Consider the following 72,089-nt stretch of genomic DNA (forward strand, 5'->3'; position numbering starts at 1 on the left):
TTTAATTTCATGAACTCACAAATTGTACCGGGTTCGAGTCCATATCAAGGGCATCGATTGAGCAAGAATTTGCCAAACACAATTTCTTTTCACTCAGGTATTAATAGGTACGACAGAGGTCGGTATAACATGTTTGCGTCATATTATGCTTGTGAGAGAATCTGTAAATCATATCATATCATATCATATCATATCATACTTACCATATCATACATATCATATCATACCATATCATATCATATATATCATATCATACTTATCATATCATATCATATATATCATATCATATCATACTTATCAAATCATACCATTCCATATCATATCATATATACTATTGCGAAAATATTTGTGTGTTGTATTACCAAATGCGTATCTTTTATAGTTATCGTCGTGACTTTGAACGCAGTTTTCCGCCCATCTCTGTGCAGTGTTGGCTATTTCGTCATCCCACATCTGTAAACGTTAAATGAAATCACGTTACGTAAATGGCATATGTGTACAAAAATATGTGTATGTGGGGTTTTTTTTGCCGTTTTTATTTAAAAAAAAAACGGTATTAATCAAGATCTATGTACTGAGTGAATATAAAATATATTTTTTAGGAAATCAACGAAAATGAATAAAATATCGTGTAAGAATAGTGTGTGCGTGCGTGCGTGCGTATGTGGGGGTGTTGGTTGTTGTTGTTGTTGGTGGTGGTGCTGCTGCTGTATTCAAATGTATATTTCATGTACGTAAATTTAAGTTAAACTGAAAAATCTTTTTAAACATCTTACTTCATATAAGCTTGAATATAGCAAATGTTTGGAATTCGTTTTAACATACAATCAAATTCAGTTGTTTTTTTCTCTTCAATAAAAACTTATGTTTATTTACAAAGTCATCGTTTGTAGATTTCAAAGTGAAAAAAAACCCTTTCAATATGTTATTTTATTACTGATACATTTTCAATTTTCATGAATCAAAAGGAAAATAACCGTTCAATTCACCTGACGCAATTAATTCATTTTTTAAATTCTTTGCTTGATTTGATGATAAAAAATATAAATATATATTTGAATACACGCCGATAAAACAAGTTTTACAAATGTCAATTTATTGAAAATGTTGTATTCATATGGTCACACGGACTCTATAAAGGTCATAAATTATGGCGACTTTCCAGGTTGACTAGCGACATAAGACCTAAGTTGCCATTTAAGGCACGAGCGGCGGGTACCTGAATAGAACTTTGACTTTCCGTATAGACTAGCTTTATAGTTTCATGCTGTGGGGGAGGTGGTGAGGGTATTGGTTTGAGATGGCATTTGAGGGATTTGGGTGGTGGAGGGGGTTTGGCAATTTATTCAAAGCCACTCGGACACAGATTACTACAGGTTGTATTTGACAGATGTTCGCCCAATAACGTTTTAAATACCCGATGCGTTGGAGAATATGATTGCGAAAGAGGCGAGGCAACTTGCGATAGTGACTAGGCCGGGGGCAAACACAATAGGGATTTGTGGTATGGGTCACGGTCAGGACTATAACAATGTCATAATTGGAGTGAGGTTTGTGGTCGGGACTGGACTTGACTTATTGTAACGGCTATGGTAGACTTTGTGACAGGTCCTAAAGAAGGGTTCGAGTAAGGGTTTGTCGTATTGGCTAAGACTGGGATTTGTGGTAGGGGCCGTCTGTAGCAGAGTGAGTTATAAATGAGCTGCGTCACGACAAAACCAACATAATGGGTTTGCGACCAGCATGGATCCAGACCAGCCTGCGCATCCGCGCAGTCTGATCAGGATTCATGCTGTTCGCTATCAGTTTCTCTACTTGTTATAGGGGTTGTAAGCGAACAGCATGGATCCTGATCAGACTGCGCAGATGCGCAGGCTGGTCTGGATCCATGCTGGTCGCAAACCCATTATGTTGGTTTTGTCATGACGCGGCTCAAATTATGTTAGGTGTTTGTTTAAAGGGCTAGAGTAAGGGTTTGTGGTATGGACCAAGGCTGATGTATATGCAGTATTACGGAGTAAGGTATGGATAATGTGAGGGGTTTGCGAAATGGTGGGGAATGAGTTTATGCAAGGGATAGGAGTATGGGTGTGGTCACTTACCATCTTCATCATATCGGTTGCCGTTGGAGACACCTCGCGCCTGGCCTTGTTATGGTGGTTTAATATAGTAGTGACGTCATCGCTCGATACACCTTATAGAAAATAAAAATATTTATAAATATATTCATTATGCATTTTACACTATTACAATTATGTAAATATGTTTGACAGCTTTATTACATTGTTTAACCTTTTATTACTTTGACATTATTTTCAGCACTGAAATTTTTATTCAGTCATAACTGAATACAATTTAAAAAGAATTTTTTACTATTTACAAAATGTAAATATTTCATTATTGTAACCAGCATGTGATGTTATATTTTTTATTTATTTTGTTTGCATTATTTACTTCTTATGTAAATATATAAATACACGAATTCGTAACAGTTATTTATCAACTATGTATTGAAAATGTCTGTCAAAAGTTTATCAGGCCAAAAATATCTGTTTTTGGTCTCCGACACAAAATTAAAATGATGTTTGTTAGGTAGGAATTTCTTTCCGTTTTTATAAAACAATAAAAAAAGGGGTTTTACATACAATGTCATGTATATTATATAGATTTTTGAAAAGGTGGACAGGAAAATAAAATGTCTATGGTAGGCAGTTTGGTAGGGAGATCTGAAACAAAACATTTTTTCGTTCGGCAATATAAAATTTCTATCAATAAGATATGTCAACAAAATTCACTTTGTCACACTCAAAATAGACACTTATGATAGGTTATAATTTCACAAAGATAGATTATTTGATTTTTCGCTCTTAACAAAGGGTCTTTCCGTGTATTGATTGTTTGCCATAATCGGTATAGCTTTCAAAAGAATTATTTAAATGCTAAAAGAAGGCTACAGAACTGTCCGAGTAATCTTCTGAGATCTATTTATTGTTCTGCAATCTTTTTTTCTCCCGAGCTTTATACGAATATTTCAGCAACAATTTCGAGGTCTATTTAAGTTCCGTGTTTATGCCAGTATTCTCTGGAGGTTTAAGCATTCTTCGTATACAATATTGGTCCGTATGGCTCGCCTGGTTTGACTACTATGTCATCGTGTTTTGGCTGCTATGTCATCGTGTTTCGGCTACTATGTCATCGTGTTTTGACTACTATGCCCCCATTGTTTAACTACTACGTGCTATATAGAGTTTTAGCAACTATGACCTTGTGCTTGATCTTATACGCCCTCTTTTTTTTGATAGTGATTTTATGAATATGCCCTGTTGGTTTGACTAGTTTGCCCTCGTTGTTTGTCTACTACGCCCTCTTGGTTTCATTATTATGCTCTCGTGGTTTGTCTTATGCGCCCTCGTAGTTGGACAGCTATGTTCTCGTGCTTTGTCCATTATCACGTGTATGCTCTCGTGGTTTGACAATTATGTCGTCATGGGTCCTCTACTGTGCCTTCTACTTTGAGCTCAAAACATAAACAACGCTTAGAAAAACTTATTATTATACCTGAAATTAAAAAAAAAACATAAGCATTGTACCTGAGGCTTGTACGTCACTTGAGGGTTCTTTGCACGCGGAATGATCTGAAGTGATTGTCTTGTACTTTTCCGCACAATCGACCTGTAATAGAAAAATAAATAAAAGACCTGAATAAATCCATTATTAATTTTTCATACGGTTGGTTGGACATTGTACTTAAAACTTATTTACTAGTATTTACACTTTAGTTAACATATTACGCCTATTAACTATCTTGCAACGAAAATGAAAGTTGAAAGCTAACGAAAAATTTCCAAAATCCACATACAGAGTGGGATTTTATAATTAAGATGTATTTTTTGACCTATTTATATGGATGACCTAAATAAAAGCTGACCTTTATTGAATCTGACCTTTCTATAGACTGACCTTCATATAATCCGGACAGCATAAAAAACGGTGTGATTTCGATCTGACATACTTATGAAATGAACTAAACAAACAATAGACTGGTCTATGTAGATGCAAATGCCCTAGAAATTTGTTATGAGATGTTGTAATAAATAAATATAATTGATGGGTGTGAGTCATAAACAAATAATTGTTTCTGAAGGTATAACAAGTAAATTTATGGCATTTACTTTACTCAATAAATGTCAAGCAGACGACATAAATCAGAGACTGGAACAGATGAAATACTTGTTTATGAACCCTTAAAAAGAGAAAAATTATGCAAAAACTGTCAGTAACTGTACTGTGTTTCATACATAGAAATTTAATATAAATCGCCCGAAATTTTGCTGACTTATAACTAGACATGATGACTTCAAAACCGGATATGTTTAAGGCGGATATCTTTTTTATTTTTTTCTGAAAATCAAGATTTAATATTAGTTTTCTCAAAATACCCGTAATTAAAATATAGGTATCATTATATGTGTTAAATTTTCATACACCTGTACGGGCGGTAATATGATACGGTTGACAAAAAACTGATATACAAGCATATGTGGTAATATGAGCAAGGGAGGTTACTGTCACCATATTTCTAAATCCCAATTATTTTAAAGGGTGAGTGATTTAGGACGATGGCGCTTACGACCAATTGCCACTCTGACCAGGCTAAGGGGGCAGGGAATCCAAAAAATTAGCAATTATGTAGTTCAGTGAGGCCAAATTTGTATTTCAAAATATATTACACAGGTAGATAACCAGTTGTACAGCACTATTTAAAGATATATGACATACATTGAAGTAAATAATAGTTGGTATGCGTTGCTACTAAAATAATGACTAACAGCAATTTATATTTACCCCCACCCATCAAATATCACAGCTGAACTAAGCTTATATGGGCAACCTTCATGAAGGTGCAGGATACTCCAGAACTCGCCCGATTCCTTTAAAAATATCACTAACGTTTAGATTTTTCACAAAATTTATCCAAAGGTTCTTGTTTGGCGCCAGCTGTGAATGCTTGATATTTAACTTTTTCACCTCCATTCGGAGAGTCACAAATACATACAAAGCTACCAAAATGTTTAGTTTCGGGTAAAAACCCAAAAAATAACGCTCAGCTTCTATAATAGTCAGATATTTTATCGAGTTACTTGTTCGTTCGCCGGGGTTGCGATAAGCCTTGTGGTAAATATGGCCTATATACTTGAAAGCAATTTCATAAGATTAGCGATACAGCGTACAGCCGAAATAAGCATTTTAAACATTAAAAGGCAAAGTTCATTGACCCTAATCCTGTGTTATTGGCAAACGAAATACAAACATATTTGACAGGGAACCAGACTTATAACAACTCTCACTTCCGTGACAAGGAACCAGACTTATAACAACTCTCACTTCCGTATCCGGTTTACAATGTAATAATCGTACAAAATTTTATGTACAAGACTTGATGATGAATTAGACTTGAAGTTCGTTGAAGTTTTGATATAAATTATCAAGTGGTCATAATTTTGCACATGTATGTTGATATCCGGAAAACGCGAACTTCCTTCTCAGCTGAATTTCCGTCATTTTGTGTATTTAGCTGCTTCTGAATAAAATTGTCTTTTTATTTTTTATTTTTTCATTTTCCATCTTGAAGTGAAAATGCTTATAGCAATATAGCAATTAATTTAACCTATGAAATGCACACTGGCAAATGCCATTTAGCTATTGACTAGGAAGTGCATAGCGCAGTATTTCATAAAATATTAGAATAGTTGATGAATTCAGTATTACCGACTATATCATGTTGCAAGCGTGCATGCATAACTGTTTTATTATAGTTTGAAACTGTTCAACATTATATTTCGAAAGACCCTGCAGGCACATACAATGCGACACCAGAAGCAAGGTAACATGGAAAATTTACTGTCTGTGCATGCAGAGATAACTCCGTGTACAAGCGCTTAATTAATAATTTACCCTCAATACAAAATTCACAATAGCAAGTTACTTGTCTACTGTAGGGTATTAAGAGCATCATGCCCCCAAGTTCATGCTAATTTTCATGAACATTTTGAAAATAGATTTTATAGTAAAATATTGTGAAGCACATACAATTCACATAGATTACAAAAAAGTGGTCAAAAGTTGCAAACATGGCCCTTACTGCGTTAGTCACGCAATAAAGATTATTTTTTTAAGATGAAAATTTTGATAAGGGTATTTTTTGCTAAATTAAAAAGTTGAAGTTTTTTTAATACAATTTCTTTTCACTTTATCTTATTTTGAGAATTATCATAATTATAATAAAAATGTTGGTGTCTTCTTTCATCCCATCATGATATTACAAAAATATATGACCTACTAATATTCACTGATACATATAGCACCTGTAAATGACGCCTACACTATTGTAGTTGTTTCATGTCTATATAATATTTGGTTGTCGTTTGGAGACTTTGGTTACAATAATAGTTTTCTTTAAGTTCTTTTTTGCTATTTTTAAGACTAGAATATTTTCTATTTTTATTTGTAATTAAAAGTTAAAAAAAAATTTAATACAATCTCGTTTCATTTTTTTTTTCTTATTTTGTAAATTATCATAATTATAATAAAAATGTTGGTGTTTTCTTTCATCCCATCATGATATTACAAAAATATATGACCTACTAATATTCACTGATACATATAGCACCTGTAAATGACGCCTACACTATTGTAGTTGTTTCATGTCTATATAATATTTGGTTGTCGTTTGGAGACTTAGATTACAATAATAGTTTTCTTTAAGATCCTTTTTTGCTATTTTTAAGACTATTATATTTTCTAATTTTATTTTTAATTTCATTCGTTCGTTCGATCAATTCCTTCTTTTTTCCTTCGTTCGCTCCAACCTTCGTCCGATCCTTTCTTTGTTCGTTCAGTCGTTCGTTCCTTCCTTCCTTCCTTCTTTCCTTCCTTTCTTCCTTTCTTCCTTCCTCCCTTCCGTCCTTCATTCATTCATATTTATTCATATTCATATTATTCATTCAGTCATATATTCATTCTAACCGAAAAACTCTTACCTGTCTTTTTTCTCGAAGATGTGGGTCAACATTTAGTGCCTTGCCTAAATAAAGAAAAGAACATACATTTGTAACTTGGAACTAAGACATTTTATGCAACGCAACATTTGTTGATGCAGTTAAAATTTTGATATATCCGCGTTGACCTTCGTATTGTCATACTCACTTATTTTAAAGGTGGCAAAATGTTGCAGGATATAATTAATCGGGACACTGTTAAAGCAGCATGCTTCCAGATTCATGCTAATTTTCATGAACAAAAAATTTAATGTATTAAAAAGTAAAATATTGTCAAGTGAAAAGTGAAAGTATTTTACACATTGCAAATGGTACTTAAAATCTACGAAAATGATCAAAAATAGATCAGAAAATGTAGAAATGGCCGTAATGGCGTTAGTAAAGCACTAGAAATATGGAGTAATCAACTGGAAACTAAGTCATTATTTCCATTTATCATGTAAATTATTTCTTAAACTGTAAATGTTTTTAATATTCTTAAAATCTTATTGCATTTTCTCAAGTTTGATTTTCTTGAAATATTTCGGCTCATCTAGAGGCTTTAAGGTCATATGGTAACTTTTATCAAGACTCCAGTGTGCATTTATGACCCGAACAGGTGATTTTCCGTATAAGCTTCCATATGAAAGTTTCCTTGGCGGGATTCGAACCACATCGGTCCTGGAGGTCCCATCCCATATTATCTCAAAGAATATGAATAATATATTAATGACTTAGTGTTGAGTGTCTAAAATTATATATTCCAGAAATAAAAAACCTGCTTTTGAATGTTACGTACGTTAAGTTGTGACGTCACATTCTCCAACTCATATTAGCCGCGTCACGACAAAACCAACATAGTGCATTTGCGACCAGCATAGATCCAGACCAGCCTGCGCATTCGCGCAGTCTGACCAGGATCCATGCTTTTCGATATCACTTTCTCTCCTTGTAAAAGGGTTGGTAAGCGAACAGCATGGATCCTGATCAGACTGCGCGGATGCGCAGGCTGGTCTGGATCCATGCTGGTCGCAAATGCACTAAGTTGGTTTTGTTGTGACGCGGCTCATATATAGATTTTTTTCGCATTTAAAGGGATTAGGACTAATACTGATAATGAGTTATTTTTTAATATATTTATATTCTCTTTTTATATTTATCTATTTATTTTACTTATGTTTTAAGATTTTAAAAAGTCTATCATCTAAGGAATGTTTTCTTAAATCTATGACAGTTATTAATTCTTAAATCTATGACAGTTATTAATTCTTAAATCTATGACAGTTATTGATACATGAAAAAATGCTTACCTTCATGGGAAAGAATTAGTAACACAAACAATAAATAGTGACAACAGATTAATGACCGTGTCACCAACATCGTAGAAATATATTTCTTTTAATTACTTAAATCAATAACTTTAAATTTTCTTTCGTCTATTTCACTTTTATACACTTAACAGAAATGTACGTTGAAAGCAATGAATTTCCAGGACTTTAAAATTCAACAAAATACTAAATTCATTAAAATCCATATGAAAAAAATCAACCAATACAACCACGTCTCATTTTTATTTACTTTATCTAACAGTTGATACACGTATAAAGAAAGAACAAGCTCTTGCGCTTTTGAAGTTATCCAATTTCTCTCTTTTTTTCTTTTAACATATATTTTTACGGGTGAATTGAATACAAAATTGAAATTTAAACACTGAAATAAACTAAATCAATTAATGAGTTTAGATGATGCCGATTGTATTCTAAAGTCATCAAGCATGGCAATTGTGTTAATTTATTATTATAAGTAGGTTAAAATTTATACGCCTGAAGTATGTATAATTAAGATCAACTTATGAATTTCCCTGTGTGAAGTTCGTATCAGTTATTGACTTTGTCTATAAGGTGAGGCCCCGTTGTTGTCGTCGTAGTCGTCATCGTCGTCATAACTCGTGTCCGCAGTTATGTCGGAACTCAATACGTCTAAATTAACATTTAGGTATATTACATTTATTTCAGCATAGAATGATAAACCATGACATATTTAAGTAATATACATTTAAGTTTAGTATATGATTAATATACATATTTACGCTAGATTATTGATTAACAAGTTTGAGAGGGAAGTCAGTGACTTCCTGGTGGTGGTTTGGTCAAGACACCCAGTACAATTGCGTTTTTGATGCTTGCTGAAATGAAAATGATTATTCTACGCAACAAACGCATATAAAACATTGTAGATTGAATTAAACACTTATACGTTCCGACAAGTGTGATGAATTATTGATAAGCAAACTGTTTCAATTATAGTTATTAAAGATTGCGTGATGAATTAATTGATTAATTCTTGCAAAAGAGATCATTCCCGAACGTTATATTGTGAGCTCGACATAAATTATTGAAGTTATTGATGAAGGTAAACTATGAAAAGGAAATGGTATAGATGGAATACCTACTGAAGCCTTAAAGAATGACACCGCTGTTATGTTTATGTACTCTCTGTTTAATGTATGTTTCAAAAGTGGTACAATTGCAAATATTTGTGGTAAAAGCATCATTAACCCTATTCCTAAGTCCGCAAGTATGGATCCAAGGAACCCATTATCATATAGGGGAATTTCTTTAACTTGTTCTGTTTATAAACTCTATTGTGCTATTTTAGATAATACACTGAGTAACTGGGCTGAAAATCGAGATATCATTGTTGACGAACAGAACAGTAAGAAGCACTATTGATCATTAATCTACGCTAACAAATATTATTGATACTAGGAAAAACGTATTTAGTCTACATTTGCTGCTTTTATAGATTTTAAAAAGGCATATAAAAATATAAATAGAGATTTACTATGGAAAAAAATTTATGACATAGGTATAAAATGTTGGGTGCTGTACAATCTTTGTATGATTCTGTATATTCATGTGTGAGAATTAACTCCAAACATACTGACTGGTTTACTGTTAAGTCTGGATTACGTCAAGGCTGTATATTATCTCCCCTTTTGTTTAATTTACATATAAATGATCTTGCTGTTTACCTAAAATCTCTTCATATTGGTGTTGACTATGGATCTGATAAAATATGTATGTTACTTTATGCAGATGATATTGTCTTGTTGGCAAACGATGAGAAAGATTTGCAATGTTTATTAAATACACTTATTAACAACTGATGTAGCATACCGGGTATATCGATATGTTTATAAATAGTAGTAAAAGTCAAATTGTCTTCTTATTGCTAAATGTAAATCGGCTGATGGTCTTCCGTACAATGTACCTACCCACCTATATGATTCTACGGTTTGGCCAACAATCGGTTAAGGTTCTGCTATCTGGGGTTATCGCTCTTACTCGTGCATTAACGCAGTGCAGTTTCGCGCCATGCGCTTCTTTTTATGTGTCGGTAGATATACGTCTAACATCGCGGTTTCAGGTGAAATGGGATGGATAACCCCAGAAATCAGACAGTGGAAATCCATTGCTATTATTTATCTAGATTGTCTTATATGCTTGATTGTAGAGTAAACAAACGAGTTGCACTTTGTACTACATCTGCAGCAAATATGACATGTATGACGTGTCCGTCTGGTCGTGGTGGCAATAAGTTGCGTACAAACAGAATATGAGACAGAATTGCCATTATGCCTCCTTGTCATCGCACTGCATTTAGCAAGTTTCGTTGTGGTGTCGCGTCTTTACGCATAGAAACTGGGCGTTACGAAGGCTTAGATGTATTGGTGCGAAAATGCCAGTTCTGTGACAGTATTGAAGACGAAAGCCATGTCATTCTTGTATTGCTTTGTGTACGATGACTGGAGACAATCTTTATTTAATAAAGCTAAAAAACGGTAGATAATGCATTTGTAGAAATGTCAAAAAATGAACAATTTATATTTCTGTTCACTAAAACTGAAATGATACGTTATTGTGCCAAAACTTGTTTTAACATTTTACAACGTCGTCTTTTATTTTCTTGTAAATAATGTCATTGTACTTGCTTTATTTTTACCTAGGTTAAGGTAATCATTGCTAATCAGTTCATGCAAGATCTAATCTTGGATGATAATCGATCTTTTGAAATGTTTTTAAAACGCGTGTTAGGGTTCCGATTTACAGTTTTTAATTTCTTACATCATCTTTTTAGGGCAGTTTTTACTTTTCGATTAGCAATGGTATATTCTGTTTATATACACTGTAATTAAATTGTTTGATTTTAGTCTAACTATAATAATTCTTGAAAATGTTTCTCATTGATATAATGTCTCTTGAAATTCTTAAATAGAATGGTCGTATGCAGATTTTGTGCATATTTGTACAAGGGAGGTAACTATTTAATCTAAATATGGTTATCTAACAGACATAACAAATACATGTGAGGCGCGACGCGAGAAAACCGGTCTTAATGACATTTTTTTCGAAATTTTGTTTTTAACTAATTATTGTAGATATTTTTTTTCTGCATAAGAGAGTGAAAACCGTTTTAAGATCAAAATATTAATTATCGAGATATGCCGATTTAAAGAACGTCATATATTTGAACACTTTGTTATCAAATGACGTCGAAAAATTAAATTGACGTTTAACGTTATTACTTGTAGACTTTTAATGCGGCAATTACGTTTATCTTAAATCCACCCAATAATTATGTTTAAACTTTAAAAAGAAGTTAGTAATTAAGTTATGTAAACATTAGACCTCTCGCTAATTGCGATTTTAGTGTTGCTTAGCAACGTAATAAGAACACGCATAAGCGTGTCATACACGGCGTAAACCATTGCCACGTTATATTCCTTAAATTTGGACAAAACATTTCAACATCCTTACGGGATTTTTTCAAAATATATACTGCCTGAAAAACAAATATTGCAGACCACGAACAGAAGGCGTTGTTGGGTTTTTATATGCACTGATCGCATAGGTTTAATCCGTTGCCGTCAGCGGGCACCTTGTTAGGCATATACCAAATACAAAATGTACAAAGAAATAAATAAACAAACAATAGCGTATATGTCTACGTATTTTGAACATTATTTATTTTTGCGGCTATGGCAAAACTATAGACAGTTAAATAAAAAGCTCCATTTTTTTCTTTACAACAGAAAAATGTAGAAAATTGTAAAATATTAAATAATATCGTATTATGAACATAGAAACAATGGTGATAGTTTTAAACTACAAACAAAAGTTCTGTGGATACTTAAGTCAGCACTTGGCAGTTATAACAGTGCCCCTTAATCACTGATAATATGACTGACTGTCTTGACTGACAAACGCTCGCACACTTCGCGACAAATATCTCTTACGCTCTGATGTCATTCCCCCGGGCGTAATAACCCTTGGACGGGCACATGAACTGAACCGGAATCCGGGTTCTTTCAAGACTTGGATCAAATGTTCCTCGCCTTCAGGTGTTTTTCTCGCCATTACCACTCCCGGTGTGTCCGACTGGAACCGGAAATGCTGGAATTTTCTATCAATAGAAAAATGATAAATATCCGTTATGACAAATGCAACAAACTTATTTCCTAATATGCATCTATAAATAAAAAAAATAAACATTTTTCAGAGCTTATTTAGAATTATTTAAGTTAAAAGAACGGTAGAGCTTGGAAAGCTCTTACATAGCATGACCGTTAACTTGGTCACGCGGCAGAAAAAAATTGTTTAAAGAATTTTATTTACGTTAAAGTGTATTAAGGTGGAGGATATATGCGACGAATTCGTCTGCATAATATTTTGTTCCGGAACATTTTACATGTATCCTGTTTTATAATAATATAAATGTGGAGACATTCTATGTGACAACTCTTTCTTTCATTTTTTCATGTGTAAAGTATTTTATTAGATATAGCTTATAACTTTTTAAGAACCATTGTGTAAAATCAAAGAAAAAAATACTAGTAAACGATTAATAGAAACAACACACTCTTAAATTTTCATGTATAAGATATTTTCTCTTTCTATGGTTCAGGAACGTAGAGTCTGGATTTGTGAGTTAACAACATTTTTATTTGAATGAGATAAAAATAGTTTACCTTATACCAATAATTGGTTTGAAAAATCTCTCTAGAAAGGGTTTCCATTGCCGCCATGGCCACTGGGGGTAACAAACAGCGCTGTTTGTTGTTCTTTGTTACATCGGCCAGCTTTTGAAGTGTTTTTACATCATGCCTCCGGAATTTAATTTTTAGATGTGCAAATCCCGCATCAACTAAACACATCGCATGTGCATCGAAGATTTGAATTATTTTGTAAAATTGAAAAGCCTTACCTGCCGCGATTTCAAAGAAAAAATAATTATGCTTTTGAACAAATGTTACATATATTTTGTCCTTGGAGGGGTGTGGGGTTGGGAAACAGATAAAATTGTCAAAGTCTGTTTAGATTGCCGAGTAACAAGAAGTTAGAAAAGAATCTAAGTAATAAAGATTTCTTGAATCAGTACATATGGTGCATATGATACTCGATCTTTTCTATCCTTTCTATCGCGCCACATAAAATATCCAATAGTGTATCGGTTTTTATTCTGCCCTGAAATATAAGGCAGGCTAGTTAAAATATAGTTCAATTAATTTGTATGTTTAGTAATCTATTGAGCAATAGCAATTCAGTTATACACAATAAGTCTTTTAATTGTGAAGAAAATAGTAAGACTGATATTTTTAACTATGTACAGACATGCATTTAATTGCATTACTTGTATTGATACTGCAGTACCTAGCGCATATTTATTTTGCAAATACTGCATAAGTACTGTCACACACAAGATATGCTGCCACTTGTACTGGTACTGAATAACTGCTCAAAATGTTGTACTGGTACTGCATTTGGCACTACTTTTGATTTCATTATAAATTGGAAAAGAACATTTTTATAACATATATTGTTCTATTTAATGGAAAGTTTATACTTTTACATTACGGACATTTTGTTGTGACAGTCTGTATGCAAACTAAGTTAAAATCCCTTAAATGTAAAAGTACTGGTATTTATTTGCCTTAAAACTAAACGTACTGGTACAGCAGTACTGGTATTTCTCCTGATATTACATAAATTGAAACTGGTTCTGGTATTAATTTTAAAAAGTATATATATCGCAAGTATTAATATAATTTTATATCTGATCGTTAAGATGGTAGTTAAGGTGATATAATTAACCGCATTGTAAATATTTTGTTAAAAATAAAAATAATTACCAGGGCAATTATCCGAGTGTATCGACAAGGCAGGAGTCTGATTAGCGTGATTCTGCAATGTCCAGTCTACCATCGACAGCACAGCGTCAGGTCCGTGTGTCCCTTTACCATCTGGACCTATGGTTTGATCTTCGTCAATCAGGAAGTTCAGTTGGTGAGGGATGCCATCCAGTCTTACTCCGAATATTTGTATTTTACGTAGGGTTAGAAAGTATAATGGACCCATCTGGCGAGAAAAATGAGGCAAACTGACGTTCTGACTAAAGTCAAATGTAAGATGGACAAACTTTTCCTCCGAGTCACGTGTGTCAACACTACGCCGTATGCACTCATTATACAGATCACGTTCCTATAAAATTACAAAACAAAAACATCCAAAGTAAAACATAATTTTAACTTCTTAAAACAACGATCTTAATATTCAAAATCATAAGAATCATAATATTGTCGGAATAGAAAGCACATGCATTTTTTTTCAATTCTTTTCGTGCATCGAGTCTTATTTGTTATTACAAGATATGCTTAGAAAATAATTAATAATTCATGCAGGTCAAATATCTGTTTAAATTATTTATAAGTGTGAAGTTACATTATTGTTTTTTTATATCATTACCTTTTGTGCAAGAAGTACGTGGTCCCGCAGTGCCGTCGTTGTTGCTAGTGTCACATCCTCGGTCACTGTACCTGATATTTGTCTGCGCAGCTTCTCACAAGTGGCACATACATCATCTTTTGGGCTAGCTATACGTATATGCGGTAAACATGTCCGCCAGATGTCTTTGAATGACGTTAGCTCTAAAGCGCGCACACGGGGATCTGAACAAGACTGTTTGTACAGCTGATGCATGTCTTTTTTGGTTGTGTCAGACGTCAGATACACTGGTGGGATGTTGTCTAGGCAACGAGGGGCTGCAGGTTGAGGGAGACCTCTTTCTTCTGCATAATTTCGGATGAAATAAACAACGCGTATGACATCATCATACGTAATAGCATGCTTTGGTTTTTTACCTGCGTTGCCATGCTGTCTTGGAGTTACGCCGTGATGACTGACATGTTTAACAATGGCTCCTAATGCATATTTCGTAATGTCATAACATAACATGAATGTTCCTTTGCACACCGTTTTTCCTGACACCCGAAATGTCTTCCTAGAACGCTGCCTTTTTTTGCCACGTTTAGTTTTCTCGTCGCTTCCCTCAGCCACTAACGACATGATACACAGTTCTTTCTCCTCCTTTGTCATTTCCCTGATAGAAAGAATATGACTCAGTATGTCGTCAAATTTAAACTTTGTATGACAATTAAGACGACAACCACAACCTTTTATAATAAATTGTCTTACTGTCTGTGTATCATCAGATGTTTCACAAATGTCCTCCTCACTACTATTACTATCCGTTCCATCATGATCAGACTGACTATTCGCGGTGGTGAAGTCTCTTGCTCTTGTAGCTACGAGTTCGGCCTCGTCATTCTCGCATCTTCAGCGCATTCTTCCTTCATCAGAATATTCTGAGTCGGTATTATCTCTCGAAAATTCTGTGGTTTGAGAGTTGTTAGGAGTCCTTCCAAAAATGATCCGAGTAAAGGATTCAAGATCCTATAAATGAAAAAAAAAAATAAAAATAAAAAAAAAAAACGAATAAAAATGTTAGCTTCAGCTGGGATTCGAACTCGATTCGTTTGCGTGACAGGCCACTTCATTATCCACTGAGCTATACACTTATCAGTTATGAAGTGGAATTATAAATCAATATTTTAATCTAAAAAACATTTTTTACTCCATGATGACTTAGCATATTTGGACATATTACTTTCCTATTTTCTTGCAACAATTTTTAAAATGAATTATGAATTACGAGTTTGTTTTAATTTAACTTGCGACTGATTAGATTATTCTTAAAATAATTTGCCGATAATATATGAATTATGAAAACAAATGCTCAATACAAAACTGTACTGTACAGTTAAAATCAAAACAACGTAAATTCAGATCTAAATTTATTCTATATAAAGGCACCGCTCAGAGTTGCCAATTCTTATTCTTTTGTATATTGTATACTTAGATCTAATGTAAGTATACTGTAGATTCTTTACTGTTTACAAACGTCGGTGTACTACCAACAATAAAAGATTATCAATGCTACAGTATGCTCCGATTATAATTTATAAACATGAAAAATATGTTTTTTGTTGTTGATTTTCATCAATTATACATAATACACACTTACTTCTAATTCCTCCTCCATCTTTAAATGTTTCCTCTGAATTCCAAAGTCAATACACTTTTAAAAAATATCAATAGCACACGATAAACAGTATTTCCGTATTTACATGTGTAATACGCAACAAGAGTGACGTCATTTAAATCGCTGTAGTGCACATTTATTGTCGTGTCATTAAGACCGGTTTTCTCGCGTCGCGCGTCATGTATTTGCATCCAGTAATCAATAGTCTTACTTTTAAAATACACTTTGCATATGGCAAAAATGGCACGAGTTTTCTTTTTATTATTTTTATTTTCCCCTGTAATAATACATTTCATAATTTTCATCAAATTTATTATTACATTATTTCTATATAATATTAAAGCGGCCAGCTTTAGGTTTTATTCTACTGAATCTTAAAGCGGCCAGTCTGTAGGTTTTATTCTACTGAATCTTAAAGCGGCCAGTCTCTAGGTTTTATTCTACTGAATCTTAAAGCGTCCAGCTTTAGGTTTTATTCTACTGAATCTTAAAGCGTCCAGTCTCTATGTTCTATTCTACTGAATCTTAAAGCGTCCAGCTTTAGGTTTTATGCTACTGAATCTATAAGTGTCCAGTCTCTAGGTTCTATTCTACTGAATCTTAAAGCGACCAGACTCTTGGTTTTAAAATCTCTAGGTTTTAAAATCAGGTCTTGATAGTAAACAAGAGTCTGGATAAGAGTCCAAAAATGGTAGTAATTCTGTCAAAATTTGTGTTAAAATAATTGGCCTTCTTAGACAGTGACCTTCTATTATGCTCTTAATTAATTCAACCCATTCCCTTTTAGTAGTTTTGGAGATACTAACTTGCAATAACATAATAACTAGATCAAAATGTGTCGCCGGCCCCGACACCAGAGTCGGTACAATAGCTCTCCCTATTCTTCGAATAATCAAGCTAAAAATGCTAATTCGTATATAGAATTGCTTGATTCACATTTTTACAAGTCCCAATATGTCTAAAGTTATCTCCCTTGAAGCCATGTCATGACATTTTAGACGCGTGTCGCATTTATTTGTCTGTGAAGTTTATTTTATTTCTAGATGAAAGGGTTATTTGTTTATTTATAAATACACTAATTAACTAAGAGTGGGTTAAGTAAATATTCCAAAATATCGTTATTTAAAATCTACATTGAATTGTAAAAAAAAGAAAAAAGAAAATTCTCCCTTAATTTAGAGGTAAATAGTGAAATGGGGTGTGACTTGAATTTCTTGATTGTAAACTTTTAAAATCTATTGCAAGTATTACATAATAGCTTGAAAATTTGTTTAATTCATTGAAATGTTAAGACTATAAAGTAAAACTTTGGTTATGAAATGAAATCGGGCAAAGTTTAGTAGATTCGAGTTATTTGTTCATGCATAGTTTATTTTACGGCATTCTTCGTATGTGGATTGAAATAGGTTTATAAAGCCTTTAAATTGTTCACTATTTTTATTCACTCGAAGCCTGTGGTTTCATTTTGATAGTGTTTAGTGAAAAAATTGTAAACTTACATAATGAAGTCTTGACACACCTTCATTCGATAGATTAACAAAATACAAAAATTTTCTTTCAAATTTCCAACGCTACATATGATCAGATGTATTTTACTGAATCTTAAAGCGTCCAGTCTTTGTTTTATTCTGAATCTTCAAGCGGCCAATCTATATGTTTTATTCTACTGAATCTTAAAGCGGCCAATCTATAGATTTTATTCTACTAAATCTTAAAGCGACCAGTCTCTATGTTTTATTCTACTGAATCTTAAAGCGTCCAGTCTCTGTTTTTTTCTACTGAATCTTCAAGCGGCCAATCTATATGTTTTTTTCTACTGAATCTTCAAGCGTCCAGTCTCTGTTTTATTCTACTGAATCTTCAAGCGTCCAGTCTCTGTTTTATTCTACTGAATCTTAAAGCGACCAGTCTCTGTTGTATTTTACTGAATCTTAAAGCGTCCAGTCTTTGTTTTATTCTGAATCTTCAAGCGGCCAATCTATATGTTTTATTCTACTGAATCTTAAAGCGGCCAATCTATAGATTTTATTCTACTAAATCTTAAAGCGACCAGTCTCTATGTTTTATTCTATATAATCCTAAAGCGTCCAGTGTCTAGGTTTTTATTCTACTGAATCTTAAAGCGACCAGTCTTGTTTAATTCTTCTGAATCTTAAAGCGGCAAGTCTCAAGGTTTTGTTCTATATACAAATGTAATCTTAAAGCGACCAGTCTCTATGTTTTATTCTACTGAATCTTAAAGCGTCAATTCTCTAAGTTTAATTCTACTGAATCTTAAAACGTCCAGCCTCTAGGTTTTATTCTATATAATCTTAAAGCGACCAGTCTCCTTGTTTTATTCTACTGAATCTTAAAGCGTCCAGCCTCTAGGTTTTACTCTTTATAATCTTAAAGGTTTTATTCTATAAAATATTAAAGCGTCCAGTCTCTAGTTTTTCTTCTACTGAATCTTATAGCAGCTAGTCTCTCAGTTTTATTCTTCTTTATATTTCTTTAATGTCATGTTGATCATATGCAGGGGTCTGTATATGATGTCAATATGATTCTCGTAACGGTTTCACATTATAAAGGGAAGTAAATGTATATTCTCTAACTTTCAAATTTCAAGAGTTATTTCCCTTTACCCTATCTCTAAGTTATAAATATACAAATTGTATGTAATACTTTAATCAAAGTAAAAACTGGGAAGGTTGGGAAGGTCAGGAGGGCATTATCATTTGGAAATTTGGAATAATTCAAAGTGAAACATGTGAAAACTTATATATATAATAGAAACAATCTATCATCTTTTAACTTTTTTATTCAAAAAACAAAAACAGAATGAAACATCTTGTACAAACAAACTATACAAAGACATATCAAAATTGCACTATTTATGCTATGCACTAATTATATTTTAAACATTTAATGTCTTTTAATAATACACAGCTTCATAATTATTTGGATTTCTTCTGGCCTTTTCGTAGGAAGAACTATTTGTGACTTTATCATAGAAGTTCAAGAAACTGGCCAGATTATCTCTGTCAACGTTTGATAGAAATTCACTCATTGATTCATCGACAGGTACTCCTTCGTCGGCGAAATCCGCACATGATTTGCTAAGCTGCTCAACAAGTCTATTTTTAGAAACAACCGGATCAGCATCCACTTTCACGCGGTATCTAGGCAACGCACTGTATGCTGAATTGTTCCTTGTATTAGATGTTGACTTAGAAATTGGACCACATAACCTTTGATCAAGCTGGGAATCAGACAGAGTGAGAAATGGTCTTCGTTTCCAATCCTGAGATTTTGACATTTTATTACTTGGGATTATTTCTTGGCCGGCATCATGTGTCACAGGGGCTTGAACTGATTTCCGTTTCCACTCATTGTCAGATTTTCTTTCGATCACATGTACATCTCCCTCGGAACTACTCCTCTGAACTCTTTGTGGAGTCTGAATGCCCCAGAAAGAATCTTGTTCTATATTCGACGGTTTCTCAAAGTTTTTCTTAATAGACAAAACACTTTTTCCCATTTCACTGGACACATTTACACGTTTTGTGAGTTTTCTATATGCTACGTTCTCAGAACCTTGTTTCGGTGTTGAACTTTTTGGAACACTGACTTGTTCTCCCCACTTAGTCCACACATTGAAGACCTTGTGACCGTTAGGCACCAAGCGTTTCTCTTCCCCTGACGATTCAAACGATGACGATGACAAATAACCGGATGTATTGGAATCCGTGTCAGATCGCGTTGACCCACATTCTGAACCAATCACACTCGGCGTTACAGATTTCACGCGCTCCTCTCGAGACTCATTCTGCATCCCCGTTACACAAAACACTCGTCCCATGTTGGATCTACCGGAAGTCATGTTGCGTCCAGTCTAAAAATAGAAAAGATGTAAAATATCAGTATTGCAACATTACAAGTTTATAATATAAACATAATAATAGCGTTACAACTAACATAATTGTGAAAAAATATTTAACGTTTCGTATTTCATATACATATGTCAAAGTACGACACAGCTGTTTTATTTGTATATACGCATCAAGTATTTGCAGTCAGGTTATTTATTTACCCAGTGTCTTTCAAAAAAGACTCTGATTTTTACAAGTTTGTTAAACAAAGCAAAACAAATAAAAGTCAACTTGAATTTATCCTCTACTTACGCAATATAGTTTTAAGTAAATATATCCCAATTATTCTATATTTTTACTTTTTAAAACAAAATTTCTACAGTATGTCCTTCGCATGCGACTTGACAATGTAAAATGAAGTGCGCCGTTCGGCTATTTAAATGCCAATTTACATTGTTTGAAGGCTTCGCATAACTTGAGATCGGATGAAACCCTGGCATATGTTTTAACAATTGGACATAATAATTGCTTCTAATTGTTTAATATTACCTACAACCGTGCAAACAATAGATTGCAAATCTTCACAAAAGGGTTTTCAGACACAGCTATTGTATGTGATCACAGTTTTACAAACACGTCAAGTTAGCCTTGATGGACGATAATCGGAAGTAGGAAATATTATAAACTGGTTTAACAATGGGCTTTTCAAAAAGATAACCAAAGTATCATCAAAATCGAAAATCTTGTTATTATTATTAAATCGTTAAATTGGCTGAATTTACGCGCGAAATATTTCAATTAGCTATTTATAATTGATCTAAAAATAAACCTTTTGTTAGATTTTTTTTTTCTAAAGATATAAAAGATCATTTGGTAGGATTTTTTTGTAAACTGTAAGATTAAGATTGTCTGAATGTAGCATAGGAATGTCATATGTTATTATATCTAATATTAAATGCAAATTATTAAAATAGTTCGTAGTTTTAAAAATGCATAAGTATTTGCAAAAAAATGAATGCATTAATTTGTTCAGATAAACACCTCTTAAACATTTATTTTATTTTGTATAATAGAAATTAAATGCAAAAATAATTCATATGTATTTAAGAAACAACTGCACACATGATTTCACTATGTTACTAATGTATTTAAAATAATTTATATTTACCTTATGTTTTGATATAACCGGCATTGTTGATTGTCGTACTGTAATCTCTCGATAAATAATGATAAAATAGTTGTATGGTTTGGAAGATATCATAAAATGATGAAGGTCCAGTACTGGTCAGTGGTTTTATAGTTTAACCGTCTTGACATTCCCAGGTTACTCAAATAAAGCAGCTGTGAATCCTACAACAGAATCGTGGCATACGGTTAATGACACCATAAAATTACATGTTTTTCACACCCTTTATTATTCTGAAAGGCGCTTTAAATAAATTAATTGTTTGTTTCTTGTTAATTGCGATGCGCGTGAAAGCCGTGAAGAAAACGCTCGTGTCAAAAATTTAGAGTACTCTCGTGCTGTCAAGTACTAATTTAACTTAGCACTAATTGTCAGAAGTGTCTATCCGAACTTTATGATAGTTTAATTGGGGACTGATTAATTAAATCATTGTTCATTTATTGCTTTACAATGGCGTGGAAAAGAATTGAAAAAATTGGACCGAACGTCTTTTGTAAGTATAAATGATTGGTAAATAAAAGATAAGTTTTTACTGAAAAATAGACACTGATTTTAAGAATAATGAAATAAATAAAGTGTTAATAAATAGTATTTATTTGAGTGTAATAAGTAATAATTGGCAGTCTATTTATAAGTTAGAACATCCAAATGTTAAACCATTATTGCTCGTTAAACAATAAAAACAACATATGATTTATTTTAACTGTGTGAAAAAAAGGAAAAACGAAAAGGAATTTTGAGAGACATATAGATATACAAAGTTTAACATATATAAAATAGTCAACAGATAGTAGAAAAATGCAGTTGCTTAAGGTATGTATGGTTTTTAAATATTCTATGTAATATATATTATATTAAATGTTTTTCAACTGTATCATTTTCAAACGAGATTGCATGTTCAGTCAGTTATCAAACATCCAGGGAAAAAAAAAGAAAACTAATCTTGACATAAAGGGTATCATACAAATTGTTTACAACAAATGTTACATTTTAAACACTCATTTACGGAACAGTTGTGATACAGTTAACAAAACATACATTACTGTCAGTGCTGCTGTACTTAAAACAGTAAAATGACATCAAAATGTCAATATGATACATAATAAATGTCAAATTCTTTTAGTTATTTTCAAATTTTAAGAATAGAAAAAATGATACACATATAAACTTATTTAGAATTACCTTTAAACCTCGGTGGTGATCAGCGTAAATTTTAACAAAATCGTTGTACTTCCATTTTAATACACGGTACGCTGTTCAACTTCTTCTTCTTTGTAATCATTTAAAGCAACATTATAATTTCTAAGACAAACTAATATTATTAATTGTATAATCTGACAGTTTAAGTACCATGACATTGATGTATCAGTTTATAAAACAGGAATTTATGTTAAAATTTCATGTCAAGGGAGGGATGCTTTTAATTGCCTTGAAGCAACTCGAACATTTCTGACACCTAGATTGTTGTGTCGAACCCCTTGTGACACTGACAAGATGCACCCCTATCATCAGTACGAGAACCAAGAAAAAACTTGACAAAAATGATAAATATTGTAAAAATAGGCGCTTACGATTTAAGTGAAATAATATCTTTATTTTAAACAGGTAACACATGGAGAAGATCTTAATTGTAAATGTGTCCTTCTTTACAATAAATAAAAATACAACATTTAAACAGTGAAAGTATCTGTAACAAATGGAGAAAAGGAACGCTGATTACATGACTGCTAAAAAGGTTTTGCATATTTGTTAAAAAAATATACCAAAGCACGTTAATCAAGTAGCAGTAACACTAATTCTAATTATACATACAATTTGTAGATTATTTTAGCTTTCTGACGCAATGACTCATAGTTTAAAATCTGGGACAAAAAAAAAATGGCCGAGGTTTAGTTAAAATACTAAACTTCTTTTATTGATAAATATGATTCATGTATTTAAATTAGCAGTATTTTCTTTTTTTCTCTTTTTTTTAAAAAAAAAAACACTGGACGCAGAATGTTTTTTTTATAAAGATCATGCTCCGATAATGTTAGAGCACTTGACATCATGTCAAAAAAGTCATTTAACAATGTCGATGTCCATGAAGATTGTACAAGAAGATTTCATTTTAACACCGTTTAATGATCAACAATCGATGGATGTATCAAAAGAGGGAGCTTCGGTGTTATCGTTTTGAAGATCGAACATTTTTTGTCAACAATGCAGTTAAATTAAAGACTAAGAGACGTTAGTCACTAGCTACATGTAGATTACATTGTTTACACTTGTCAAAATATTTTCTAAACGATTTAAAAGTTAGTCTTTGATTTTAAACAACTGTCTAGCAATTAAGATCTGTATCGGAGTGGTCAAGAATTTATACACGAGATTAACGTGCGAGGTTGTACCTACCTCGAGATACATTGAACGACGATATGTTTTTCAAATAACAAAACAAGATTTATGCATCAAACTATAGAACGTGAATTGTAATTTAGACCGTACCATGTTCACAGTCACCCAAAACCTACCCGAGTCCGTCTATTTGCGGAACACGAATTGTTTTATTTTAAAAAATGTTTTTTTTTTATTATTATTTTTAACCAAATATGTAAATTGACATATATTTGAAGGTCGTTTGATATTTAGATCTAGACTTAACTTTCAACAATATTTGGATTTAAGAAACGATTTTTTTTAGATTATCCGTTCAATAAACTTATCTAACAATAATATCGTGAATCATGGCCGAGTGGTTCGTGGGTTCAAACCCCGTCTGGGGCAAGCCGTTGTTTCCATGAGCAAGAAACTTTCCCCTCACTACTTAGTATCGGTTGGTTCCAGGAACAGATTCGAGAGTGTTTCAATAAGCTTATAGCTTCAAACACAAGTTCGTACAAAGTATTTTTTATCTATAGTTTCTGTTTGATATTATGATTGTGCAAAAGCACCATTTTAAAAGAAACATCATGACTAAATGAAAACATGACTGTCTTAAACGACTGCCTTATTAGATGTTAAGTTTTAACTTATCTTAAACGGGGACGGAAATTTGATAGCGTAAAAAGGCTAAACGGTGAAAGAGTAATGTAGACATTTTTTTTATTGCATTTCAATTCTGATATCACGATTAGGAAATGTTACAAAAAGCTTAATTATTTTTATCTGATCATATCTTTAAAGATTACCTTGTAATAAAAACATATTTTACAATGTAACAGCACACGATTAGAAAAAGTCCCGAAAGATCTAAACAGGTCCCCTATCAATTATCCCCTTGTTGATCCTGATCTTATCTGATGAAAACGTTTGAAGTTTTAAGGGTCAAATATCAATTATCACACAAAATGCTGACCCCTAGGGCTCAATTAGTCATTACGTCGTAAAACTCGGACTGACGTTCCATCAATAAAGCACCTCAGCAGCCACCTTAAATATAAAGCAGCATTTATTTCTTGTCAAAACTGATCGACTTGTAATTATTTAAATAACGACACTTAAAAAAACTGAAGCAGTTATGAAATGAGCGCGCATGTGAGTGGAATAGTATTCGGATACTAATCATATCATTATTTTTCGGATATCTTTAAAACACAGTTGATGTAAGTGATTTTTTTGTCTGTTTGATTGAAAATGAAAGCATAAATATAACACTTATCTCTTGAATACACTCTAAAAGTGAAAGTTACTTTATACATGTAAGGTATTGTTAAACCGTTAGTTACATAGATGGAATAAAGTTATATTAGAAATTGTTTGCAAGTAAGCTACTAAAGTGTATCTTTTATATTCGTATTGTCTGTAAATGGATTATGTAACAATTTCATATTGTTGTTTTTTTTCTCCATATTTAAGAGACTGCTTTGAAATATTGACAATGCAAAAAACGCTAGGTTATATTTTAAACACAATTGCAAGCTTTTAATATTTCTTTATAGATTTCTTTTGTCCTTTTTTGTCGCTTTCAATATCTAAATAACAACGCGACAAGTAGCTAGAAATGAACAGTTGTCTTTTATAGAATAATGTCACGGTGACATATATAAAACAATGTACTTGTACGTATAAGCAAAAATAACAAATCTATCTTAATTAATGGTTTTACTTGAATCAATAATTACATAAATTGTTTTTGAGAGGTTTGGTATAAGAATGCACCAAACTTGTGGGATTTAGAATCGTTTCACAGTTGATATCATATTATTATAACCGTCAAAATATTTTTTTTTTAATTTTCAAATTTTGAATATTTCGGGATTTTAATATTAAATCTACACTCTAAACGTTAAATTTAAATTATTCTTATATAAATAATCTTATTTCTATTCATTTCAATGAAATGTGTATGCTATCAATTAATAATACAGAGAACGACTCCTTTCATCTGGAAGGAGGAGGGTCATAAGTCAGTCATTATGGTGAATGTCGAGCTGTCATTATATGATATTAAATATTAATGGTACAGCCAGAATATTTGACTTGTTTCGTCGCCAACACTTCCACAGTCTAAACGGCTCGTGTTACGTCATTATTATAAATTGACGACATCATAAAATATTCATAAAGTCAGACAATAGATATTTAACTGTGTGATCACATACTTTGTTAGGCGACGCATAGTAACACAACCATTGCATGAATTATGTGAAAATACCAGATTTTAAACTCGAGTCTGAAAAAGAAAGTTTACGACAATATTTAAAAAGGTTTAAATTATATCATTTCACAAATAGTTTGCAACAAAAAATACATTGTATATAATTTTTAATTCTTGCTGTTTTTCTAATATGCATGTATATCTATATTTTAACTGTATCACCTAACTGTTTAATAATTATATTTTCATATTAAATCACTACATTTCATATTAAATCACTATATTTCATATTAAATCACTATATTTCATTTTAAATCACTATACATATTTCATATTTAATCACTATTTCAGATGGCCGATGTTCTACATCTAAAAGACAAGGGAATTCCGCTGAAAGTAGACGGTTCCATACGATACGTAAAAGGGGCGACAAAGTACACAACATGCGCTGACGTCATCAAAATGGTTCTGAAGAAAACCGGGATCAAAAAGGAGTACAGGCATCTTTTTGCCATATATGAAGTTTCACTTAATACAGAAAAGCCTCTGCCTTGTAAAAGCAGGATTGTTAAAGTGATACAAGCATGGAGAGGGGAGCCGAACAGGTTAGTGCTCCGGAAGTCGGAACCTCTTACCCCGGTTGAAGTGAAAGACAAACGTAGTAGATGGAACTTGAAGAAAAAATCCACACAACACATATCCGAAACACGAAAACTCCCTGACATAGAAACACTGACATCTCTCGTTGAAATGGTCGACAAACATAAGAATCGAGTACAACAAGACGCTCGTCCAAATATCGGACAAAGGGAACTGTTTGTGGATAGTACTAGTGATTCGGATAGCAGCATGGATGAATTCCTTTCAAAACTTGACCATTCAAAGATCAATGGACTTATAAATTTCTTTGCTGCTATTGCAACCAAGAAACATAGAAGACAAACTTACCGTAGGTCAAATAGCGGATCGACAAATGAATATGCTGACTCATCGGACAGCTCTCCAGTGCGTCCAAGACGACGTAAAGTAAAATGTTCTGCTGCAAAGAAAACTAAATCTCGAAGCAGCAGAAGTCGAATGATGGAATCAGCAGACGTGCATCCAAATAAAAGACACGCAGTCCAAATGGTAAATTTTGGATTTATAGACGTCGAGCCAAGGTCACAAGACAGAGTGTACTCGCTTTCGGAGGGACATTCTTCGGATGAGCAGACGACAGCAGTGCGGCCTCGTTCCGCTAAAATAGTTTACAGCTCGCAGACGACTCATACCAGCCAAGAGAGAAATGTATTCTGTCCAAGATGACAACCATTTAAACCGAAGACTAAAAACAAGAAGAACTGTCTTAGAAGAGTCTTGTAGAAGCTTGAATAAACAATACAATATCAGAAGAATGTCCGGAAACTGTCAGGAACTCTGCTGTGAAAGTCCAATTCATAATGTTGATTCCGGTCACGGTGAGGAATCCGACTCATCTACTGATTTGGATGCGGCATTTGTGATTAAAAAGAACGCTGGTGACGTCATAAATACGCGTCAATATATCGAGACACCGGAACATGGCCGCATTTTCCAAACATTTGTATCTGAGAAGCAAGTAACAAGTTCTGCTAGGAAGCTAGTAGAGTACAGCATTACTGAAGATGAATTGGATGCCTCTGAAATTATCGATATAACTTCAACGTCCGAGACAGAGGATGAGGACAGTGAGCATTACATGAATGGTTGTCGGACAGATAAATTCGAATTTGGAATTAAAACAGAAATAAGTGAAACCGAAAATTGTGCAATATCCCATAATACGCAAGACGAGGTTGGAAAACGAAATGAGTTAAATCATAATGTTGCTGATTTCATAAAGTCAGTATTTGGAAAGCAAGTGATAAATGAAGATGAAGAAATGAACAGTTTTATGAAATCTATGGTCCTTGATGATTCATCGTCAGACGAAGGGTTAAGCTCAATGGGCAGTGATTTAGAAAAAGATGTTAGAATACGAGTATGACGTCTGAACTGTTAACCATTTTAAAGTAGTTCACATATTGCTTAACAATGTAAAAAACAAACTAAAATTTAGATTTGTTTTATAAAAACAAAAACCGCCTAAGCAAATATTAAAATCCAATTTCCTGATGCTCATTCAGGTGATATTCAACAAATTCTACTATATATAGGTACCTTCTCCTATTTTTTTCTCTCCTATTGCTCATTCTTGCTATCTTTCTGTCTTGAGTCTCGTGTGACATGATAATAGTCACGTGATCTCCTACCAATACCGCATCTTACTATATGTATAATATATGTATATTTTTGTAACTAACTCAATCTGTACAGTGGTAGATACATGTATATTCTATATCATTATAATGTTAAATTATATAATATAAAACTGCATTGTATATCATAAATTTATTTTCGTTTTAAAGTCGTATATATGTACATTGTAATTTAAACTTACGCATTAAGTGCTTATGTAAATAAATACTGATTATAAACTCACTTCTTAGTTTGTTTTATTTTCTACAAATCCTTTAAAGCACCATGTCTCCAGATTCATACTATTTTTTATGGAAATTTTAAGTAAAGTATTGCCTTAAATTGTAACCAAAGAATGCTGTAAGATTTTATGAAAATTATCTATAGGGCAGAATATGCAAAACATTATTCTAACTGCGTTAGTGAGGCGGCAATAATATGGTTAAACTACGACACAATCAGTCATTTATAGCGAATACAAAAATGTATGTACATTATTTGTTGAATTGTGAACATTTTTACTTTTGTTGAAATCTTAGTACATTTTTCTCATTTTTTTGACATATTTTGTCTCAACTGGAGGCATGCATCTTTAAGCGAATACAAAATGCAAGCATAAAAATTTTGCTTTCTCATATCAATATATATTTAAAAAGTATGTTAATATGAAAAAGCCCATTTTTTTTCAAAGCCAAAATACATACTAAATAATACACACTAAAGCACTTATGAATACTAAAAGTTTAACGAAATTAGTTCGTTTCACAAAATGCCCTACTATTTTCGGACGCCGGCAAAGTTGGGAAATTAAAAAGAAAAGTAGAAATCACTTAACAAGATAATACAATATTAGGAAGTTATTCTTAGTATACGAGTATGACATCAACTACGTTGCTGATTTAAACGTTGGTGTGGAGGAACTTTCCATACATTACTTAATGAAATACTTGGAACGTAAAACTATCTATCATAATTATGATAAATAGATGGAAATCTGCAAGCATTTTAAAAGAATTTGCCATTTACAAGTCCCAACATCCCCTTTCCCCGTATATCATTTTCCATATTGCACGTGATATAAGAAGATATTCATCGTCTTGCTTCAGAAAGATTGGTGGTTCTATACAGATGTTGGTTCTATGCAGGAACTCGTCAGTTCGTAAGAAAATGGAAAAATGGCTTTAACAGACACTTGGGGATCAGGTTCTCCCTTAACTTGCTCAGCCGCTACCATCTTTTTGTCGATAACTTAATTAACATTCAAATACGAATGGGATGAGATACGGAAATATACGAAATATTCCGAAATGACACTCTTTCAACCAATAATTTTATAAATGGAGAACAAGCTTGAAATAGGAAATTACTATTTTTTTCTGTTTTTTTTTTTATTTCAGTTTATTTTACATTAAATATCAATTTGTTATTTATACTTTAGAGTAAGGGCAAGTACTTCAGTTCGCCGGTACATTTCTAATGATCTAATACGCAATTAATAAAAACTATAACGATCTTCATCTTATTTTATTCCCCTTAAAATAGCGTCGCATTATTTGCAGCAATGCAACCCTCGACTTCTGGGCACGATGACCGCATATTTTAACAAAATAATGGCAAATTGTCGATTTTTAAACGATATTTTATCGCTTTAAAATCATTAAACGGAACATTAACATTATGCTAAACATAGAATACAAGATGAGGTCAAATTGCTCGCGACAGGAAACAGAACTGCATGCTGGGAGCACGAGAGCGTTCCATTGTAAAATTTAAATTTAAATTAATGACCTGGGAAGTTTTTAGGGCCAATGTTTTTAATTAAGATGTGACAAAAATGTTGTATTTTGTATGTGTTAATACTTCTATTACATGGAATGTATTCAATATAATAACAAAATTTTGAAGGCACATTATAGGCACTTTATGCCTAGGATTATTTTATTTCTTTAGAAGGGGCAAACATGAATTTTATAATGTTTAGAGATGGCAGATGCTTGTTACCTGACGAAAGTAGCGATATGTGTGAAATAATTTGTCATAAAAGTAACAAAATGTAAAAAAAGTAGTATTTTGACTTTCATTATAACTGTACTTACTGCCAAAAAAAGATGGTTCAGGTCCTTGGCCAATGGCTAACTTTTTAGGTACACCAGAATTATAAAGCTTTTCAGAAATAAATGAGGCATGATGGGCCTTTAAAGACTGAGCGAGGAATTGTAAACTAAAATTTCATAAATACGGTGTTTAAGGAAATAGTTATAAATTGCGTTGCAATTTCAATTTCTACCAGTTCAACGAGAACAAAACTATTGAAAAGGTTATACAAATAAATAAAACTTCAGACTATTATTAAAACAGCAATTTTTTAACATATACATGTAATAAAACTACTAAGAAATGAAGTTCCAGTATTAACACATGTTTATTTAGTTTTATTCATAATAATGTAATTTTTAAAGAGAAATCTTGCCAAGGTAAGTAAACTACATGTATGTACTGTACAAAATAATGGAGGTCATGAAACAATGATCGAAAATGTTACGGCTTAGTATATACTTGTTCGTGAAGGCGCAACAACGCTACTTTTGCCGATTCAAAAAGTTTGACATGTCATACGTTATAAAGAAACATACATGTAATGATGATAAACTATCCTTTTTTGGTACATGTATTCTATGTACAAGTACTTTGTAGCTTTTTTTCATTGTAATATGTACAAAACATGTACTGTATAGAAGATGTTCGACAGTTGATTATCGCTACGAGATGAGTGGCGGACAAGCTAACTACCCGGTCGTAAACTAATTCCATAGTCATTTTAATCACCCTTCCATCACCAAGTAATAGAAGTATCTTTTTTTTTCAAACCCAAAGTAAAGGCTCAACCCTTTGGAGGGAGCTGGTGAACCCCCCTGCAGAAAGCCCCATCACTGCGATTTGAACTCATCCCGGTCATTTTATTTTGGAGGCAAAAGAAATCCATCGCAGTATGGGGCGATGGCGGGGAGGGGGGGGGAGGTAAAACTTCCGACTCATTCATCCGCTATGAACGGGAATGGGGGCTGGGGTTACCATTGGCTCGTGTGTTACAAGGGAAAGAAGTGCTCGAAATGATATGACACGAGGTCTTTCTACACTAGTATATACTGTGATATGCTATGGAATCCCAACAGTACAGATTTCACTTTTAGTATATCTGATATTTTTAGTTTTAAATTAAGAAGACTCGTTATGATGAATAAGAATGTATCGTACGAGAGCAAAAGACGTTATGTTGTGATAATTTTAAACGTATTCCTCAATCGATTCGACAATTTATATTCGATATTCACCAAGGCCAAAAAGCCCCAATAATACCAGAGTTTGTGGTGTAACGTGAGAAAAATGTGTCGCGAGAAATGACATGAAAATTTCATAGGGAAGGAGCTATTAAACTGACAAACATTCGATTTTTCTTGTTTTATACAATATTGAACATAATGGACATCAAGTGGTCAATCACACACGATCAATTACCTATGAAAGGACCAAGTGTGTGTCTGACATTGTTAGAGACGTGGTGTCTTTATCGTGATGGAAACAGGAATTTCGGACGAAGTTTTTTTTTGCGTTCATTATTACTGGCATAGAGTGAAAAATGTGTGCCTCTTTTCAGTTTTAAAACCCGCCCAGGAAGGTCATACATGGTCAAAATTTACATGAAAACATTTCAGTTAAATCAGTAAGCTAAAAATGATTTTGTCCATCATTCACTTTGGATAAAACTCATTTTTAGGAGGAAAAAAAACAGTTGCTGAATAGCGAATAAGACGGACTAAGATCAGAACGTCCCGACTGATATATTGGTCTGTACTGGTCGCCTTGGTTAAACAAGAACCAGTTGAACGGGGTGATGCTCCCCGAATAGATTTTGGAGACGGAAAAGTATACCTTTTGTAGTTTCAGAGTTATGTTGCAGACAAAGTTCAAAATGCGATAATTCCAAACTTCGACTACTGAATTGAGATCTACCGACTAAGTTGTCTTAGTTCCACAGTAAGGTCCTGGTCGAAGTTCAAAGTGTAAAAATAAACAAAGGGCAAAAACTCCAAAATAAGGTAAGGCAGAGTTAGGGTTCTTTTGTGCACTGTACGAACTACAAAGTGTTTTCTTTAATCTGTAAATCTGCTATGTACTGGACAATGTTCAAAGTGTAAAAACGAACGAAGGGCAATAACTTCTACATTAAGCAAGACAGATACGGTTCTCTTGCACTGTACTTCTATTTAATGAGCTCAACCTAATAGTATCATTAAGTCAAAGTTCAAAGTGAAAAAATGAACAAAGGACAATAACACCAAAATTAGACAAGGCGGAGTTATGGTTCCTTAGCATTATATCTACCCAATGAGATCAAACTACAAAGTTTCATGTTGACGGCTCTTGTTCGAGTTATGTCCCGGACAAGAAAAGCAGACAGATGGACGGACAAAGCGGCGACTATATGCTCATCCTTCGGGAGCACAATTAGTCCTTAACTAATAGTTAAATAGCAGTTAATAGAAAGTTTGTAAACCTAATGGTGAAGTTAACAATCTCTGCAGAGTAAACCTTTTTGGACAATGGAAGGTCTGTTTGGTTTTTGCCAAGTGGTGTTGATAAAGTGGTTATGTGAAGTCTTTTGGAAGGAGTTGGTATGGATATATATTAGGTAATTTGCGTACAAATGGCCGTTATGCAGAGGCTGTAGTATAGATTAATGAGAAAGCACAAAAACATTTTAACAACTTTATTCATAACAAGTCAAATACAATATTCAATACACAGTAATTCTGGTGCCTCTGCCAACCAGAACCAATCCTTAGTTGCGAGAAGCTTGACACGTCATGTACTTGTAAATACGATCCCTGAGAATTGAATAGAAAGTAAATCAATTAAGAGTTCCTTAAAATAAAACCACAAATTATTTTAGGCATAAATGGTGATCTACCTTTGGAAAATTCATATTCACTTCTGAAAAAAAGAAAGATTTTTCTTCATGTCGAACTTGTATATGTAAATTGAAAAATTCAAAGGACATTATATTCAATTTAATTATGTGTTATTCTTGATCATTGATTTTTTTAAATAAACACTAAGTATATGTTAGTGTTCATCCGTGCTGTTCTACAGAAATTAGAAACTTTGACGGGAGCGATAGCGACAGGAGAATGTTTCTAATTTCTGTAGAACACCTACGGATGAATACTAACATATTTAGTGTCAAACTTTATTTGGCCTCATAATCACTCACTTTATTACGTCACTGTGCCGTTCTATGAAGTACTATTTAAAATGGAAGTCGACTATGAACGGAATTCGATTTAGTGTCCAACTTTATTCGTCATCAAATGAAAACGCTGTATTTCTTAAAAATTCTGTGCGTTAATTTTCATAGAAGTACAAAAGTCGATACTATATCGAATTCCGTTCATAGTCGACTTCTATTTTTCATAGTACTTCATAAAACCGCATAGTGACGTAATAAAGTGAATGATAATGAGGCCAAATAAAGTTTGACACTAAATATGTTAGTATTCATCCGTGCTGTTCTACAGAAATTAGAAACATTCTCCTGTCGCTATCGCTCCCGTCGAAGTTTCTAATTTCTGTAGAACAGCACGGATGAACACTAACATATACATAGTATCGACTTTTGTTCTATGAAAATTAACGCACAGAATTTTTAAGAAATACAGCGTTTTCATTGGATGACAAATAAAGTTGGACACTAACAAAACGTGATATTTGAATTTATACAAAATCATTAACCAATTGCATTCACAACCAGTAATGTTCATAAATCCAGGATAACCGTTCGATGCATTATACAAAATATGGCATAGTTTATTGTCACAAAGTTACAGATTAATGTACTTCAAAGTACTTCTACTTATTTACGAAATCAGAAAATGAAGTATATTTTGACAAATTATAGCGAGTGTGGTTTCTTTATAGTGTGTTCTTTAGCGCAAGTGTATAATTATTTTTTCTTTATATATTTGATATTTGATCAGTACATGTATAATCAAGGCATACTTCACTTGTTGACAAAATGTGTAGGCTTGGTGAAATAAACTAAATTTTACACATCACAGACATTAATAACGAACATTTAAAAGTTGTCATGAAAGCCCAAGTTCGGCGTGCTGCTTTCAAATAGATTATACTTACTCGCGACGGTTGCTATGAATCGAGACCAAGCCTTTCGTAACTCGGCTAGTTCCGGCATTGAAGTATTGTTGACCATCGTAGTTATTGGTCCATGAAGTATAATGACAATTAGACAGCTGAACACCTGAGAGAAAATAAATAACAGAAGATAAAACTTATGTTGTTTACAAGACATAAAAAGGTATTACTTGGACACATATTTAATTTTGTTTACAGAGATCTAACATTTAGTCCCATTTCTCCTTGTGTTAAGTATAAACTGCACTGGTGTCATGAGCAAATGTGATCTTGAGGCGAGTATGGCTAAAGTTTTTTGATTTAAAGGCAATGATGACCTTTATCATCAGGCCATCTACATATTAAAAATGTAAATTATGATACGTCGGCATAATTTGATATCACTTGTAGCCAAGAAGTTTGCCCTTGGCTTCATACTGTTAGATAGTTAATTGAAATAGGTAGTTACAGATGTATTGAAAGTTTCAAATTTTAAATTGGACTGTTTCAAATTTAAATATGGTTTGTTTGTTTGTTTGAATGTGTTTTACGTCACATCGACACAGTATAGGTCATATTGCGACGTTCCAGCTTTACTGGTGGAGGAAGACCTCAGGTGCCCTTCCGTGCATTATTTCAGGCACGAAAGGGCACCCGAGTAGAACCACCGACGTTCCATAAGCTAGCTGGATAGCTTCCTCACATTAAAGAATCCAAAGTCCCAGTCAGGTTTCGAACCCTCAGCGGCGAGGGGCAAGTGGTTTGAAGTCAACGACCTTAACCACTCGGCCACGGACGCCCCATTTCAAATATGGGAAAATCCATTACATACAAGAGCATCGCATGTGGTGTTAATGCTCGTCTAAAAAATTGTGCAAGTTAAAAAAAATGCCATTACTCCAAAAATGAAATTAAGAATGATGTCATTTGTCAGAATATACACTTGCCCGTCTTGATAAGTATTCCAAGTTTTATATCACACTTATTATCAGTATCTTTATAAACTTGTTGAGTAATAAACAAATGTGTTTGCATGACGACATCAAAGTGATCATAATAGCTCCACTTTCATGGAAATAGACCAGCTAAAAGTTAAAGAGATAAAAACGTAACAAAACTTACCAGGCATGCCACAACATTTCACTTTCCACCTCCTGTCTTCTTGGCGATTGCTGTGGTAACTTTGAAAACCACCGATGTACCTATTGCCAGAGCATTGATATACAATGGGTTCGTCCCAGTCGTTAATATACTCTGAAATCACAGAATATTCAGTTTACAACTTGTCAAGCAAATCCATCCACTCCCATTTTTCAGTGTATGGTTGGGATTTAAAACAGACATGAAAAAGGACTTTAATCAATTCGAACAAATAAGTTTGTGGTTCCGTATTATCTACGGTGTCCCCTAAGGGTCATGTAAACACAACAGCTTTTTTGAGTTATTTGGAGGAATTTAAGGCTCAATGGTCATATGATCAACTATAATACAAGCGAGAAATAAACTGTTCCCTAGTGTGTCAGTTATAAACTTTACTAATGAAGGTATACCGTTTTCAGGCCAAAGCAAAGTTTTTCCAGGATATTTTATGTAATGAACCACATGATCACCTGTATTACAAAACTATGTTCTCTGAAGGCAATCTTAACGAAGCTGATAAAGTGGCTCACAAAGAACACCGTAGTAATTCTGAATAATGATTGTTTGTCACAGTATTGATCATAGGGTGACGTTCCAGGTTTATTTTACTACTGGAGGAAGACCTCGGGTGTACTTGCATTATTTCAGGCACGAACGGACGCTTTAGTAGAACCACAACGTTTCGTAAACTAGCTAGATAGCTTCCTCACATAAAAAAAATCCAAAGTTTCTGTCGCGATTCGAACCCACAGCGTTGAGGGGCATGTGGTTTAAATTGAACGACTAACCACACGGCCACAAATGCTTCAAAATGTTTGATATACTGTGTATAGGAATAAGGTATATTGCAACTGTTGAGCAAATGATAACATAATACACGACACGTTACTTAACATATACCATGTCATAAAGACCATGCCCTAAACCTTTTTTTTTAAAGAATTTGCACCCGTTATAAATAAAATGCAATGTAGTTCACGTGTGGCACTTTGATCTTCTCGTCAACATTTTCTTGTGAAAGGTCAGGTAAGGATCTTCTGAATAAAGGTTTGTTAAAATCTACTCAAGATGGGGATAATGGGCGGAGGAGGACGCATATGCTATTACAAAAACCTTACATTCCGAACACTGCTCTGGTTGGCTTGACGTGAGCACACATAAAACAATGTATACAAGTTTTATTAAATAATACCTGTCCAAGTACAAGTGGGTGTTAAGTCAGAAACATCACATGGAAAATCTCGGCAACTCATGTCGAAGACACGATCTTCTTGGCGATTGTGGTGTACACTGGTTATCTGGGCGATGAACTGGTTCTCATAACGACATTCATATTGTAACGGCCGGTCTAAACTGTTGACAATAGTGCAGCTCCCAGTGTGTATGATACTGGCCACAATTACAAGTTCCTAAATTAAATTAAAATCAGCACATTATAACATTATAAAGGTCCTGTATCTTTCACCTTCTTTATTGGTTTTTATACCATTAATGTGATGCTTAAGATTTACCAATAGCGCAAGTTCCAAAAAGAATTATTTGTTAATATATTTCTAAATTTACATTTCATGTAAGTAAAGGTAGGTAATTTGAAATTTTCGATAAAGTCCAAGCCAAATTTTTTTAAACCAGAAATGAATGCAATTATTACTTATAAACTTATAATGCGCATAAACATTTAAGGGAGACGTCGAGAAGGTTTTATATTTTATATTTACTACCAAAAAAGCAATAATAAGGCAAGATGTACGGCATATTAATACGTGTTTGACAAAATGCTTCAAATGACATTTTGAAAGCTTGATTTCTCTGGGTTTTTTAAGGGGGGGGGGGTAGATTTGTCCATTTTGAATCAAGACAGGAATTCTGCATCAGCGGTGAAAATAAATCCCCTATCAGAATATATCTGAGATCAATTAAAACAATTGAAGGCATACAAAAATGTATATAAAATTTAATTCAATAATTCTTACCCAAATAAGATGCATTTCAGATGAATTATTCTGCTCGACGTGAAGACGATCCTTGATCTGAAAATTAAAAATATAAAAAGTGTAAAGTATAAATGTTGGTTCGAAATATTTCAGGAACGAGGTAAAATTTTAAAGATTTTCATAAGCGCCCGACTAAATATTAATACTAGAACCGTTTAATATGTACAAATATATATATATATACTTAACAAAACTTATAACTGCAGTTTTTAAATGTGAATAACTTTTTTATTACTTGACATTTTTTACCCAAATTTTGGAATTCATCGTTTGAATGGTTTATTTTTAAAATGCTATATTCAGAAATAACGGTTATTTTTGTTGTGTGCGTTCATCCGTGACATGTACATTAACAACAAAGTGCACGTGAGGACGACAGGTTGGCGCTAAATGAAGTTATTATTGACCATCAAGGATTCTATTAAAATAAAGATATCCAAAAAACACACATTTATTGCATAATTTTTGCAATTGAAAGAAAAATGGCCGTCTACAAGTTTTTCGCAAGGGAATTTGCATTTCGGGCGCCCATTTTGAAAATAAATTTGCATAATATTTTCTCAAATAAACATATTGACTAACATTTTACTTTAAAACTAAAAACAAACTTTCTTGGTATTTTCATATTAATGAAAATATCGTGTTTGCATTGCTTTTAGTAACTGGGTACAACGCGTTACGGAGGTCGACATAAACCAGTCTTAACTTAAATTCAATAAAGCAAATATTAAAATCACAGCGACATAATGCCCTGGAATTTATTGTAGTATTATACCCTATCGATGATCCTATGTTTTATGTTTGTATTTTAGTGAAATCAAGAGATTTAGACCTTTTTGCACCCATTATAAACACGCATTTTACAGAAATGTGAAATTCGGTTTTCGCGCAATCTTGCACACTTCGCTATTTCTCAGTAAATACGAATCGCCCTGACATAAAAATCGATACCCAACATTGCACATATGTATACTTTATTTGGTTAAAATTTCAGAGACCTATCTTAAAAATTTGAATTTTATACGTGCACAGTTATAAGATTTGTTAAGTGTATATACCTGTATATCATAAAAATGTACGATTACTTTAACATTTTAATGAAGTTCGACTTGAAAACACGGTGTGCATTCTACGACACTAAAGTACACAATGCTCAATGTTGATCTCTTCATAGGTTGAAATGAAGGGACATCATTCTGAAATTGGCATTTGCTTGAGTATCTTTTATAACTATATAATAAAAGATATCACAGGAAATTGACATTCTATAGGCAAATAATTAAAAAATAACGGCAAAATTTGTTGTTGACATTTGAGTGAATATTGCCAATTTATTATTATACAATGCTTCGATTTAAAATATCAGCGGTTGTAAAAGGACTAATTTTGTATTGTGTATCGAAATTGCTAAACTAATTTGTTTACATTGATTTTCCACGTGTGTAATTAGATAAAATGTGTATCGAGTGTGCAAAAGGCGTTGCATTCATAGTATAGAGGGATATATTTGCCGTTATTTTTTAATTATTTGCCTATAGAATGTCAATTTCCTGTGATCTCTTTTATTATATAGTTATGAAAAGATACTCAAGCAAATGCCAATTTCAGAATGATGTCCCTTCATTTCAAAACCAAACTACATGGTTAATAAGCTAAATCAAAATGGTGTATAGCGTCATAATTTTTATGAAAAAGTGTTGAAACCCGTCATAGAAATCATTCTACTTTATATGTAATTGACAAATTTAGTTAAAAGGCTACTTTAAAGTTTTCGCATTACAATAACGACGCACTAGCGATAATTAAAACTATGGATGCACGATCAGAATTAATAGTTGTAAAATAAGTAAACAAATTAGTGACCAAAAATTGAAAATATCTTCAGTGCAATAATCAGATAATGTGTAGACGTGTTTAGTCTTTAACAGACCCATTATTAACCAATGCTATGTGCAGTGCAGATAGTTCGGTCAAACGTGCTATGTGCAGTGCAGATACGACCATTAATAGAGATTCAGCTTAATATTGCAACAAGATATGCCACGTGTTCGGTCAAACGTAGATATACGTAATTTACAATAATATATACGTAATTTACAATAATATATAAGCATGTAAACATTAAAAAATTTACGGTATCATTTGATGCTATATAAGTTGTCAAATATTAACAAAACTAAATAATGTCCGAGTCTTGCTCTGCAGTATCAGAAGCAAACTCATTTGTATCCCAGTCTATGCACGATTCCATTTCCGGTAAAATGGCATTGAACGGGTCGATAAGCACAATTGAAACACAACACATTCAGGACATTTTAAGTATAGTTTGATTTTATTGACCTGTCAATTATGAATACATTATAGCACTCATTTAAATATTCGATCCCACTTCGGTTGTGTCCGTTTATTTTACGAGAATTAATATGGAGCAAATAAATAATGTTTGGATAACTCCCACTAGCTTAATAAAGGTTCTGGGAACATCCGCAATAGCGCAGTCGGTTAAGTGATTACCTAATGCATGAGAGGTCCGAGGTTCGATCCCTTCTTTCGACATTCTTTTTAGACTTATTCTTTCTTTATTTTTAAGAATTTTTTTATTAAATGGTCAAGCGCCTGCAAAATTGTCTACACGGATATGAAACACCTAAGAAACACTGAATTGTCACATTTTGTATTGTATTTTACGGTACTCAAATTACATTAATTGATTTTAATCCTAATGAATTTTCAGAAATTAATTCTATTATAACAAACAGTTATTATATAACAATGTTATATACAAAAGTATAGTATTTACAAAAAAGTGCAAAACATATTAAAAACGGAACAACCATAACTTCAAAAATGTTGAAAATAGTTATGAATAAGAAAAAAACCTGGACATACTCTGTCTCGATCTTACAACACGTTGGACATTCAGATAAAATATACCCGTACCCTATTGCGCTATAACGGTCAGTGTAACTTATTCATCGAAACTAGATAAGTTTAATCACGGAATTTGCCGAACATTTATCGAATATTAATATATTCTGTGCATTGACCGTATAATCAGTATGGAATTGACAGGTTAATAAAATCAAACAATAAACTGTAAGTAAAGAAGAACAAATATTTTTACCTGAAGATATGAAGTTCAATTCAAATGTCTCAAATTATCTAATGGTACAATCTCCGAACGCAGCACTCGAGGAACACCCGACTTGCCTTGTCGCTTGGTGAAGGTGGAATGACAAAAACGGTTGACATTGAGCGTTTATATGCGAATTTTGTAATGCAAAATGCACGAGGAAAACATGTTTTTCTATATTTTCATGGATGGCGCATTCTATTAATCCATAATGTAATTTATATAGTGTGTAAACAAATGAGGCGCGGATCGCCGAAAGGAAACCAATAAATTCATATTTTTGACTGTTGAGGCTTAGAACTAAATATATGTTTAATTTAATAACCACTTTAAGTACCAAAAATAATGCCATTTACAAAAATATGTGAAGAAATAATACTGGTAATAGAAAAATTAATTATATAATTTAATGGCCTCCCCTACTTTCCCCTTCACACACAAATACCCCATTGGTAGCCTCTTAAGTAATGATATGTCCAGAGCACGAATAATCCGTGTTTTGAAAAAAAATCCTCATAACATGTGATATTTAGTCATTTTAAGGTATCACATGCAGTTATTGTGGAGCAAACTTCAATAAAAAATTTCATTACTTCGTCAATTCTAATTAAACTTTGTGCATACTAATAATGTCCTTATGCTTCAATATAATTATCAATCTAGTCAAAATGTGTGCTTTTCGCAACAAGAAACACACTTTTACAGTTTTCCCGAATGCTTCTCTGACAAAAGAATCATTGAGATCAATTGGTAGGAAAAATGTCCCCTTTAACACTCACTATAAAATGTACATGTATTTCATCCTTTTTTTACAGGGTAGGTTAGCAAGTGACATTTGTTTACGGTAACATTGGGTCACAACTCATGGTATTTGCTGTTGTTTTGTTTGTTTGTTTTTGTTGTTGTTTTTTTGTGTTTTTCTTTGCTTTACCTTTATTTGACTATTTAACAACATATAGCATGTTCCAGGTAAATATTTGCCAGTTCCAGTGGTATATAACTTCCCATTGTAGCTTTTTTTACTTGCAGAACTTTCATATGTAGCAATATTTTGATGAAAATATGTGCCACTCTTTCGGGAGACGTTCAATGGCTACATAGGAAAAATTAGATTCGGAAAATATTTGCCCTGAATATGGGGTATGTATATTATTACTCAAATATATAAATGAAAAACGAAGTAGAACTCCGCGAGTCGGATGTGCCGCTTTGTCAACATTATAGAGCTGTCATGCATTTTCTTCTTATCTTTCGTAAATATAGCTTATTTATAAACACCACTCTTGCAATGTACATGTACCTTTAACTTTAGTGGCATTTTAACTGATTGCAACAATGTTACGTCAGTTTAATAAAACTGTTAAGTTATCAAAACTAAAAATATCATGGAAAAGTTTTACACTGACAGATCAAACGGAGGACTATGTGATGGATTATTGTGCACTGCACTTCAGGTCAATGAAAAAAAGCTTGCATTCAACCAAACTCAAAGTGACCAAATTATGCTCTAGACAGGTCTGTTAAGTAAGAACAATATCTAAAAAAGCAGTAAGTACAGAGTACAAGTTCTTGTGCACTGCACTTTCTCTATCCTATAGAGTTTCAAGTCCATAGCTTTTATAGTTTAGAAAAATGGCCAGTACAAAAATAAAGATTAAAAATTAACAAAGGGCAATAACTCACTTGACAAGCCTATTAGGTAAGAATATTAATAAAGGGCAATAACTCAAATATCATGCACTTCTTCGCAATGAGATATTTCATCCTATGAAATTTCAAATCTATAGCTTTTAATGTTTAGTAGACTTTGCTCGGACAAAAAAGTATGAAAATTATCAAAGGGCAATAACTAAAAAATCATGAGGTACTGAGTACCGATTTTGTGCACTGCACGGCACTTCTTCTCAATGAGATCCATCATCCTATGAAGTTTCAAGTCCATAGATTTTATAGTTTAGGATTTTAACATTAACCAAGGGCAATAACTAAAAAAAGTAAGAAATGCAGAGTAACGATTCTAGTGCACTGCATTTCGGGTCTTTAAAAGAAGCATGAATACCAAGTGTGGAGTCAATCCGACTTATAGTGGACAAGCCTAAGGGGACACCGCCGTCACCGCCGACAAAAGTAACCCATATTTGTCGCCTTTTCAAGGCGACATAAAAATTAGCAAATACTAATATTATATTATTATTATATTTTAAAGTAAACAGTTGCCACGTGATCCTCCATCCTATAAAATAAATTTATCTGTTTTCTCCAATAAATGTTGGCAAAATGCTAGATGTGATACCTTAAACCACCCTGTGTTTAGTTAGATACACAGTAATATACATTATTAAGTACATGTATAATGAGACCATGCAACTTGTAAAGAGGTGCTGCCATTACCTTTGACGGTTGAACATGATTTGCTGTTTCCCCGCCGAAAAAAAATCGAAAAGATTGAAATGACAGTAACCATCCGTACGCCCGTCAGTACGAGAGAACGTGAGGACATTTGTTATATAAAGGAAACAAAGAGAAATGACAATTCAATAAGAGGAAGACGCTATTAAACTGACATAAACATTCGATTTTACTTATCTAACAACATAGAACATGATGGGCATCAAGTGGTCAATCACATACGATCAATTAGCTGTGAAAGAAAAGACCAAGTGTGTCGATATATATAGTAATTAGAGAGACGTGGTATCTTAATAAATTCATTACAAAGTATATGTACTGCAAATACACGAAAAAATGAAAATTATTTTCGTTTGTTTGCACCTGGCATTGTGAGTAAATGTGTTGCATTGTACATAATGATTATAAGATGCTAATTAATCAAAAACTTATATAAAAAAGCTAGTATATAATTATACACTAGTCAGGGCTGGCTAGCATCAAAGTGACTGGTCAGTCAGCCCGAACCGAAGACGGAGGCCATTTAATGTTTGTTGCTGATAAGGTTAGGTCAGTCAGTACTACGAGTATTTCTTATATTTTATCGCATTTTATTGGAATAAAAGTATCACTTCAACAAGTAAAGAAGTCATATTTATCACATACCCGTGCCGCTTTGCGACTCCGTAAAAAAGGTTATGCACGGTCGAGCATATATTTTGACGTGACGTCATTTACGTTCTGTAATAGAAAGAGCATCGAAACACGAGGTTATCTGATTTGTACGAGGGTGCGTACACCCCCCCCCCCCGAGTATTAATCAGATTGCCGAGTGTGTTGATGTTCTTTCTCTTTTGTATCATAGTCAAACATCAAAACACGCACTGTGCATGTATATGTATACGATTTAACTCCGACACATTTCCTCAAACTATGATACAATCTCTTTTGTATCATAGTCAAACATAAAGACACGGTCCCTATTGTCACAATATGAAACCGCACGAAAAAGTCATCAATGAACGAGCATCTGAATATGAAATTGCTATCGCTTTCCCGTTCTCTACCGTCACAATAAGTAAACCCTAGCAAAAATGAGCCAATCAATTGGCCTGCTCTGCAGTGCGGGTAACTAATACCTGCACTCCAGTTAACGCACTGTGCATGCATGTATATATATACGATTTAACTCTGACACATTTTCAACAGAAAGGTCCCAAAACTATGATAGAAATCTTAAATACCGCAATGTAAGACCAATATTCAGTGCTTCAAATTCCGGGGATGATATAGAAGGCCTATATGTAGAGGTATGTGGCTACATGTATTTAATCAAGCTGCGTACATATTTTTCGGCAATCAAACTCTTCTACTTGCGTACGTGCATACCGTTACTGTAGTATTTTGACGAAGCCTGCGCCACATACCATAAATTGGAGGCCCTTGCTGCCCTAAAGGAACGAGCAAAACACTTTCTTGAGAGGAAATAAAATGTCCAGAAAGTCTACTGCACCCGGTATTTCCAAGCCGTCAACCATCCAGATACTGAACGGGCTCGACGTTGTTTAAGGTATTAGGACCCTAATGGGCACTATCAGGAACTAAAGAATTTACATCATAGGTCAGATGTATACCTTAAAGTACACCTGTATGCAAAATTTAAACAAAGTTTACCGTACGGAAATCAAGTTATGGCCACTTTTCTGAATTCAAGCTAGGATGTTATGAGGGCCCTTTTTTAGAAATGAGGAACCTTTAAATAATCTGCAATAACATTCTAATGAAAAATGTTTTCCCATGAATTTTTGGTAAGAAACAAATAGTACCATTCAGCTAACAATCCACATAAGCAAAATTATGGTTTCTACTTAAAATTTATGAAATCTGTATAAAAATGTTACCCTACCCCACCTATTTTTACCACATGTCTGACCATTTTTCTACTTAGGGAGGCTAATTCAAAAAATTCTTAAAATTTACCCAAATGAGTGCCTGTTTTAAAAGTTTCCCTAAATTTTTAAAAAAGTATATTGGTTGATCTTGTAAAATATGAAATACTTTTACCGTCTAGTTTTGATTATATTACACATTGAAAATATCAGGTACCATATTTATTACTAGATTTAGCATAATTTAGCCAATAAATACCTATATAAATTAAAAATTCAAAATTAAACACTTTTTTCTTTCCATATGGGACATGAGAGATACATAAATAATGTTAAAAGAAAAAAAGAAAGGAAAAAAAAGTTGACCTTTCTGGGGATTGAACCCATGGCCCTCATTTTCAATGTAGTTAACAGTAATTCTAGCCTATTAGAATACTCTTCAAAGCGGAGGTAATGCATTAGGGTGCTAATACCTTAACTTCGGTGATCTGACGAGAACTGGTGTTTTCAACGTAATATGGCCGTAAATATCAGTGAAATTCGACTTTGTATATTTAAAAAAAGTAAACGAATTTGAAGTTTAGTTTATTCATATCATTTCAAATACATTTTTCTCTGTTTCCTTCTCAGCCGATAAGAGCGGTTCCCTCGTTGCGATAGACTTTACATGTCTCAAACTTGTAAATGCGGTCCCTGGCAAAAATAGCAACAAAATGTATTATATTATGTAAAAACACTTATATCTATGAACCCTCAGATCTAATCATCAAGCTAAATATTCAATTCTGATAAACAATGATGATAATTGTAAATGCTTTCCCTTACAACAGTTTGACAGAACATTTAACATTGAAAAAAACGGTAATTATTAATCAGAGACTTCGGTCCAGGAAAATAAGGACAAAGCACCACTGACTGATATTTAACGCTCACACAGCTGAAATACTATTCAATGCTAAAAAGACTGCATTGCCCTTTGTAGGCAAAACAAAAATGTTCCTGGGGCATACTCATTGTTAAGGACAAACGATCAGTTCAAATGTACTTCAATGTACGAATTCGACAAATGTAAACGTACTTTATTCAAAGAATTCTTGTTACCCGCCAACTTCATTCATATCTCTCATTCAATTTTAATATTTCTTAATTTTCCATTAATATTAAATTATATTCATAAATATTCATGAAAAATGATTTGAACTTACTCTCGGTGATTATCATGAATCGAAATTATGCCTTTCATAACGTGACTACTTCCGGTATCAAGATACTGCCTGTCATCATAGACATTAGTTCACGCAGTAAAGTGACAATCAGCTAGATGTATTGTAAGGATCTGACATTCTAGCATAATTCTGAAATGTACTTACAACAGAACTTATAATGAAATCAAAGTGACATTGTGAAATCCTATAGCTTCATAATTTGTTGACTTCTACAAGAACAAGATTCACTTACCTGATTAATCTGAAGGAACACTGTATTGACACTTATTGACTTTGCAATTAAGTTGATAGAAATGTTAAACTTACCTTATTGCATAGCAGAAAACTGATTTTCTCTTTACATTTTCTGTGTAGCAGACGTCCAATGACAGACATCTTTGAAATATGTCACTTGATATTTTATATTGAAGATTTCTTATTGTTAATATCAATTTCAGTCAAATTCAATTCAAGAACGTAATTTATGTAAAATTTATGATTGATTAAGGTCAGAAATCCTTAAGTATTCACTACATGTTTTTGTATATTAACGATTTTCGTATGTAGATTTTATATGAGATTTCAATATGGCCGCCATTGAGATCCATGATTTCAGATTCAGAAATCCGGCCGTCTGTCCATTGGAGGATTTCCGGATTTCTGTTGTTTCATTGGTGGATTTCAAACATCGAACCTTATAAAAGTCGGAATCCAACCAATGTTGTCACTTTGGTCTTGACCTCCAAGTAACGTAAATAAAGTATTAAAACCGCCAAAGTTCAAATACAGTAAACATTCTTACAAACGTCATTGTTAATCAAACTTGTAAGTTGGTATGTATTTATATCCAGTATAATTAACTCACTAGACACTGTTGTTGCCGAAATACGTGTTATAAACTTAGAAAACTGTATAAGAATTGTATTTATTTTCCCCATCCTGACATACGTTTACAGTATTTCTGCATTAAAGAATTCATGAATTCATAACCAACACACTTTTGAGATGGTACAGTAAGACATAAATTATGTTTACCTTTATCATTTTTTGAAGAAAGCTTAAAGCTAATGTCAGCCACTCTAAAGTCAGATGTTGGTGCTCGGTGTCATATTAGGAAAACAGGTTGTGATCGCAGTAAGAATCGCACCAACGATTCGAGAATTGAGAGATACATACATTGACCACTAGGGATTACACAGCCGTTATTCTTGCATTTAAACAGCACCCACAGGTGTATTTTTACTGAGAAGAAAACATGCACCTTTTTTATGCTCGAAAAAAGTTTCATGAACCTTGTTTTAATGCTTCAATATTCTAAATACGAGTGTATAAATAAAGGCCAAGTTAAATCAAGCTTTGATAAAATAACTTAGTCACCCTAATGAACTGAGATAATTCAAATAAACGATTGATTTCTGTTTTAAAACATGGAACTTTATAATTTCCGAGGTTAAGTAGCTCTTTTCTTTAAATAGCCCTAAACTACATTATTCTCACTCTTTATGCACTATTAGTGTTACTATTTGAAAGTTGTCAAAGTCAGTCAGTCAGTCAATCAATCAATGAATGAATGAATGAATCAATCAATCAATCAATCAATCAGCCATATTAAACAAAATGTTTTATATTTTGTAACATATCGTGCATTTCACAACATTTTACTTTCCATCTTCTGTCTTCACTGTGATTGTCGTGATCACTTTGCAAACCATTTATGTACATGTTGTCATTACATTCAAAAGCTAAAAGCCCGTCCCAGTCGTTAACATACTCTGAAATACACACTTGCCTTTATATAAAGCATTAGTCCAAACAATGCTTAATCAAAAGAATGCAAGATGGTGAGCTTAAAACCAACGACATGTGTTCCCAAAAGAAACCTTGAGATAATAATCAAACCAAATTTGGAACTAGGGTCAAACCAGCCTTTGATTTCCATGACTATATGAAGTATATTAGGTTAATTAATTTCGGTACAAATTCAAAATGTTAAAACCTTCCAAATTGCAACTAAAACTGAAAACGAAAACTACAAAGATTTCCAATTTGTGAAACACATATACAAATATAACAATACATAAGTTTCTGTAGTACCTGTCCAAGTACAAGACGTCAATAGACCATCAACGTCAATTGGAAAATCTGCACAACTCATGTCGAAGACTCGATCTTCCCTATGATTGTCGTGCACGCTCGTGATATGGGAGATAAACTGGTTCTCGTGTGGACACTCGAATTGCAAATGACCGTCGAAATTATTCACAACAGTACATCTGCCAGCTTGAAATATACTGGCCACAACCAGGAGTTCCTGTCACCATGAAACAAAGAACATGCCGTGACAGCAATCGGAAAAGCAATCGGCCAATTCCGTCAAAATTCGGATAAGGACTAAATCACTGTTGTACATCGTTCACCGGAAATAATGATATCACTAAAATACAAGTAGAGCGAAGTCTATACATGTATTTTGAATTAAAGGCAGATTTTGGTACAGAAAATGCGTTTTGGGCTCGATTTCGTAGTTAATATCAACATCGCTCGCAAATGTCATCAAATACACTACAATTTATCGCCAATTTAACAAAAAGAATTCAATTTGCAGAAAAAAGCAAATACTGTTCTAAAACCAGACGTATTCAGCTTCACAAAATTGTTTTAATTAGGAAAGATAAATTAGGTTATGATGGAGAAATAAGTTGAAATGTAGCCACGGGTGAACTCAACGTACAACTTTTTACTTTCGTTTTCGATGTTTTGAGGGACTATTTCCGATGAACGCTGTACAGCAGTGTAAATGATTATTTCATTCTGCAAAGTATTCACAAAATAGCGACTAGTTTATAAATTTGTTTTGCTCGCCCGGACCATTGAAAATTTAGTAAATATTTAGTATCAAGGCAATACAGCACTACATTCACATACTGTATAAACATTAAATATCCCAAATAAATAAACAGAAAAGCGTTAACATCCAGATGAGGTTCTATTTGAAATAATTTTTACCCAAATACGATACATTCCAGTCGTGAGAATTTGCTTGCTTGACGTGAGGATTCTTTACCTGAAAATAGTCCCAAGTTCAAATTATAAGTCAAGTTGGCAGCCAAGCTGGTTGGTGTCCTTGCGGCCTGGTGGCGTAAAAATATTGTCTAATGCCAACCTCTATCAGGACTTACCTTTGGTTAAAAATTATTCATTTCTTTTTTAATTTGGCATTAAGTCAAGACGTTCTTAATACAGGAGGCAACAACTCTGTTATGTTAGTCACTTTATTTGGCCATGCCTCCTCGTCCAACTAAAAACACGCCTGTTCTTTATACACCATCGTTTAAGATGCTTTTAACTGACATGTACGGGTTTCTGTTGAATTCGCTCTTTTTTTAAAATTATGCAAACATTATCATTTACTCTTCCTTTTTACAACAAATGGATCCAGGGTCGAGTGGTTATGGTTTTTATCTTTAAGCCATTTGCGTCTCACGACGGAATCCGATTCCGGCCAGATTTTCTGAATTTTTTCATGTGAAGAAGCTATCAAATTAGCAAACAGAGCGGAAAGTCGGCGGTTCTACTCAGGTGGTCGTGCGTGCCTGAACTAAAGCATAGAAAACCTCCTGTTTTCTTTCACAAGTAAAGCTGGAAAGTCGCCATTTGATTTTTACAATGTTTGTTACTTAAAACCGAATCAATCAATCAATCATTCAATCAACCAATTAATCAATGTCTTTAAAACATTTTGACACAGTTAAACCTAACGAATCTTTAGTTGAATAACTTATATTAAATAGAGGAATTCTTACTCACAGTTTTTCGTAGAATAACTTATCACTTTTTGGAACATTTATATATTGACAACATAAAAATTGTGGCGAGGTGCGGCGACAACTTGGAAGTTTCGCAAGTCTTTATTTTCAAAACTTAGTTGAATGTTATTGCTGTCTTTCGTAGTAAGTCGGTGTAATTGGAGATAATATTTAAATGTATAACAAGTCCATGTTAAAACGTGATGACGTCACTTGATTCCATAGTCTTACGATAACGCAGAAGCGTTCTAAAAAAAAGTCTGTGTAAACAGGTGATTCTGGAAAAATGTATTTTAAGTCAGTATGAACAGTCTATACATTCTTCTAAACAGGTGATAAAGTATTATAGTATGTCCATGTGAACAGGCATTTTTGTAGTAACGTTTTGCTCAAAGTCATTTCAAGTAGGCAATCATGTTGTAATTTATAGTAATAAGTCCATGTAAATATGTTATAATTTAGTGACGTTTTGTCATATGTCCATGCAAATAAACTTTAAAAGTCCGTGCAAATAGACTATAACGTAGTGACCGTGTGTAAATTGTCCATGTAAAAGACTTTGACGTAGATAAGTTTTGTAATAAGTCCGTGCAAATAGACTATAACGTAGTGACCGTTTGTAAATAGTCCATGTAAATAGACTATAACGTAGTGACGTTTTGTAATAAGTCCGTGCAAATAGACTATAACGTAGTGACGTTTTGTAATAAGTCCGTGCAAATAGACTATAACGTAGTGACGTTTTGTAATAAGTCCGTGCAAATAGACTATAACGTAGGGACGTTTTGTAATAAGTCCGTGCAAATAGACTATAACGTAGGGACGTTTTGTTATAATCCGTGCAAATAGACTATAGCGTAGTGACGTTTTGTTATAATCCGTGCAAATAGACTATAGCGTAGGGACGTTTTGTTATAATCCGTGCAAATAGACTATAGCGTAGGGACGTTTTGTTATAATCCGTGCAAATAGACTATAGCGTAGGGACGTTTTGTTATAATCCGTGCAAATAGACTATAGCGTAGTGACGTTTTGTTATAATCCGTGCAAATAGACTATAGCGTAGGGACGTTTTGTTATAATCCGTGCAAATAGACTATAGCGTAGGGACGTTTTGTTATAATCCGTGCAAATAGACTATATAACGTTTTGTTATAAGTCCGTACAAATAGACTTTAAGGTAGAGACGTTTTGTTGTAAGTCCGTGCAAATAGCGTTTTGTAATAAGTTTATGTACATAGACTATAACGTTGTGACGTATTAATTTCTGTCCAGAAAATAAATAAAATAGTTTTATTTGATACTGCGCAGGTCAATGAATAGTAATTCAAAATATATGTGTTTCAACGTGTTGAGTCCAAACTCCTAAAAGTGATCTAGGTATTCAGTACTAATGAATGATCATAATTCAGATGAGATGGTATAATTTAAACTTGCAACCACTGATTACGCAGCAGTGAGACGTCACGCAGTTTGATGACGCCATTTTAAAGTCACCGTCACACGTCGACATTTAGAGGATAAAACTTTTTCAGTCGTAGCGGATATAATTGAGCCGCGTCACGACAACATAATGGGTTTGCGACCAGCATGGATCCAGACCAGCCTGCGCATCCGCGTAGTCTGATCAAGATCCATGCTGTTCGCTTACAAACTCTATAACAAGTAGAGAAACTGATAGCGAACATCATGGATTCTGATTAGACTGCGCGGATGCGCAGGCTGGTCTGGATCCATGCTGGTCGCAAACCCATTGTGTTGGTTTTGTTATGACGCGACTCAATTTATCGTTATAAAGTCCGTTATGTTTTTTTTCAGTAATCAGTAGATAAAGCACTCTTGATGCGCCTCCATTCAACATATACATGTATATCTGATAATAAAGTTCATACTCCCGGATTTAAGTTGCGACCAAATTTAGATATTAAAACTTTGGTTTTAACTCTAATCGTGAAATGTGTAATGTGGCCAAGTGCAAACTTGTATTGGTAAGTTTTTGTTGCCTGTGTTATGTAGGTCTACATTTTACTTTCACTTCTTCCACTCTAGGAAGTATGCCGTTACAGTTCGCAATAAAATCAAAATTGTTCATCTAAATTGAATTTGAAGAACTATTTAAACGTTTTCTGCACTATATAAATACAATTTGTATTAAACTCAGATTGCCTAAATTTGTACAGATAGGACTCTCGCCTTGTATGCATGCGGTTGTGGGTCCGAGACTCGAGGTGGAGCTCGAGGAATTTAGCAAGGCTATTGATTCTCGATTCTGTAACAGTAACAGTATAAACTGATCTCCACAAATAACTGACAACTTTTCCATTTGAATCTTGAATCTTAGGTGGTTTCTTGCGTCATACAATTAATTATTTAAAATCGCTTCAAAGAACGTGTATATATATATACATTTTAAAGTGAATAAAATGCCATCAAAGTACAGTATATAAAAATAATTGATGGATAAAAATATAAATTCAACCAAACCATCGAAAAACGAGGAGGAATAATATAAGAGTAAAGAATTCTCCAAGAAAACTACATTTTCTTGTGCAAAAAAAAATGCAATTACATATTTGACCTTGACACCAGTCACATACTCAACATCTTGGTGTAATCATAAGTATCGTTTTGTCACAGTATGAACTAAACCAGTCAAACATTTATAATTTATAACAATTGTGGTTATTAAAGCGAAATATAAAACAAGAAACATGACCATGCCATTAAAACATGTTTCAGCATGAGCTGTCGCTTGTAGGACCGCCAGACTTTCAGTCTTTTATGCTTTATAGGTGGAAAAGCATTTAAAATCAAGGTTATTTTTTTTTAAATATGACGGTTTAGCCACAATTGTTGTTCTGTCCAAGTACAAAGCAAATTCATCAATAAAAGACATTGTTTTTCAAATTTAATTAATTTAATTATGTTTTGTTATATTAAGGATTCATGATCATACGTTAGTTGCTTCATTTTGTATGATGATCTTGTTCTAAATGTGTCCGAATATTATTATATTAATCATAGGTTAAAGTGCGCGTGTATTAAACTGTGTGTATTCAGTTTTTGCAAGGAATTTACGTGCGTGTAAAGTATTGATAATCGTCATTAAGATTTTTTCTTCATTCGAAGTCTTTGCATAATGCAGAAAAGATATATATAATGTTCTCCAGCCCATCTATCCGTCCGTTTTGTTTTGCATAAGAAGATTTTTTAATGACTTTTACAGGCTTTTTTTCATAAGTATGCTGTAGACTTTATGATGTCTATTTTATTTTGTTTCCATGTTTTTCTCTGCAGCAAGCTCGATTATTATTATATAGCCTTTAAGTGATAGTCATTCTTAAGGACTTAACTCATCAAAAACATGAGAATTTTATAACCTTATGCTACTTTATTATCAACATAGTGAATTGGGAAATTATTTAGTTGAATTGATTTATAATTTGTGTCCGATATAATATTGTACATGTGTATTACACAACGCACAAGACAATTCCTAAATAGCATTTGGTGTTTTGTTATCTTTTCCCGGAGTTGATGATAAATAATTTATTTCCTGTCGAGAGAAACTAAATAGAATAAAAAAAACTCAAATTTATACCAAAAAAAAGTCATTTGACCTTTACAAATGACAAAAGTCACTTTTAGGTCAAGGTCAAAGTTGAATAATGCAATTTTCGCAATGAATGGTGTTTTGTCCAAATACTTATTTTAATTATTGAATAGATCTGTTTCATCATTGATGGCGTTTTGTTCAAGTATACAAGTATAAGTAATAAAGTCATGCCAATTTAAACATTCTAATAATTTGATCCCGACGGTAAAATGTCATTTAAAGGTCAATGCCATATCTAACTTATTCAGGTCAATGTCATACTTAAATAAGTCAACATGTCAATTTATTTCTAAATGTTCTTTTTGTCCAATTATGAATCAATATGAAAGTCACCCTTCGATTATATTTAAGGTATCCAGTCCAGTCATCAATTCAGTCATTCATGCATGGATTTTGAAATAGCCAGGCAGACTTGTGGCACATATTAAGGAAAAATGTAACCCGCAAAATGCCGAAGGGAGATCTAGGTTTTGCGCGCGTCACAATGTCACGATGAGCTAATGATGTGATACACGAGAAATTTGTTTACCGGGAAAGATTGACGCTGCAAAAACTACAGGCCTGCCCATACATGCGTGGGCGGGGGATCATATCAAATGGATTTTTTGTAAAATTTTAAAGTGTACCAAGATGTTGATCAATTAGATATTTCTCAATCATATCTGTCTGGTTATTTTACATGTTGGAAAGGAACGGATTTTATTTACTTATGTTAAGAATTGGCAAATGATTATTCCAGATTTAACCAAAATATACCTTGCCATTTACGATATGTCGTTTGAAAGTGTTTTTTTTTCCCTTATTTTTGCTTTTGTGGCCATTTGATTTGTAGTCCGGAACAATTTTAGCAAATTTAGTAAAGAATGATTTGTCAGATTTCACAACTTAAACCTATCAAGCGATTGCAAAAAGGTCGTTTAAAGCTGTGCTGGCTTTACAATTTAGCTCCGGCGGCCATCTTGTTCAACCGACTAGATCAATTTGAACAACTTTTGTTAAGGTCTCCCTGAAACTCAATTGTTTTCTTCATTTTTTTCTTCATTTGAATGGACCACGAGGTTAGTAAGCTGGCGGCCATCTCATTCAATAGATGGAGCCATTTTACATTATTTCCTGGCGTACGGATACAAGGTGATCACATTAGCTTACGTCATCTCAAGAGCTTAAGACTTGGCCGAAGGCAGTGTTTTGTATATAGTGATTTAGAAGTTGATTCCTGGAAACTTATTCAGTCATTAAAAAAGATACTGACGAAACAAAATCAGAATTGAGACATTTCAAATATGTCCAAATATCTCGCGGATTCGCCCACAACAAGTATATTGAATGCAGTGTAAACTTGGTCGACAATGAGAAAGTTAATATGTTATAGTTATATGTAAATAAAGAAAACACAAAATTTTACCAACAACTTTTATTTATAAAATAAATACAAAAATCATTGCACCATGAACTTTTTCTTCCTGCCAGTCAGAACTAATCCTTAGTTGCGAACAGCTTGACACGTTATGAACTTGTAAATACGATCCCTGTCAAGATAAAGACAATATTATACACGAGAGTTTTTGCAAAATCACACTAAATTATTAGGCATATAAGCCAGCCAACCTCTGAAAAAGGTCAGATATTGTACAGTTAAAGATTCTGCATGTAGTGATTGAGGTTGTATACCAGACTTAAGTGAAATTATATTATATATATATATAAAAATTATGCTAATAAAAAACAATTTTTTAAACTCAAAGAATATGTAAAAATATCTACAAGCCCAAAAAATTTAATTTTTTTTGTCACATTATTTGTAATCATTAAAACATATGCATTCATTTCTTATTGGAAAATTTGACTTTATAGAATATAAATGTCTAATTTATGTCTTTATTTACATGAAATGTTAAATTTGGTAATATTTTTATAACTAAGGCTTTTTTGAACATACAATATTGATAAATCTTAATTTGAACATCATATTTATGATATAAAACCAAAAAATTGTGTTACATGATCTTTAAGGTCAAATGTTTTCGATTCGTAATCGGAAGAGGGTCCCTTATTACATTACAAAATAACAATATAAGCCCTCAGTAGAACAGCACACTCAACTTTTCTCAGTAATGCATAGGAATTAACAAGAACGCCGCATGCGTTGTTAACGCTCGTCTGTAAATGGTAACGACTATCAATAACCAATTTTTGTAAATAGTCCAGTTATAAAGGGGCTTAACTCCTTAAAATATTGATTTCAGTATAATACCCCTTGTCTTACATCCTCACTATGGTAATCCATTATTCCACATTTCATGTTGATATCTTTCGTGATTTTGAAAGATAGAATAATTCTTCTTAGTTCATTTTAACCAAATATTTTAGAATAATACCTTGTCTTTTTTTTTTTTTTTTTTTTTTTTGGTAATGCGCTACATAATGTTTTTTTCACAATTATTTCACTAGAGTATATAGAAATTGCTTATCGGTGTTATCTAAATCTGTCTTAAATTGTAAGTGCAGTTTAAAAAATGTTCATGAATATCTAGACGTTCTTGAAAATTAATTATAACTTACTCATGGTAGTTGCTATGAGTCGAGACCATGCCTTTCGTAACTCGGCCAGTTCCGGCATTGAAGAACTGTTGACCATCGTAGGAATTGGTCCATGAAGAAATATGACAATTAGACAGCTGAATTCCTGAGATAAATAAATAACAGAAGATAAAGATAATGTTGTTTACAAGACATAAAGGTATTTCTTAACTATAACATCTTTAAAACTTTGGTAAGACCGATGCATTGGACTAACCCGCACTTGTGTCACGAGCAAATCAGATCATGGGACCATTCAGGCTTGAGTCCATGCTATCTTGGTTGAGAGGCATACACTTAAACCATCTCTTCCATTAGAATTCTTATCGTACACATGTTTCGGCATTCTGTTGTCGTCCGAATGTTTTGTAATGAAAATCTTTTTCGGATTAATGAACAACCATGAAGTCTTACCTTACAGTAACTTGCACAAATTGAGAAGGTCAAGGGATAAAACGTAACAAAACTTACCTGGCATGCCACAACATTTCACTTTCCACCTCCTGTCTTCATAGTGATCGCTGTGGTAACTTATAAATCCACCAATGTACCTATTGCCAGAGCATTGATAAAACATAGGCTTGTCCCAGTCGTTAATATTCTCTGAAATACAGTTTTTAATATTTGAGCCAAGTTCTGTAGAAGTAATAGACAAAACAAAGAACTCCTGTCCACTTTCTTAAACATTAACACTTTTTTTACTTCATATTTCAATTAAGAACGTCTGCAAGATGATGTTATACTGTAATCATGGACAATGCCTTTTCTTGTGTTAAAGCAGTCACGTGATCTACGGTGTCCTGAATGCAAAAATGAACAAACATTGAAATCTAAGGTTGAATAATTATGTTGCAGGTTTTTACTTTTATTTCCATGCGAAATCAAAATATATACTTAGCAAAAGTCCCAAACTAGACTTTTTAACAATGTTGATAACTTTTGTATTTTAACAGCTTAGCATATAAACTTAACACACCTTAACACTTGACTAAAATGTTATTCAAATGTAAAATCAAATTGGTTTAATGTATACTTAAAATTATGCGATCTCCTTTCATTTTATTGCACGTAAGGATTTGCCAATCTACACAAAAAGCAACGTTAAAAAAATTTTGGCTTTGTGAGAACAAAAAGACCATTATGACCCTATAACGCTTAGACGAGGTTCAACAGAAATAAGTAGAGAACGGTCATTTTTGTTCCATGGGCCATGAATAAAAACTTGTGTATACATGTATATCCACTAGGCAGTGCTAGTACCAAACTTAGTCAAATGCCATGTAGTTAAAAAATAAATACATTTACCTATAAGAGTCCAGGTTTAACCAAGTACTATAACTTAAGATGCAGGTCACTTGTAGATAATGCTTAGTTTGGTCAAAATCTTTATGATTATCATTAAGATGCAGAAGTTTAAAACTAACGATGCACGCCAAAAAAAACTCACTTCTTTGCACAGCACAAAAAGTAAAGGTGAGCTTAAACAAGGTTATCAAAGTTGTATTCCTAACACGTAAATAATGCAAGAACATTTTAGAAACATAATATACGTGTACCTGTCCAAGTGCAAGAGGGAGTTAGACCAGAAACATCAACTGGAAAATCTCGGCAACTCATGTCGAAGACACGATCTTCTTCGCGATTATGGTGTAAACTGGTTATCTGGGCGATGAACTGGTTTCCATAACGACATTCGTATCGTAAAGGTCGGTCTAAACTGTTGGCAATAGTACAGCTTCCAGTGTGTAGAATACTGGCAACAATCAGAAGTTCCTAAATTGATAAATATCAACAGTCTTTTATCATGAGTTAAGATGAAGCCTTCTATGTTGAAATCAAAATAGCAAGTCTTACGTTTCGTGCAGTTTGCTATACTTTTTCTTAACACATGCTTAATTGATTTATATTTTTTAATCATAAAAAGATATTTGTGCGATGACTGCATGGAAAAGTTAAAAGTCCAGAAAGATTTGATATTACAGTATAAATATAGGCATACTTAAAATCAATTTCAAGATTTTACAAAAACAATTTATTTTAAATTGAAATAAGTCTTACCCAAATAAGATACATTTCAGATGAACTTCTCTGCTTATGAAGCTGAAAATATTTAAACAAAAAATAGACTATAAAAGGTGTCGATTTTGAAATAATTAGAAAATAATTCGAAATCTGAATTGAAATTCTTAGTTCAATATTATTCCTGGCTAATCGTTAAAGTTCATATTACATTGACTATGTAGCATTGACCAATTGTATGGCAATGTTGTCATTTAAAAGAAAATATGGCTGCCATTTTGCTTTTTTCGCTACATAATGAAAGATCAGGACGACAAGGCTGAACGGTTTCGTCTTTCTACATTTTCGAGGCGAAATGCAAATGGCGGCAAATAACGTGTCGTGTATTCGCTTTTTCGCGGCGAAAACACAAAGATACGTCGTGATAGCAACGGAGATCTTTCAAATTTAATAATTATTTGTTAATATGATATCATAAAAGTAATTGCGGTTTCGCTTATAATTTAGCTACTTGTTGAATTTGACTGCATTACTCCACGAGCTATGTCATACGTGTAATAAATAAGCACATGAAGCTTACCATGAACATACAGATGCGGAAAAAAGCAAAAGCAATAATGCGAAAAGGGGAAAATTAAACTATGCCAAATAGCGAAGCCACGACAAATTAGAGGCGAAAATACGAGTTTGTCTTTCTTGCGTAATTGGTTCTTCCGCCTTTTCGCAAAGACACGACATGTCGTTAATAGGCCCGAGCCATATTTTTCTTTCAACCACAGGGGCTTGACATTGCACCATTGAAAAATATAAGCGAAGAATTATGAAATAACTGCAAATACACCCCTCTATACAATAAGTTTTTTTCTTATTGTATACAAGGGTATATTTGCTGTAATTTCTTTATCTTTCAATTATTGATAGAATGTCAAGCTCCTGTGATCTACACACATTTTCTCATTGTAACGAACAATGCCACGTGCTTTAAACGTAGCAATTAGTTTCGAAATGTTTGTACGAGTATGCTTTTCGTTAACTTGACATAAAGAATAAACAATATTCTTACCTGAAGACTTGACGTATATCTACAATTGCTGTCAAGAACGTATCTAATGGTTTGTTCTTCAAATCCAGCACTCGAGGATCACCTGACTTGCTGTGACGATTCGAGGAAGAGGAATGGCAAAACTTTTTTAATTGAACGTTATTATTATGTGTGTTTTTCCTAATGCATAATTTGCACGAGGAAAACATGATTTTTAAGATTTCCATAGATGGCGCTGTCAATAAATTTAAAGCGTGTATTTATATCGTTTAAAAATATTAGATTGAAAGAGGGGCGAGGCGCCAAAGGGAAATCTATTTTTATATACATGTACTGGATAGTTTGACGCTTATATCCTACATAACAATGATGATATACAATTTTGTGTATACCATCTCCACTTATATACACATGTTATTGTATGTATATACTTTACACTGTCTTGTCATTTATTATGTGTCTGTTTATCCTCATGTACCATTTGGTCCAATGTAATATTAAAATTAACTTATCAAACTTATCTCATCATAAATATCAAAGGCCGTATCATCTAATTTATTATGCAAAATAAATTATATTTATGTTATTTTGTATTTTTGAAATGTTTCTGCATTTATACACGCAAACACCCTAAAGGTAGCCTCTTAAGTACTGAGATATCCAAATCATGTATTATTCGTGTTTTTCAAAATAAATACAGTTTTTTACCAGCAAGTTAGCAACAGAAATATCCTATTTATTAGTCAGTTAGTAAACATTACCCGTTTAATTTCTAGTCTCTAGGGAGACACATATTTTTTCGGCCTCTCCCAGTTCCAAAGCAATTATTTCAATTGTTTCAGTAAACATTTAATTGACCAGTTTTTATACTGTCACCTAGAAATCGCCGATCTAGACCGGATCGGCCATGTTTATTTTATTACAAAATCGATTTTTACGCTGAAGTCATAACATGACCGCCAAGAGAATAGTTTTCAAAATATGTGCTGTCATTAAACAAATTTTTGATTAAGATAAGTATTAAAATATATATATTCCAATGAATTTAAGAAAAACTGAAAGACGTTTTCTGATTTTAAAAATAAAACATCCGAATTTGTTACATTTTCTGTCCTTTTTAAATGTCGAGCTGGAATATGAAGCTGCTATTCATTTCTTGGTTGTATGTTTGTCAAAACTTAAGCTACTAGTATCTAAGAAGCATTTCCATGTGAACTTAGCTGGAGTTTGTCAGTGTTGTTTTGAGAAGTTTTAGTTTTTTGGAGGTTGGAGTTGTTGTTGTTGTTGTTGTTGTTTTTCTCATTAGCGTCGACTTATTACTTAACGAAAAGTACGGGAAATTACAGATTTAATGGCAGAAATTTATAAAGTTTATCTTTTATCTTTAAAATCACATTTGCAAATTTTATTGGCGTTTATTTCCCATACCACCAAAACAGATTTAAAGCAACATGCCTCTAGATTCTTGCTAATTCGAATAAAAATTTTGAAAAAGTTTTCAAAAGTAAAATCGTGGAAAGGGAATAGAGAAAGGAATTTACACTATAGCAAACGATACTTACAATACACGTAAATTACCGCAAAGAGGTCAAAATACAATGTTTGCGAATATAACCCTTACAATAAAATATTGTGATATATTCTGTAAAATCGGTCATTAATCGCAAATCACATTTTAAGTGTTACTTGGATCTTGAATCTTTTACTTTCTTGAAATTTTAGTAATTTTTTTCTCAAGTTTGATTTTCTTGAAACATTTTGGCTAAATCTGTTAGCAAACAGCTTTAAAACTATGGCAAGGCAACGTTTTAATAATGTTAATTTATGTCCAAATTTCTGTCATTAATATTCAAACATTAATTTGGATTTTCATAAAATCCAAAACCACCGGAATGGGTTTTGTGCAATTAATGGCTATATATGGTGAAAATTCATCAGGTGTTACACTTAATATCTTATTATGTATATATATATGTATGAAAAAAAAATGAAATTGTAAAACTGTCAGACAAGATCCGGGTGTTTGAATACTGTATGTATGGCGTGATCATTAGGCGGGAAACAGGATGTACTCCTACTGTAAACAAGTAGATAATATCAAAATGTGTGTTGTAAGCGTAAATTATGCTTAAAGATACACTATGCTCATCCTTTTTTAATTGAAAACTTACTGAATATGTCTAATTTGAATTAAAGAATGAATAAACTACATGTATGTATGAGAAGCTGCGTTTTCTATTACCGGACAAATAAAATCGGTTCTTTCTTTAAAAAAAAACTGCCAGGTTTTTAATGACATTTTTCATATTGTAACCGTAGTTTTAAACATAACAGTTCTGCTTTAAGTGAAGGCAAAACATGTTTATTTTGTATCTATACAAACCGACAGAAGCAAATATCGATATTTTCTATCAAATTTAAGCATAGTATATATTTAATGAACATTTATTTCATTTTAAGATGTATTTTTTAATTTTAGAAATAATTTTATTTAAACAACCAGTATTCTACCTTTAACATTTTGCATGACCTTGTTGGAAATGAAATGAAATACAAGTCACATGATATATAAGATATTCAGTAGTTTACTATTTCATTGTAATAAGTACTATAGTACCAGTTTTACCCGCTGTGATTTCTATTTTCTTTTCTTGCAAACTTTCTAGAATGGGCGACATAATGGTCATATTATTTGTTGTCAAAATAACATAATAGTAACGTAAGATGAAAGTTATGCAACATGAAGGTAATGTCATATGCAACATAAAGGTAATGTAAAATGCAACATAAAGGTAAATTAAGATGATGCTTCTTAAAAGGCAAAATGAAGATCATGTAACATGAACTTAATGTAACTTAAAATATAAGGATAATTTTACGTAACGGTAATTGCAGCATAAAGGTAATGTAACATATAATATGAAGGTAATTTAACATAAAGGTAATATAACATAAAGGTAATGTAACATAAAGGATGTGTAACAGAATGTTAATATAGGTAAATTATTATATTGCTAGCATATGATGATGTAACATAAAGGTTAGGTAATCACAGGTGGCAGTATCGGTGTTTGTACACCCCACCCTTATCTGCCCCTGGACCCCTACTACAACCCTGAAAAAATCTTTGAGGCTTACTATAAGGTACCCACTACCAAAATTATTGCTATAGAAAGGTGAAAAGCCTACTATATGTTCATTTTCCAAACAATGTGGAACACGGGAAATCGTCGTTTCCGCGACTGAGGCGCATTCCGGCTGCATCATTCATCAACATCAATAAAAAGAACAAGAATTCCACAGCTTTTTTAATTCAAGTCCAACAAATATTAATATAATTCCGATTTTTTTTCTGTTCCACTGCCGTAGCCATTTTGCAGTCTGATACCTGGGTTGATACCTTGGTTGAAATACGCGATCTGATTGGACGAGCCAAATTGGACGTCCAAACAGATCGCGTATATCACACAGGTATCAGATTCCAAAATGGCAGCGACAAGTAAAAAAATACCGCGAAACAGAAAAAAGCGATAGAATATTGATATTCGTTGGACATGAATTAGGTAAGCTGTGGAATTCTATTTCTTTTTATTGATGTTAATGAATGATGCAGCGAAATCCCGCCTGAATGCGCCTCAGTCGCCGAAACGACGATTTCCCGTGTTCCACAGTGTTTGTAGGCTTTTCACCTTTCTTTAACAATAAGTTTGATAGTGGATTTTTTTATAATTTTATCGGGTGTTTTGTATTTGGTACCTTATGGTAAGCCTAAAAGTGTTGATTTTTTTCAGAGTTGTAGTAGGGGTCCAGGGGCAGATAGGGGTAGGGTGTCCAAACACCGATACTGCCACATGTGTATGTAATATTAAGAAAATGTAACATGAAGATAATGTAACGTAAAGGTAATTCAACATAAAGTAATGTTATAAGGTTATGTAACATAAAGGTAACGTTACATGGAGGTTATACAAAATAAACGTTTTGTAACATTAAGCTAATGTTACATGAAGGTCGTGTAATATAAAAGTAATATAACAAAAGGTAATATAACATAAAGGTAATGTGAGATAAAAATAATGTAACATGAAGGTAATGTAACTGGAAGGTAATGTAAAATGAAGGGTAATGTAACATACAACATTATGTTAAATTATTATATTGCTACTTTTACTTTATATTGCAAGAGTAAAATAACGTAACATAAATATTATGCTTAAATATAATGTTTATATAGAAGCTATGTAAAGTAAATGTAATGAAACATAAACAAAAGATACATGAAGATAAATTACTATGTTCCTACTTTTAAGGCAAATTGACAATAATGTATCATCGATGTTATGCAAGATGATGAAAAATTTTAAAGGAGAAATACTCATTTTTAAAAGGGTTAGAATTTCCCCTGAATTTTCCCAAATTTTTAACATAAACCCAAATTTTTACTTCTTTCACAGAAAAACCATGAAAAAAGGGCCTTAAATATTAAGCCCGGGAAAACAAATTTTAACTTTAGGGATATAAAAATTACAGGTTTATTTTTACATGTTGAATGAAATTTACTAAATTTTTATCGGAGGGGTTACTGTCACCCATATTGGACCTAATAAATGTCCAATGGGATGCGTATTGTAATAAACCAATATAAAAGTTTAACACCCCTTTTTTTTGGCATTCCGCTAAAAACTTGTTCAAATATTTTTTATACAAAATGTTTTAATTAAGATATTCGTTTAAAAAAAAGTAGAGGGGGTTGCAAAATTCCCAAAAGAGATTTCAAATCAGAACTTGTTCCCACGATTGTCAAGTATTACGCCTTCCTTGAAATACAGGTAGCTTTTAAGATCCGTATTTTGATTCCATTCAAAAAGTAAACTAAGCTACCGTTTGTGAATATTTAGTAAGGTTTTCATAGAAATTACATATAGGCCTTTAAAGAAAACACGGCGACATAAGCTTTATTATAAGAAATAAGTGCAAAATCGATCAGATGTTGCAAAAAGAAATTTATAAAGAAATTGTGTCCTGTTTATTGAAATGTCAATCTAAATATAGGGACAAATAAACTTTGACAAGTCAATTCAGAGATGCGGATTTTTTATGGGGTGGATATAACAACCTATAACAATGCAGACTCGATAAATTGGCGACTTAAAGGGTACCACACGTTTTCGTACTAGGACATTTGTTACAGGTATTGTATGAATTTTTTATACTTATTAATTCTCATTAACGTTTATTACTCTTTAAATACATTTTATTCTATTATTTTAATATACAAAAAATCATTAAATGACAAAAAAGTCATATGCTTTTAATAAACAAAAATGAAAATCATGATATGTTAGGGATATTTTCGTAATCATTTTTTCTACTTTTTGGGGACTTTTTTCGCACAACCGTTCATCTAAAAAGAAAATTCTACTATTTTTATTTACACATCTACACTCAAAAAAATATATTCTTAACCTACGAAGCATCTATCATATTTTCGTGCGAAAATAACTTTAGTCAATTTTTAGGACACATGCTTTAAAGATATATATACTATGTTCAAATTTGATATCAGGAAATATTAATAATAGCTACACAGTGTCTTTGTAATTATAAAATAAACATGTTTTGAGTTCACACAAAGTCATGTTTTAAAGTCTACACTAATAGGTCGTCACAATATGAATATACAGTGTCGTTAAAAAAAACTAGCAGTTTTTTTATTGAAAATACCAACTTCATTTGTCCTGTATTAGAGAACCTGACTTCCAATATAGTTTATTATTCAATTTTTATTTAAATTAGACATATTCAGTAAGAATTTCATAGATTTTAATAAATTACTTCGATTTAAATATTTTACTTAAATATGAGCATAGTATAACTTTAACTTATTGTCAGGGTTTACGTCGCAGCAAAACTGCAAATAAAGGCCGTGTGGCGACTTTCTAGATTTACTGTTAAAAAAAAGATTACTTTTTAAAAAGAAAATAGATGAAGTATTCATACAATGGAATTACATCATAAAACAGATACAAGATATATGAATTGATAAATATATTAACAACAGTATATATCAAGGAGAACGCAAAAAAGAGTTAAAACTAACTCTTATTTCCATTGTGGTCTGTAACAACCGACTTTTGGGGTCCAAAAAAGGGACTTTGTGGGGGCCGGCCCAAAGTCCCCCCTTTAAAAGTACTTTGAGTACGACCCCATAGTGCCCTTAACGCACTTTGGGGGCCAAATTTACTAAAAGCTACATTTGCTTTTTTTTTACATTTGAAAACCGGCAATTTGAGTCATAAAAAGGGCACAACAATAAAAATTTAATTTCATGACGTTTTTGAAAAAGATTTTTTGTTAAATTTCCCCAATTTTTGGTTTTTAAACCAAAAAGTTTAAGGTTTTTTTAAATTAGAAAGCCCAAAAAAAATAAGGGTTTTTAAAAATTTCCCGTTTAAAATTTCCCGTAAACCGGGGAAAGAGAAAAATTTTAAGCACCCCATTTTGGGGCAAATACGTTTTCGCGAATTGTGTAAAAATTTTGGGGGGATCCCGCAAAAGGGTTTCCAAAAGCCAGTAAATAAATTGGCCAATATATTTTTTATTTGGGCCCCAATGAAAAAAGGGAAAATCCCGGCTACCCACGAAGATTTTTTCAAAGCAATTTTTGCGTTTAAATTATTTTGCACAAATCGCGGGGGTTTATTTTTCACTTCCGGGTAAGGATATAAACCGGTAAATTTTTAGTTTGAACAAAAGAGAAATTTCAAATGACCTTGATCAGTTTTTTATGGGCAAAAATTTTTTTTTAAAATTTATTTTTTACATTTCTTTTGAACCTTATTTAAACAAAATTTTTAAAAATTTTATTTTTTTTGGGTTTTTCCCCCTTGGTTTTTTAAAGAAATTTAAAGGATTTTTCCCAAATTTTTTTTTAAAAAAAGTTTGGCCTTTAAAAATTTGGTTAAAGGAGGTTTCAAATATTGATAAACCCTTAAAAATGTAATAGTAAAAATCACTATTTTAAAAACCCATCGAGAAACTTTAAATTTTACCAGAAATTGTAATTTGAGTTATTTTTATAGTTCCTTGGGAAAACAATATTCCCCTTTCCCTTTATTTGGGTTTCATCAAAGGTTTTTTAGATAAACTCAAAACATGTGCCCTGAATTAGGGATTTAAATGATCTTGATCAGTTAGTGAAAAACTTTTCATTTTTTAAAATTTGGGGCCTTTAATTTTGGCACAAAAAAGTTATCAAGTAAATGACTGAGGGGAAAATGGAAAATTTTTTGCCAGCACCCTTTTTATTTTTTAGGAATACATTCGCAATTTTTATTTTTACTAGATTTCATTGTTAATTTCCCGGGCACAAATTTTCAGTATTCCCAAAAGGTAAAAAATTTAAATGGAAAAACTTTTTTTTCCTTTCAAATCAAAAAAAAGTATCGATTTTGCCATTTTTTGAAATTTAAACCCCAAAAATTTTTTCAAAACTCGCAATCCCAAAAAAAGCCCGTTTCTCCCGTATTTAAGCCCGAACTCGTTTACACCTTTTAAAAACTTTTGGAAAACCCCCAATTTCGTTTTTATTAATAAACATATTTCGCCCCTTTGAGGCAGTTTTCTTTTGATTTTGGGGCCCCAAATGCTTTGGGCCCCCAAAGTTCGATGTGAAGTGTAACACAAAAATTTTGGGGTCGACTTCCCAAAGGGGCGTTAGGCCCCGAAAAAAAGCGGCGGGAACAGTGGGTCCTGCAGTTTTTTTTGGAACGATAGCTTACTCACATTTACATTTTATTTTATTTAAGAATTTTTGGGTTTGGAACCAAAGCGGTGAAAGAGCAAAATTTGTTCCAATTTAAATATTTTAACAATACCAAATAAAGTTAAGGTAAGGGGGGAAAAATTTTAACATTTTCGAAAGTTTAAAGGGAGCTTTTTACCTCAGCCATTGACGGGTCTTGAACTTCAACCCCTTTTTAGTTGGGGGGGAAAACTTGGGTTTTAACCCTAAACCCTCACCCTACGTCTTTTTAATTATTGTAGAGTAGTTAAAAAAAGAGGAACTTAAATATAAAAAGATACATATTTTGGGGGTAATATTGGAAAATCCAAATAACCGTTTCAAAAAAATAGACCAAATATTTTTCGTTTTTTATATTTTAAATTTTCTTAGGGCAGTTTTTCCTTAAACATTTTCAACACACCCCAAAGTGAAAATGAAAAACGCAAATTTTTTAAAAATTTATTATAAATAAATTTTTGAAAAATTTTCAGAAAAAAAGAAACCCCTTTCCGTTAAGAGAAATTTTTAAAAAACCTTTAATGTAATGGTTAAAATTTTAAATTTGGGGGGGAACTTTTTTTTTAAATAATTTTTAATTTTTAAATTTTAAATTTAATTTAAAAAAAACTTTTGAGGGGAATTTTCATACCCTTTCAGGGGAAAATAAAAAAAGGCGGGCCCAAATTTTTTTAAATCAATTTTTTAAGAGGCCCTTTAACATCCTTTTTTTATCGTTTTGTTAAAAGTGTTTTTAAATGGAGAAAATGAATTTTTTTTTGCTGGAAACCCTGCGGCTTTTGCAGGCTATTTTCCAATATATTCGAATATTTTTCGTTTGTATACAAGTAACAGAGTGTGACGTTTTTTACTATTGTTTTTGATGAGCAATATATTTCAAAAACTTCACTAAACCTAAACCTAAAAAAACGTGGATATTCAAAACACGTTGCCGAATGGCGATTATAGTAGTTCTCCGTAGTTTTACAGAAATGCCCGGAATGTTACGAATACTATTACGATTAACTACAAGTACATGTTTCTGACCACCTTTACATATTTTTTCTTAGACATATGATGTTAATTACTGAAAAATTGTTATAATTTTAATCGATAAAGGAACTTCTGATTGTGGCCAGTGTGCTTCACACTGGCGGTTGCAGCCTTCTAAACAATTATCATCAACGAGTGAAATTTCAATGTGACAGACAAGACCAGTTCGTATTCATGTTTCGGAGTAACACAGCCCAATTTCCCCGTGAAGATCGATATTCTCCATGAAATTTCCTGATTTTTTCCAGTTAAAAGGTTTCTGGTCTGACGCCCAACTTGCTATTGGGACAGGTATTATGTAAAAATTGGGTTTTTGCCTTTTTGTTGAATTTGCGTGTTCGCAAAAACCCAAATTGGCTTATTTTTTTTAAGCACAAAGTGATCAGATGTCTGGTTTTGTGATAACAATGCCAGTCTGGCCGCCGTTCGTTGCAAATCTTCTTCTTATTTCCAAAGAAAAACCTACTTGAAATGCTTCATATTTTTGGTCTGTATTTAATTAATCTCAGTTGGGTTTCCGGGTTTTAATAAATTAGGGAAAATGAAATGAGTGCGATTTCTTTTGCTTTAAGAGTTTTAATATATCCGACAATTTGGGCTTTGTGGGCTTTTACTGTTCATTTCCTCTTTGAATTTGAAGATCAAAAAATTTTAAAAAGTTGAAATTTTGTATCTTTAAAAAGTGTTTTTTTCAGGCTAAATAAACGTTGGGGCGGAGTCATGATATATCAATCCCTGGGAATTTTGACATCGGGGGGATTTCCCAAAATTAACAGGGAATCCTTTTTTAAAAAAACAGGAGGTGGAAAAGGGCCCAAAATGTTGTCATATTTAAAGGGAAAATTTTTCTAAATTTTTTAAAAATAATTTTTTCTTAAAATTTCTGCCATTTATAATTTCAAAATTTGTTTTTAAAATTTTTTTTTTTTGTTTATTTATACCAGGCCTTTTGTATTTTTTTAAAGGGGAACAATAATAATTAATGTTTGGGTGGGGGTGTATAAAAGAATTTCAGTTTTTGCCCTTTATATTTTTATTAATTTTACGGACGAAGGGAAAAACTGTTTTTCAACTAAAAACGGGCCCTGAACATATTTTCTCTTTACATTTTAATTTTTATCCAACAAACACAGTGAGGGTTTAAGACTTTTTAAAAAAAAAACTTACAATTAATTTTTTAATAGGGGCCCAAAGTATTCGCATAACCCGCCAAAAAAATATATTTTTTTTATGATTTTTTTTTAGGAATTTACTTTTGGGTGGAAAGGGTTTTTAAAACTCCCTGGACCAAAACCTATGATGGCAAGCAAACCTTTGATGCCGAAAAAAACCGAGTAACGAAAGGCATCGCCTCAATTCATCGAAGTGACGTTGAGTAAGTTTAAATCATTAAAAGCAGCACGCCTCCAAGTTGAAATCAGTTAATGCAACACGCCTCCAAAATGAAATCATTTAAAGCAGCACGCATCCAAGCCGAAATCATTTTTAGTCAATTTTAGTCAATATATGTTTTCATATTGCCATAATTCCTTCTAATTTAATAATTAAGTTCGCATAAACCTTGAATAACTCACAGATACACACTTTCTGTAAATATCCATAAAAATTTACCTATAACGTTTAATATATAAAAAGAGTCGGCAGTCTTTTTAAATTTTAGACAGATTTATAATTTTACCCATAATATTTTCCAATATCAACTGTTGGTCAATCACCATTTTGACAGTCAATCTTTTGAAATATAAAGTTAATTTTGCTCAACTTGACGATGAAAATATGAGCATAATGTTACTTACTTTGAGCAGTTCGCCTCCAAGTTAAAATCATTTAAAGAAGCACGCCTCTAAGTTCAAATCATGTAAAGCAGTACGGCTCTATATTTTAAATCATTTTAAGCAGCACGCCTTCAAGTTGAAATCAATCGAAACAGCTCGTCTCCAAGTTAAAGCATTTTAAGCAGCACGTCACTAAATTGAAATCTTTCAAGTACGCCTCCAAGTTTTAATCATTCAAAACAACACACCTCAACGTTTGAATCATTTAAAACAGCACGCCTCTAAGTTTGAATCATTTAAAACAGCACGCCTCCAAGTTGAAATCATTTAAAGCAGCACGCCTCCAAGTTTGAATCATTTAAAACAGCACGCCTCCAAGTTGAAATCATTTTGAGCAGTGCGCCTCCAAGTTTAAATTATTTTAATCGCCACGCCTCCAAATTGAAATCATTTTAAGCAGCACGCCATTAAGTGGAAATCATTTAAAGCAGCACGCCTCAAAATTGAAATCATTTTAAACAGTTCGCCTTCAAGTTGAAATCATTTAAATCAGAACGCCTCCTAAATGTCGAAATCATTTTAAGCAGCAAGCCTCCAACTTGGAATCATTTAAAGCAGCACGAATCCAAGCTGAAATCATTTAAAGCAGTACGCCTCCAATTTGATATCATTTAATGCAGCACGCCTCCAAGCTGAAATCATTTAAAGCAGTACGCCTCCAATTTGATATCATGTAATGCAGCACACCTCCAAGCTGATATCATTTAAAGCAGCACGCCTACAAACTTCATAAATAAAAGTAACATGCCTCTTTGTTGAATTTATTTAAAGCAGTACACCTCAAAGTTAAAATCATTTAAAGCACCACGCCTCCAAATTGGAATCATTTAAAGTAGCACGCTTTTAACAGAATTTACCAACAACTTGACGAAATATGCCTTATTGTTATATTTTCGCAAACAAAGTTTGAAGGAGGTAAACTGGTCGGCTGGCTGGATGGTTGGTCGGTCTGACGGTTTGTTTAAAAGATTTTTAATTTCCCCCTCCTTGGCACTCTTATTGCGGTCCGACTTTGTATTTATTATACTCGTATATTCAATGTATATGGCATTTCTTAATTTGTATTTAGTCCGGAGCATAACTCAGAGTATTTGAGGTTTTATTGCTTCAGGCACAAACGAGCAGTTGGGTAGAACACTGGCAATCCGTAAGGTAGCTAGAGAAAAATATAGAATACGTTTTAGTTATCCTTATTTGTGTAAGAAAAGTTCAAGTTCAATGTATGTATTTAATCTGCTTAATGATATGCATTGAAGCCGCCCAATTTTTGTTTTTAGTCTTGAAATAATGATGTTATTCGAATTATTTTCTTTGTTCTTGTCAGGGACCGCATTTACAAGTTTACGACATGTGAAGTCCTTCGTATAAAAAAGGGAAATTTGCTGTCGTCGGCAAGGAAATAAAGTTCTTCCTACAGTGAATTACACCTACAGTGAATTAAAACCTACAGTGAATTTACACCCTGAATTACAGTGAATTACACCTGAATTACAGTGACAAATGTTTTTCACGTGTAACTGAATAAAAAAGCTTTATGTTCTTGTTTTTATTTCTAAATTTGCATCTTTTTTTGTCTTTCCGTCTGTTTATTTGTTATTTCTATGGCTATAAACATTGTACTTGTTTTATGCTTAATAAAGTTCGTATTCGTATTTCGTATTCGTATATAATAGAATGAAACTTTTGTTTTTCTCTCGTAATTTCCAATTTGTACATCTATGAGGTCCATTCAACCCCGCGATAATGCAAATTTATTGTTGTAAAAACTTTATAGTTCGGCATCCTATTAAACTTTTCAACTCATTATCAATAGTACTAACCATATTTTTTTTATTTCTTTCGCGTATTTGATAAAAAGTACGGTTGTACGATATTTGGGTACTTTTGTATGGTAGATAAAAATATCTTTTTGTTTTTAAATTTTTGCTAACCTTAATTATATCAGATTTTCAGCACTATTTGCTTAAAGTTAAAAACAATGTTAATGTTCAAAAATCCATTAATATAACATTATAAAACACATGTTGCTCCTTCTACAAAAGAAAAACAAGTATATTTGTAATCTGA

The 72,089-nt window shown here is 32.8% G+C and overlaps 6 protein-coding genes across 7 annotated transcripts in view; 1 reads left to right on the top strand and 5 right to left on the bottom strand.

The window, feature by feature from the left end:
• LOC132717019 (cysteine-rich venom protein ENH2-like) overlaps nt 1-8,814 on the bottom strand; it is a 15,196-nt gene extending 6,382 nt beyond the window's left edge. The window contains exons 1-5 of the mRNA XM_060700377.1: nt 8,348-8,814; nt 7,041-7,084; nt 3,591-3,672; nt 2,103-2,194; nt 363-453 (exon numbers count right to left, since the gene is read on the bottom strand). Coding sequence (XP_060556360.1) covers nt 363-453; nt 2,103-2,194; nt 3,591-3,672; nt 7,041-7,084; nt 8,348-8,417 — 379 coding nt within the window. The 5' untranslated portion in view covers nt 8,418-8,814. The remainder of the gene's footprint in view (nt 1-362; nt 454-2,102; nt 2,195-3,590; nt 3,673-7,040; nt 7,085-8,347) is intronic.
• Nucleotides 8,815-13,807: 4,993 nt separating this feature from the next.
• On the bottom strand, nt 13,808-15,698 carry LOC132717023 (uncharacterized). The gene is made up of 2 exons (XM_060700390.1): nt 14,843-15,698; nt 13,808-14,578 (listed from the first exon to the last, which is right to left on the bottom strand). Exons 1-2 carry the CDS (start codon nt 15,470-15,472, stop codon nt 14,210-14,212), a joined length of 999 nt encoding a protein of 332 aa, XP_060556373.1. The 5' UTR covers nt 15,473-15,698; the 3' UTR covers nt 13,808-14,209.
• Nucleotides 15,699-19,266: 3,568 nt separating this feature from the next.
• On the bottom strand, nt 19,267-22,446 carry LOC132717020 (uncharacterized). Of its 2 annotated transcripts, none has more exons than XM_060700378.1 (2): nt 21,498-22,446; nt 19,267-20,352 (listed from the first exon to the last, which is right to left on the bottom strand). In XM_060700378.1, the coding sequence occupies exons 1-2, from the start codon at nt 21,588-21,590 to the stop codon at nt 19,393-19,395; spliced, it is 1,053 nt and encodes a 350-aa protein (XP_060556361.1). In that variant the 5' UTR covers nt 21,591-22,446; the 3' UTR covers nt 19,267-19,392. The 2 variants fall into 2 exon arrangements, with proteins under 2 accessions (XP_060556361.1, XP_060556362.1); XM_060700379.1 differs by lacking the exon at nt 21,498-22,446 and adding an exon at nt 20,642-20,845.
• A 2,160-nt stretch (nt 22,447-24,606) lies between these two features.
• LOC132717025 (uncharacterized) lies at nt 24,607-28,683 on the top strand. Its single transcript, XM_060700391.1, has 2 exons — nt 24,607-25,099; nt 26,446-28,683. The coding sequence occupies exon 2, from the start codon at nt 26,446-26,448 to the stop codon at nt 27,397-27,399; it is 954 nt and encodes a 317-aa protein (XP_060556374.1). The 5' UTR covers nt 24,607-25,099; the 3' UTR covers nt 27,400-28,683.
• Nucleotides 28,684-33,103: 4,420 nt separating this feature from the next.
• LOC132717005 (uncharacterized) lies at nt 33,104-49,324 on the bottom strand. The gene is made up of 10 exons (XM_060700357.1): nt 49,295-49,324; nt 48,383-48,599; nt 47,928-48,060; nt 46,395-46,411; nt 45,691-45,776; nt 37,653-37,709; nt 36,872-37,088; nt 35,662-35,793; nt 34,543-34,666; nt 33,104-33,236 (listed from the first exon to the last, which is right to left on the bottom strand). The coding sequence occupies exons 1-10, from the start codon at nt 49,307-49,309 to the stop codon at nt 33,191-33,193; spliced, it is 1,044 nt and encodes a 347-aa protein (XP_060556340.1). The 5' UTR covers nt 49,310-49,324; the 3' UTR covers nt 33,104-33,190.
• A 5,783-nt stretch (nt 49,325-55,107) lies between these two features.
• On the bottom strand, nt 55,108-59,520 carry LOC132717028 (dermatopontin-like). Its single transcript, XM_060700395.1, has 6 exons — nt 59,373-59,520; nt 58,349-58,390; nt 57,847-58,063; nt 56,762-56,893; nt 56,273-56,396; nt 55,108-55,239 (listed from the first exon to the last, which is right to left on the bottom strand). Exons 2-6 carry the CDS (start codon nt 58,361-58,363, stop codon nt 55,194-55,196), a joined length of 534 nt encoding a protein of 177 aa, XP_060556378.1. The 5' UTR covers nt 58,364-58,390; nt 59,373-59,520; the 3' UTR covers nt 55,108-55,193.
• Nucleotides 59,521-72,089: the final 12,569 nt, after the last annotated feature.

This window comes from Ruditapes philippinarum, unplaced genomic scaffold (genome assembly GCF_026571515.1).
Source record: "Ruditapes philippinarum isolate M1 unplaced genomic scaffold, ASM2657151v2 ctg121_1_1_1_1, whole genome shotgun sequence".
Taxonomy (NCBI): Eukaryota; Metazoa; Mollusca; class Bivalvia; order Venerida; family Veneridae; genus Ruditapes; species Ruditapes philippinarum.

What these genes read in the sequence shown, in the direction of transcription:
- LOC132717028 (XM_060700395.1), bottom strand. An exon ending in TCCCTCTTGCACTTGGACAG is followed by an intron (nt 56,894 to 57,846) that starts GTACACGTATAT and finishes ACTGTATTTCAG; the next exon opens with AGAATATTAACGACTGGGAC. An exon ending in GAAATGTTGTGGCATGCCAG is followed by an intron (nt 56,397 to 56,761) that starts GTAAGTTTTGTT and finishes TATTTATCTCAG; the next exon opens with GAATTCAGCTGTCTAATTGT.
- LOC132717020 (XM_060700378.1), bottom strand. Translation starts at nt 21,590, where the DNA reads ATGATATCTTCCAAACCATACAACTATTTTATCATTATTTATCGAGAG. An exon ending in CGGTTATATCAAAACATAAG is followed by an intron (nt 20,353 to 21,497) that starts GTAAATATAAAT and finishes TTCTATTTTTAG; the next exon opens with ACTGGACGCAACATGACTTC.
- LOC132717023 (XM_060700390.1), bottom strand. Translation starts at nt 15,472, where the DNA reads ATGACAAAGGAGGAGAAAGAACTGTGTATCATGTCGTTAGTGGCTGAG. An exon ending in ACGTACTTCTTGCACAAAAG is followed by an intron (nt 14,579 to 14,842) that starts GTAATGATATAA and finishes GTAATTTTATAG; the next exon opens with GAACGTGATCTGTATAATGA.
- LOC132717005 (XM_060700357.1), bottom strand. An exon ending in GACGTCTTGTACTTGGACAG is followed by an intron (nt 48,061 to 48,382) that starts GTACTACAGAAA and finishes TGTGTATTTCAG; the next exon opens with AGTATGTTAACGACTGGGAC. An exon ending in ATTCATAGCAACCGTCGCGA is followed by an intron (nt 33,237 to 34,542) that starts GTAAGTATAATC and finishes TTCAATTCTCAG; the next exon opens with GGATCGTATTTACAAGTACA.
- LOC132717025 (XM_060700391.1), top strand. Translation starts at nt 26,446, where the DNA reads ATGGCCGATGTTCTACATCTAAAAGACAAGGGAATTCCGCTGAAAGTA.